The following is a 72,089-nucleotide window of genomic DNA, read 5'->3' on the forward strand; positions in this document are numbered from 1 at the left end:
TCTTTTAGTGAATTTGTTATTTGAAAAATAAATGTTTATTTTATTAATATATGGCTGAAATGAATTTTATATGTGTATTTGATTTCATTTCTTCATTTTACAAAAAAATCTCAAAGTTAGAAAAAAATAGAAAACTCTCTCTTTTCCCTCTCTCTTTTCGGCTGGGTGCTTGGGGTTCAAGGGCTGGGATTTTCTTTGATTTTCAAGCTAGATTCAACCTAATTTGGGAGATCTTGATTGTGGTAAGTGATTTCTAACTTCTCTTTGTGTTTTCTTGTGTTTTAAGAAAGTTTGGTTGATGCATGCATGAAATCGTGGCTGTTGTTACTGCTATGTTTTATTGTTAATTTCTGTGATGTAAGCATGTTAATTTGAGGTTAATTAAGCTGTTAGAAATGCATGTAAATTACCTTGTTCAAAGTTTGGAATTTTTGGCTCAAAACTATGATTTTTGAAAGAAATTATATAATCTGTTGCTGGGTTGTTGCTTGATGTTTTTAGTTGTTTTCAGAGGTTGTAATATGCTTGTTTAGGTAGATTTAATCAGGTTTGAATGCATGTTTGAGGGGTTTGCTCAAGTTTGAGTTTAGAACTCAAAGCTTGAGCTTTAATGGTGTTTTTCATATCTGTGATTTCTGGGTGGTTTTGGTGCCTTAGAAATGTTCTAGGGGAGGTATAGAACAGGTCTGGAAGGTTTCATGTGATTTGGGGTTGATTTGTGCAAGTTATGAGAATTTGGGTTTGCTGCCTGCGAGGAACCGGAATTCCGGTTGTGCATCCGGAATTCCGGATGAGGGTTCTGAATTTTCCAGAACCGGAATTCCGGTTGGGCAACCGGTCTACCGGTTGGGGAAAATTCAGGGACCCTAGTTTTCCTCGTTTTTATGTTTTAGGGGGTATTGCCATGCTTTTTATCGATAGGGAAACTTTTAGTTCCTAGTTTAAGTCCCCGGGAAGTGATTTAGCGTGTCACTTATAGTGTTGTGATTTTTATGGTTTAGGAGCACATGTCAGCCCCTCAGCTAAAGTTCCAGTCAGGTTGACCGACACACCTGAATTCGGAATCCAGGTAAGATTAGTATAACAGTATGCATATGTAGAATACATGTTTAGCGTGCATGTAGGAAGCTTGTTAGATTACATTAGTTATGTATGTTGGCTTCGAACCATCCAACCCTGTCACGTCGGTACAGGCTGGAGTATGACCAGCAGCCGGAGTATGACCGGTTCGACCGATCAGGCTGACACTTGGTTGGTGGTTCCGTACTATTGACGTATCCCGTCGGTACAGGCTGGAGTATGACCAGCAGCCGGAGTATGACCAGTTCGACCGATCACGAGGATATAGTAACACGTCGGTACAGGCTGGAGTATGACCAGCAGCCGGAGTATGACCGGTTCGACCGATCAAGTTGTTACGTGTCAATAGTACCATCCCTATGAACGTTCAGAACTCAATACCATGTTGGACATGGCAGTAGTGGCTCAGTACCGTGTTGGACACGGAAGTAGCGAGACTCAGTATCGTGTTGGACACGGCAGTTAGGGTTATGATCAGGGGTATGGGCGTCTGATCATGACCGGGATTTATGTATGAGTATTATTATTATGCTTTTCTTACTGAGTCTGTCGACTCACAGTTCTACATTTATGTGTAGGTAAAGGCAAGGCTAAAGCTGATGGACCGTGAGCGAGCTTGTGAAGATTGTACATGTCGGGGCGGTTAGGCCTGGAGCGTACGATCATCGGGACAGCGAGGCTGATTTTGTAACTGGTCGCTAGGCGACTTTTATTTTGTGTATCAGTTAAACAGTTAAATCTTTTTGTAAATGATTTTATAATCGGGATCCCGAGTCTTTTGTAATATTATTTTTAAGTTAATTAAAAAGCAAAAATTTTAATTAATCACGTTTTTCCATAAACCTCGTTGATTAGCAACGAGCTGCACAGTATGTTTAAAAATCACGTAATACGCCTATGTTAGTTAGGGTGTTACATAGATGATTTCGGAGGGTCCATTTTCACAAGTACTCTTGTAATCAACAACGTCAACGAGTTAAGCACCAATACCACGCTTATGCACTTATTGCCTTAAGCCCTAACTCAACTATTTATTCCACTTAAAATAAACACTTATCATATAACATTTTAAACATGGCATCATATATCAAAAAAATAATCTAGATGCTCACATACTGCCTAAAATGGAAAGCGGTAAATAAATGATCATATAAGCAGTAAAGTATTTACTCTCAACACTTACTGCACCATGAGCCGAGCTTGTCTCTGACGATGATTGTACATGTTCGGCCGGTCTACATGAAGTTTAAAAACCTTGGCGCTCTGATACCAAAATGTAACGCCCTAACAATTAGGCACGCTACCCAAGGTGATTAAGAAACCCTAATCCCCCTAAAATTAGGATTACGGAAAAGATAAGCGCGGGAAATTTAAACTTTAAATGAAACAGAATGAAAATAAAACTTGTAATAATTTTAACTTTACAATCAAAAATACATGTTTCGGGATCCGAGCATAAATGATCATATAAGCATAAAGTATTTACTCTCAACACTTACTGCACCATGAGCCGAGCTTGTCTCTGACGATGATTGTACATGTTCGGTCGGTCTACATGAAGTTTAAAAACCTTGGCGCTCTGATACCAAAATGTAACGCCCTAACAATTAGGCACGCTACCCAAGGTGATTAAGAAACCCTAATCCCCCTAAAATTAGGATTACGGAAAAGATAAGCGCGGGAAATTTAAACTTTAAATGAAACAGAATGAAAATAAAACTTGTAATAATTTTAACTTTACAATCAAAAATACATGTTTCGGGATCCCAAAAATATTTTACGAAATATTACAAGTCTTTCCATTAGCCAACCTAAGCGGCAAAACCAGAGATACAAAAGTTCAACACTGGTCGACCCCAACCTGCTTGGTCTAGTTTCGGCCAAACATGTGCATACATTGCCCAACTCTCTCACTCATGGCTGATTAGAGACAGATTTACCCTTTCCTGCACAATATAGCACCCATGAACCAAGCCCAGCAAGACAGTATAATATATTAACAATCATAACTAACATATCATATAAACATTAATGCCATTTCATGTTTGTCTTTTTGACGTAGACCTGCACGTTACGCTAACATGCCTAGTTATTTCTATGTGGCATAGACCTACATGTTACACTCACACGTCTATATACAATAAGGCTTTAGAATGGTTCATTTAGGTTATGGTTACCGAGTCTAACCTAATCATGCATTGAACGCATAACCCTCAATCTTTACATACATTATAATCACATGACATAACAATTACATACTAACAATCCACTAGGGTATTAACCCTAGGCTATTAAACCACTCATGTTAGGGTAATAACCCTAATCCCGGTTTCAATTTAATCACATATATAATTTTAAATCCCAGGCCAACAACCAGAGGCGAGCTGCGATGCCCAAGGTGCTGGGCCACGGCCACTGGGTTCCAAACCCTGAAAACCCATTTTCCCAGCTTCGAAACTCAAGCCAAAATACAGCAAAACCCAACCAAAACATGCTCAAACACTAGCAACAACTCCACAATAATAATCCATATACCAGAAAGCTATCACACACATTTTAAACTCTAAATCACAGCATACATGCATCATAAAAATCAGATTTAAACAACATACAACATAGGCTCCAAATAAGAGCAAGATTCTCCAAGAACCCAATAACCAAGAGCTTAAATGCTTCACCAAAATTATCAACCCATGATAACAACAAATTCACAGCTATAAACTTAATTAAAAGCACAATAAAATCCCTAAAATCATTTCAAGAATACTACACAAGCATCCTACATCAATTTCTAACTTAATCAAGCACATGCTATCAAGATTACACCAATATCAACATACATGCATTCTAAGAATATCCAAAGCTTAAAATCATAACGTTCATCTTTAATTTTAGCAACCTAAAACCAAGAATCAAAGGTGTGGGAACTACCTCAAGTTCCAAGCAATGATCAAGCCACAACTCTTCAAAATCAAGCATAATCCAACTCAATTCTCAAGCAAATTCACAAATTTAGAGATAGGTTTAAAGAGACCCCATAGATTTATTCGAAATTCATGAAAGGCCCGTTTTGGGTGTTGGAAACCCAAAAATTACTTTCCATTTTTATAAATAATTCTCTTTTGATACAAATGATCCAAATGAGCCAAATTACCATAGTGCCCCTAGGGCCATATAACACACACAAAAGCATCCAAGGGCAATTTTATCATTCACATCACAAATATACTCAAATAAATTTCAGATTAATCACTTATAAATATAATGCCAATAAATAATCCCGAAATTGTATTTCGACTTCGAACCCAATTCGGCCTTAAATACCCAATTGTGACTATACTGCGCCAACTTGTCAGAATACACCTGAAGAAGGATAAAATAGGCATACTATATAATAATATAGTCTATAAGCACGTAATTAAATTAAATTCATAGTTTTACCATTCTCTTGTCAAAATTACTAAAATGTTCCTGCCTCACCAACGGGTTCTTAACATGTCATAAATTATATTAATTCACATATAATAGATTATATAATAATATAATTCCATAATAATACACAATTAACTGGTTAGGGTTTGCTAATCCATTTTCTTAATCCTAGGGTATTACATGGGTCCTAGATGCGGATGCCCGGTAGGACAGCTGGTTTGACATATTTTTCATCCAGACGCTTTCTGCTATTCAGGTCAGGCCTGAGGTCATGGGCCACACCCAATCTGTTAAATACCAAGGTACCAGATGGTCTCAATGTTTGACTTGTTTGGCTTGTGGGTTGGCGAAACATTTCAGTCTGGATGAAGTTATTAGGTATAACTTCACTCGAAGAGCGCTCAGGTAGGATCTGGCCGTCTATTACTTGGCCCACAGGTTGAACCTGTGGCTGGGGATTGGAGGCTGACCATTATGAGCTTGGGCGGTATGCCTAGCAGCATACTCTTCTGTACCGCTCAGTGGAATACTAGACACGGTAGCTGGTTGTGGATTAGCAACTTGGAAGGCCCACAATATCAGTACGGTGGCTTGCCATGTTTGATCATCGATGGCTGCTTGCTGAGCCTTCAAAGTTTCCATCTCCCTATCCCTCCACTCTATGAACTTGCATCGTTGCTCGTCGAACGCGAGGTTTATAGCACCACCGAAATCCTCCCGATCATGATGCAAAGCGTTATTATGATCTTGCATGAGTCCAAGGGTTGTACGGAGGTTTTGAATCTCAGTATCATCCCCCACCATCCTTTGAGCATTGGTGGTGGACGAGACTCTAGTGTTGGGAGTGGATTGGTCGGCTGCAAAACTGGTGTTCCCAGTATCTTGCACCCTTGGTGTGATCCCAGCCAGAGGGGAAGTTGTTGGGTTTTGTGCCCTAAATAAAACCATTTCAATATAATCAGATTTACTAATTAATAAATATTAGAAATCATTTTTATATTGCATGGTTCACATGATTTATTTCATGATTATAATTAATGTATAAATTCTATTAAGTCCAGAACATATATATATTTGTTCATGATCATAGTGTCGTCAGCACAGTGGAATATAATCATGATTATATGTTCAAAAGTTTAATTCCTATGATTTGTCAGTTCACTGGATTTAGACTGACATGATAATCAGCGATAAGGTATACTTACACCTTGGATAAGTGTTATGTCCATTCTAGGGCATTGGCAAAGTTTACCAGTATCGGATGTATGGAGTATATATTGGAAGGGACCGATATTGATCTTGGATAAGATATCATAAACTTACCGTTATATCTTTCTAAGTCAATATCAATGGTTAATCTTAGCTCTATGGATCTTAGTCATGATATGGTTAGGTTCAACTTAGTTGTATTATTTATGTTTTTCAATTTGTTTGTTAAAGTCGACCAATTGGATCTTCTCATGACATACAGATTAAGGAAATGGTAGTTCAATTGAGTGGGAGCGCTAAACATAGATATGGAATCTATAACTTGTATAAGTATTTAGAAGTGAAACGATGATTTCCTTCGTCTTTGGCTGAATAGAGATAAATGATTGAGGCCTCATTGCAGTAATTATATTAGTTAGTTTACTGAAATATCATTTATAGGTAGCTAAGTGTTTTAAGGATAAAATACATGGAAGGGTAGAATGGTAAATTTATCCCTATTCAGTGTAGATCATCTATAGAGGATCCTTGACTATTAGGATTGTAACAATGGATAATCATAATGTATCTATATTGTAGTACATATAGAGCATTCTATATAATTAAGAGTGCCATTCAATTCCAAATCTATAGTGGCGCAAGGAAGAATTAATAAGTTGAGAATTTACTTGGTAAATTCTAGATCTACTTATTGAAAGATCAGTTATATAGGCCCATGATCCCCTCACTAGTTGAGATAATACTGCTTGCAGACTCAATTAATTGATTTTAATTAATCAATTATAATTCTAAAATTAGACTATGCCTTATTTATGACTTTTCACTAAGCAGGGGCTTAATTGTGAAGAAAAGAGGTTTTGGGGTCAATTTATTTATTAAGAGACTTTTTTTTTATTGATTTATTAAGAGACTTTGCATGGTCTAATTAATAAACTACATAAATGACAATTTTATTTAGTAATTAATTATAATTATTAAATAAATAATTTTGGCATTTAAAGAATTGAATTGGAAAATATGGTATTATTGAAAAGAGGAATAGGTGGTTGAAATAAAGTGGCAGAAATCTAACTAGAAATTGGTCCACTTAAGTGTACGGCCATGAAGTTTATTTTGCCCAAAATTTTTATTCTTTTTCAATTCATATAATTCAGCCGTAAGCCCTAGTTGAAACAGTATAAAAGGAACATGATACTCTCACTCATCCAACTAATGTCAACCTGACTATTCAACCAACCTAGAAGAGAGAGTTCCTTCCTTAGTGATTTCACCTACTTCATTGTGCTTCCTACTTTTACCCATAGTGAAAGAGTGATATGCCTACACATAGGAAGTTAAGTACTTAATCATAGTGAGTAAGACGGTGGTAACCAAAGCCGAAGGAGAGAAAGAGATCCAGGCTCAAATCTTGATAATGCTCTGCTACAGAAAGGAATCAAGAGCTAGAGATCTTGAACAAAAGAGTCATTATACTTCGGTGCAATCAATGTAAGGTTTTCTTAAACCCTTATGTATTTAATTTCATTGTTTTAGAGAATTCATATTCATGATGTTAATTTAACATACTTGTTAGTAAATCTAGATCCTAGTAAAATATTCCCAACAAAAGGTATCAGAGCCATGGTAATGATATACTTTCACGAAATATGGATTTAAAATGATGAATATTATTTGCGTGTTGATTTGGATGTATTCATGTTGGTTTATATGTTATATGATGAATGTATGTGAATTATGAAATTTTTCCATGAAAATAATTTTATTTTCATTCTAAAAATATTTTATTTGTATTCCTTATTAAAAATTAAGCAGTTTTGGTTTTTATGGAACTCAATTCTGATAAAAATTGAGAAAGTTATGGATTTTTGAAAATCGGGTTGAAGGGGTGTCGAGTGGTGCACGTCGCACGCACCAGTCACTCGGACAAGGTGCTCATGCGCGCGCGCGTGCCTCAGACATCACCCCGTCTGAAGCCCGCCTGTCCCACGCTCAGACACCACCCCGCACGTGCATATGCTGCAAATGGCCGAGTTTTCTCAACTGGGATGTTGCAGGTTCCCCTGCTCCGCGCGCGCAAGTCCTGCGTGCAGCCTTCCTGGGCTACACGTGCAGCCCTCCTGGGTAGCAACACCCCAAACCCTATTTTAATGGGATTTTTTTTCAATTTTTTCAAATTTTCCCAATTTCAAACCCAAAAATCAAAATAAAATATTATTTTTAATATATTTAAACATAAATATCAATTTTCAATTAATAATATTAAATTTTTAATAGATCATTATTAATTTTTTGATATTTTGAGGTTTAAATTTAAAAATTCATTATTTTATTTTTTAAATTATGGTCAGATTTTAAAAATTGGTTTATTTCTTTAATATTTAAATAATATTTAATTATAGGATAATATATTTTCATATTAGCCATATTTTAAATTAAAAGATAACTTTATCCTTTTAATTCGAAATATTATATTAAAATTATCTTATAGGATAAATTAAATAATTAATAAATTTTGGAATTAACCTAGATATTTTTATAGATATTCTAACCATAATTTTTTTAAAATTCTAAATTGGTTATTTTGTAAAATATTTAATTGTTTATAAATTATAAGTTAGAAAAATGATATTTTATATCATTTTAGTTATCACATATTCATAAATAGTATTTTAAATATTTGTAGAAATTTGAAAAATGCTTAATTTGAGATATTTTGACATATAATTAGAATAATTATTATTTATTTATGTTGCCCCTGATTTTTCCCAATATACGTGGACCAACCAAACAAGGACACGTGGATCAAGCAATGTACAATCCAAAATATTTGCTAAGTCTTTATGCTGTAAGGTAGCTTCCAAGGCGTAGCTCCCGGAGAAAGCATATGGAACCCCATGTGCTCCCGGAAGCTCGAAGTAACGTTAAGGCATCTCTGTGACGTGTCAGGTTTCTCCTAAGCAATCAAGTCGCATTTAATGCTGCATGGGAGGAAGCGTGTTGGGACTGCTACACGCAATAAAGGCTGACGGCACAACCTCCAACCAGCAGCTACAAAGTAATGATCATTTAAGTCTAGCGACGGCTACACTGTGAAGAGTCACATCAGTCAAAAGACAATAAGGACATTCCACATAAAAACCCTACAGCACCTAGGGATTTGACCATGCATTACCCATGGTATATTCATTTGGAATGCCCAACTTTATGGATATTTACAGATACACTTGTAAGGATAATTCTGGGGATCACCCCACCAAAAACACTATAAATACCCCCTCAAAGCTCATTAAAGAGGATCGAGAATCTTGGGCTGCATAAGAGCTAGTAGAGTAAATACTCACAAAGAACATTCTCTGTATTTATAAGAGTGAAACACTCCCCAAATAGATTCTCTGTATTAAATACATCCATAAATAACAAAGACTCGTGGACTAAGGCTCATTAACGCCCCAACCACGTAAAAATCCTTCTCTAATTTTCTTACAGCTCTCTAACTTTATAATATTTTATTAGTTGCCGAAAACCTCAGTCAACAATTTATTATTTTATTCTTAAAATAAAAATTGCCTAACCATATCTATTTTAAAATTTATTTATTTTGTTATTTTAATTTTATTAAATTATAAGATTAGAAAATGATATTGAAAATATCTATTTGGTTATTTTCAAATCATTTATCTTATTAGATATTTAATTCAATTTGATAAAATAATTTAAATAAACCTAGATATTTTAAAATTAGTTTAATTTTGAATTTTGAAAAGATATTTTAGGTTGTTTTTAACAACCCTAAATTTCAAAATAGCTTGTTAGTTAAAATAATAAGTTAATTATATAAATATCTTATTTCACATTTGTTACAAGGACATTGTTTGTTTATTTATATTTTTTGTTCAAAAACTTTAATTTACAAACCTATTATTTATTTGATCTAAATTGCTATGATTAACTTATTGACAGATCCAATGATCTACTTTTAATCATAGTTCAATTGTCCATAGATCCTATAAATAATTTGTAATAGGTAAATTTTGTATTTCTTTCATCTGTATAAACCTAGAAACATGATAGGGCCCATCCAAATCAATTTGACCTGTGTGAGCCTATATGTTTGCTTTTGAGCTTAGATGCATATAGGAAGCCCATTTATTTCTAGATATTTAAGTGGACTAGGTCGCTAAAATGAAATATCACCATTGATAGTTTTATTTAGGCCCAATTAGTATTGGGCTTATTCAATGAATAATAGTTACTTAATGAAAGGTTAAATTCCTCTCATTTGGGCCTTGTGTGAGAGATAGGGGCCATTAGTAGTGGGTACGACATACTGAATTCAGTCTTCCCTCACATGAACAACTCCAATTGTGAAGGCCCATTTGCTTTATTTAAATAATTTTATTAGGCTAATTATACTAGTATAACCTAATTAAAATTGAATTAGCAACATAATTAATTTTGAAATAAATGAAATTAAGTTTTCATTAGATTAGTTTAAAATTAATTTAGAAAAACACACTTAGTTTAATGAAATATTCTAGATTGTGATTTCTAGTAACTAATTTATATTTTCTAATATTTAATTAAGTAGAAAAATATATTTAAGTTGAAAATTATTTTGTTAATTAATTTTAGACCAACTTAAATTAGGATATTTGTCTTAGAACTTAAATAGAATTAATAATTAAGTTAATTTTGTTCAAGATACCTAATTATTTGTTTTTATTTCTTGAAATTTAATTAAATAAGCAAAATATAATTAAGTTGAAAATTAATTTGTTAATTAATTTTGGACCAACATAAATTAGAATATTTTTTTAGATATTAAATTAGAATTAAAAATTAAGTTGATTTTGTTCAAGATGCTTAATTATTTCTATTTTAATGAATTTAATTAAATAGAAAATTTTATTTAAGCTGGAAATTTTTTAATTTCAGAGCAACTTAAATTAGAATAATTTTCAAAATATATTTTATTTTAATAATTATTTCCCACATTAATTTCGAAATGCATTTATTTTAAATTGAGATATTTCAAAATATTTCAATTATGAAAATTAGATTAAAGTAAATATTATTAATTATGTGGATGTCCAAATCTTTTAGCATTAATGAAATCAACATTCCTTTTTTCTTAGTTTCCCTTTTTCTTAGTTTCTTAATATTTGACTCTTGTATGTGTATAAATAGGAGTTCACTTATTGGAATAAAATACTCAGAAAATTCTCATCTCTTCTTTGTTTTCTTTCTCTAAATTATAATATTACATAATACTAATATTTTATAATACGTTATCAGCACGAGCCTCTAACCAAGGTATGATAATGTTTTTTTTATATGTGATCTCGAATTGCTTCAAAGTCATGATACACTAAATATATATAGGTATATATATATACTCATATGACTGAAACACATTCGAGTTAGCTATTTTTTATTCTTTTATTTATTTTGTAATGAATCAATATATATACAATATATGTCTATGCTTATATATATCTATATAGATGCCTATATATTATGTATGTGTGTTGATTTGTTTATCATATTATATTATTTAATTTTATTATCTTATTCTATATTTTAGTATTGTACTATATTTTGTTGTTTTTTTTCAAAATTTATGTATATGTCTAATAATTTACAGTTTATATTGATATAGTTTTCTTCATGGCAAACCTTGCAAAACTTGACTTTGTGGCACTTGATATTTCTGGAAAAAACTATTTATCATGGATTCTTGATGCTGAAATCCATTTAGATGCTATGGGTCTTGGAGACACCATCAAAGATCAAAATACTGAAACAAAACAAAATAAGGCCAAGGCTATGATTTTCCTTCGCCATCATCTTCATGAGGGGTTAAAATCTGAATATTTAACCGTAAAAGATCCTCTTATGCTTTGGCAAACTTTGAAAGAAAGATATGACCATCAAAAAACTGTCATATTGCCAAAGGCTAAGAATGATTGGTTGCACCTGAGGTTGCAAGATTTTTAATCAGTAAGTGATTATAACTCTACAATGTTTAATATCACTTCTAAATTAATGTTGTGTGGAGAAAAAGTTACTGACTATGAAATGTTAGAAAAAACATATACTACTTTTCATGCCTCTAATGTGCTCCTGCAGCAGCAATATAGAGAGCGAAATTTTAAAAAATATTCATAATTGATTTCATGTCTTCGAGTAGCTGAGCAGAATAATGAACTTTTGATGAAAAATCATCAATCTCGCCCAACTGGGTCTACTCCATTCCCTGAAATGAATGCTACAATTGCTGACAATCATAATCTTAGCCGTAGTCGTGATCATAATCAAAGTAATAGACGTGGTCGTGACCATAATCAAAGTCGCGGTCGTGGTCGCGATCGCGGTCGAAGCAATGTTTGGCATCGTACTGGCCAAAATAAAAATTCATATACTCCAATGAAAAGCACAACTACTGAGAACAAGGGAAAAGGTCCCCAAAATAATAATCGTAGAAATTCTAAAAATTTATGTTCCAGATGTGGAATAAAAGGACACTGGGCACGTGTCTGTCGTACGGAAAAACACCTTGCTGATCTTTATCAAGCATCTGTGAAAGGAAAAGAGAAAATAGAAGCAAATTTTGCCTATCAAGATGATGATTTTCTCAAAGAGCCTTTGGATATTACGCACTTAGATGTTGTAGATTTTTTTAATGAAGATCTCATTAATAGCATCACGAATATCGATAATGGAGATGGGAATATCCACAATTAGTCACTTTTCTTTGTTATTTTTTTTATCATTATTATTTATTTACTTTAAGGTGTTTATTTTATTTGGCATAGTTATTTGATGAACTTTTATTATTTAAGCATTTATATTTTTGAACTTATTATGTTTTTTTTGGTTAATGAAGTAATGGACATTTGTCATTCTATACATGATTCTACAAATAATTGTGATGATATGTGTTTGGTGGATAGCGCAACCACTCATACAATACTTAGAAGTGATAAATATTTTTCAAATTTATCAAGAATGAAGGCAAATGTTAATACAATATCAGGCACTGCAAATTTAATTGAAGGCTCCGGAAGAGCCATTATATTGATGCCTAAAGGAACAAAAATTATTGTAGATGATGCCTTATTATCCACCAAATCAAAAAAGAATCTGTTGAGTTTCAAAGATATACGTCGTAATGGATATCATATTGAGACAATAGATGAAAATAATTTTGAATATCTTTGCATTACAGCTATTGTTTCAAGAAAAAAATGCATATTAGAAAAATTACCTAGTTTGTCTTCAGGTTTGTACGTTACACGTATAAGTACAATAGAAACTCATGTTATTGTGAACGAGAAGTTCACAAACCAGAAAAATTTATTTGTTATTTGGCATGACCGGTTAGGCCATCCCGGTTCAATTATGATGCGTAGAATAATAGAGAACTCACATGGTCATCCATTGAAGAACAAAAAGATTCTTTTGTCCAGTGAGTTCTCATGTGCTGCTTGTTATCAAGGAAAGTTAATCATTAAGCCCTCACCGGTAAAGGTTAGAATTGAATCGCCTGGATTTCTTGAACGAATTCAGGGCGACATATGTGGGCCTATTTGCCCACCATGTGGACCATTCAGATATTTTATGGTATTGATAGATGCATCAGCTAGATGGTCACATGTTTGCTTATTATCTACTCGTAATGTAGCATTTGCAAGATTGCTTGCTCAAATAATCCGATTACGAGCACAATTCCCAGACTATGCAATCAAGACAATCCGCCTTGATAATGTTGGTGAATTTACATCACAGGCTTCTAATGATTATTGTATGTCAATAGGGATAAATGTAGAACATCATGTTGCTCATGTACATACACAAAATGGTTTAGCGGAATCATTTATTAAGCGCCTCCAGTTAATCGCAAGACCATTACTTATGAGAACAAAACTCCCAATTATAGCTTGGGGACATGCTATTTTACATGCTGCGGCACTTGTACACATTAGGCCAACATCATATCACAAATTCTCCCCATTACAATTGGCTTTTAGTCAGGAGCCAAATATTTCCCATCTAAGAATCTTTGGTTGTACAGTATATGTTTCGATTGCTCCACCACAACGAACAAAGATGGGTCCTCAAAGGAGACTGGGAATATATGTTGGGTATGAATCTCCATCTATCATTAAATATCACCCAAAACTGGAGATATATTTACAGCACGTTTTGCTGATTGTCATTTTGATGAGACAAGTTTCCCAGCTTTGGGGGAGGGAAAAGAAACAGCTGTAAAAAGAAATTATATGGAATGCACAATCATTATCTCAATTTGGTCCTCGTACAAATCAATGTGAACTTGAAGTTCAAAGAATAATTCATTTGCAAAATATTACAAATCAATTACCAGATGCATTCACTGACCCAAAGAAAATTACAAAATCACATATTCCAGCTGAAAATGCTCCAATTCGAATTGAAGTCCCAGAAGGACAATTACTTAATGATTCTAAAACACGTTTGAAACGTGGTAGACCAGTTGGTTCCAAAGATAAAAATCTTCGAAAAAAGAAAGGGAGCAAATAATCAAGATGGCCCTAATGAAGAGGCTGAAAATTTCGAGGAAGATGTTGACATAAACAAATCTCTTGAAGAGATTCAGGTACCTAAAAATATTAGAAATAATGAGATCTCAATAAATTATGTCAATACTGGAAAATAATGGAATCGATTTGAAGTAATTGTCGACAATATTTTTGCTTATAATGTAGCGCTAGAAATTGTAAATGAAAACGAGGATCTTGAACCTAAATCTATCAAAGAATGTCAAAATAGAAAAGACTGGCCAAAATGGAAAGAAGCAATTCAAGCAGAATTGAATTCACTTGCTAAACGCAAAGTATTTGGACCTATAGTCCAAACACCTGAAGGTGTGAAACCTGTTGGATACAAATGGGTATGTTTACGTAAAAGAAATGAGAAAATGAAGTTGTGAGATACAAAGCAAGACTTGTAGCTCAAGGTTTTTCTCAAAGGCCAGGTATTGATTATGAGGAGACATATTCTCCTGTGGTGGATGCAATAACATTAAGATATTTGATTAGCCTGGGTATGAGTGAAAAACTCAATATGCGATTAATGGATGTAGTCACAGCTTAATTATATGGATCACTAAATAGTGATATTTACATGAAGATCCCTGAAGGATTTAAGATGCCCGATGCATATAATTCAAGCAATCGAGAAATGTGCTCAATTAAATTACAAAGATCATTGTTTGTAAAAGAAATGAGAAAATGAAGTTGTGAGATACAAAGCAAGACTTGTAGCTCAAGGTTTTTCTCAAAGGCCAGGTATTGATTATGAGGAGACATATTCTCCTGTGGTGGATGCAATAACATTAAGATATTTGATTAGCCTGGCTGTAAGTGAAAAACTCAATATGCGATTAATGGATGTAGTCACAGCTTATTTATATGGATTGCTAGATAGTGATATTTACATGAAGATCCCTGAAGGATTTAAGATGCCTGATGCATATAATTCAAGCAATCGAGAAATGTGCTCAATTAAATTACAAAGATCATCATATAATGCGTCCTGATTGTTTTAATCCATACAATGATCTGAATATTATTTGCCCATGTGTTTTTATAAAAAGTTCAAGTCTTGAGTTTGTTATCATTGCTGTATATGTTGATGATTTGAATATTATTGGAACTCCTGAAAAACTTTCAGAAGCTATGGAATATCTAAAGAAAGAGTTCGAAATGAAAGATTTAGGAAAAACAAAATTTTGTCTTGGTCTACAAATTGAGCATTTAAAATGTGGAATTTTCATTCATCAGTCAACTTATACTGAAAAGATTTTGAGACGGTTTTATATGAAAAAATCACACCCATTGAGTAGCCCAATGGTAGTTAGATCACTTGATGTAGAAAAAGATTCTTTTCGATCTAGAGAAGAACATGAAGAGCTCCTTGGTCCAGAAGTACCATATCTTAGTGCAATAGGAGCATTGATGTATCTTGCTAATTGTACAAGACCTGATATAGCTTTCTCTATCAATTTATTAGCAAGATTTAGTTCTGCTCCAACATATAGACATTGCAAAGGGATTAAGCACATACTCCGCTATCTCCAGGGTACTATTGATAAAGGATTATTCTATTCTAATAGTTGTGGGTCACAACTTATTGGCTACGAAGATGCAGGATATTTATTTGATCCACATAAAGCTAGATCTCAAACTGGCTATTTGTTCACTTGCAGTGACACTGCTATATCTTGGCGGTCAACAAAACAAACTCTGGTGGCTACTTCCTCAAATCATGCTGAGATACTTGCAATTCACGAGGCAAGTCGAGAATGTGTTTGGTTAAGATCAATGACACAACGTATTCGAGGAACATGTGGATTAACATCTAATAAAGAAGTACCAACAATTCTCTATGAAGATAATGCTGCTTGCATCGCTCAACTTAAAGGAGGGTACATTAAAGGAGACAAAACTAAACATATTTCACCAAAATTCTTCTTTATACACAATCTTCAAGAAAATGGTGATATCGATGTTCAACAAATTTGATCAAGTGATAATCTTGCAGACTTATTCACGAAGTCATTACCAACATAAACTTTTGAGAAGATGGTTCACAAGATTGGAATGCGTCGATTAAAGGATCTCCATGAATGCCAAAATGAGGGGGAGTAATTTCATACTGCACTCTTTTTTCCTTGACCGAGTTTTGTCGCACTGGGTTTTCTCGGCGAGGTTTTTAATGAGGCAGTTATTATGGACATCCAAGGGGGAGTGTTATAAATATTATTAATTATGTGGATGTCCAAATCTTGTACCATTAATGAAATCAACATTCCCTTTTTCTTAGTTTTCCTTTTTCTTAGTTTCTTAATATTTGACTCTTGTATGTGTATAAATAGGAGTTCACTTATTGGAATAAAACACTCAGAAAATTCTCATCTCTTCTCTATTTTCTTTCTCTAAATTATAATATTACATAATAATAATATTTTATAATAGAAATTTAATTATTTAATTTATTTTAGATACTCTAAAATCAAGTAACTTTCATTAATTTATTTAATATACTCTAAAATATATTATATTTTTTTTGAAAAGGTGTTCTTTATTAAGAAGAGCTATCGCTCGAAAGGATAGACAACAACTCTAAGGGAACCCTATTAATAGGAAACATACATTCAGCGAAAGACATAGAGTGATGGGCAACAAAATGCGCGGCACGGTTCGCAGAACACTTGACAAAAAATATAGAGACATTTATCAAACTCTTAAGAATGGTCTTACAATCCTCTACAATCAACCCGAAACCTGAAGTAAAGCTTGCTCTGCTCCGAATAGCTTCAACACAAACCAAGCTATCTGTCTCAACCTCAGCCCGTGTGTATCCGTGATTTTTAAGCCAGCCGAGGGCCTCTCTAATGCCAATGGCTTCAGCTAGTTCAGGGGAGACTCTGCCAATTTTCACACCAGCAAACGCTGAGATCAACTCCCCATTAGAATTCCTCACCACACACCCAAAACCGTGTTTAAAATCACGATCGAAGATAGTCGCATCTACGTTTAGCTTAATGCCTGTTAACGGTTTATTCCAAAGCTCCGAACCATCACCATCTTTAAGAGGCGACAAGAAAGGGATGTTACCTTTACCTTGAGCTTTTACATATTGATCAAGACTTGAAAACGCAAATGCAACTACATCACTAACACTTCGAGCACGATCCTTCCAAATTAAATCATTCCTTACCGACCATAGAGCCCAACACAACATTACAAGTCGGCCTAGCTTCTCACTGTCCATACGGTGTGCGTTGAAATCCAACCAATACAGCAGGGAAGAGTTATTTCTGCTAGCATCTCCAACAGCAGCCGCCTCCCAACAGGACCCAGCAAATTGGCAAGTCACCAGGAGATGCAATTCAGTTTCGGCATAGACTCCACACATGGGGCAAGTGTTTTCAAACAACACCTTTTTTGTACAGAGGTTGAACTTAGTTGCTAAACAGTTAGAAGCCGCCCTCCATATCAAATCTTTAGCCTTGGGAGGCACCTTGAGAGGCCACAACTTCTTCCAAAATACATGAACATCTGACAATGTTATGGTGGTGTTCGAAGTTATGCATTACTTAAAGAGGAAAACTAACGGAAGACAGGGATACATGGCACTAAAACTGGATATGAGCAAAGCCTACGATCGGGTTGAGTGGGGTTTCTTGGAACCTGTCCTCCGTGTTATGGGGTTTAGTGCACGATGGATTGGTTTAACTCTCAGATGTGTCAAGTTAGTTCGGTATCATGTCATGAATAGTGGTCAGAAGCTGGGGCCTATCATTCCCACAAGAGGCATTCGTCAAGGTTGTCCTCTGTCTCCTTACCTCTTTATTGTGTGTGCTGAGGGACTTTCTTCGCTTATTAAACATGTTGAAGCTACTAAACTCATCACGGGATGCAAGGTTGCCCGTAGTGCACCACCTATCTCACATTTGCTCTTCGTGGACGATAGTTATGTGTACTGCAAAGCTTCGGAGGAGGAAGCTAATCGGGTTCTCACTCTCTTACAAACTTTTGAAGGAGCTTCGGGGCAAAAGGTTAACCTCCATAAATCGTCTGCATTCTTCAGTTCAAATAAAGGATGGATACTAGAAGGCGTATTTGTGAGGTGTTGCAAGTTCTTGAAGCCGGTGCGGATAGTTTGTATTTGGGACTTCCTAGCATTGTCGACAGAAATAAAAATGTTGTTTTGGGGTTTCTAAAAGAAAGGATGAGAAAGCGAATAAATAGTTTGGAAGGTAAATTTCTCTCTCGGGCTGGTAAGGAGGTTCTCATCAAATCTATGCTCCAATCTCTTCCTTCGTACGCAATGAATGTCTTTCTTTTCCCAATCGGTACTTGTAAAGAACTTGAGAGATTGATGGCGAGTTTCTGGTGGAAATCAAACAAATCTAATAGCAATGGAAGTGGGATTGTGTGGATGAACTGGGATAGAATGACAAGGAACAAAGCTGAAGGTGGTATGGGCTTCCGTAATCTGAGGGATTTTAACCTTGCTATGCTTGGAAAACAAGGCTGGAGATTCATGCTTAGACATGATTCTTTGGTCAGTAAGATTTTCAAAGCGAGATATTATCCACAAGGTGACTTTTTGTCTACTGAATTAGGCTCTAATCCAAGTTTCATTTGGAGTAGCATCTTTGCTGCTAAGGACACGGTTAAGCTGGGACTAAGGAAAGGAATAGGGTCTGGTTTAACTGTTGACATTACATCTGATCCTTGTTTCAAATGAATAGCCGAAACTGGGATGCTGAGGTGGTCCGAGATCTCTTTTCACCTGCTGATGCTGCAATCATTTTGGGGATTCCAATTAACCATTCGGCTGAGGGTGATTCTTGGTACTGGTTTGATGAAAAAGATGGTATGTATTCTGTCCGCAGTGCATATAAAATGATACAAGACCACAAAATATATTATATTTTAGTTAAAAAATTAGTAATTAGTTTATGAATTATCTAGATAAATATTCTTTAGGTAGACTTTTGGTATTTTTCTAGATATATTTAATTAAATTAGAAAATTAATATTTAAGTTGATTTTATTCTAGACACATAAATATTTGATATTTTTCATAAGAGATTTAATTCAGTAGGAAAATTATATTTATGTTGAAAATTAAGTTATTTAATTTTAGACCAACATATATTAGAATAATTTTTCCAGCTTTATTTTATTTTATTTTAAGGTGATTTCGAAAATGTATTTTTATAATACATTGGATTTCGAATTCAATTGTATATTTGTAGAAAATTAAATTTGAGTTGAAAATTAATAATTTAATTAATTTTGGATCAACTTAAATGAAGTAATTTTAATAATATTTATTGGAAAATTAATACTAAGGTTGTAAAATAAATTTTATTTTTCAGATCTTCCTAGAGTATAATTTTATAAACATTAAATTAAAATTTATATTTAGATTTATCTAAATTAGTAATTTTAATTAAATAAATATATATTAAAATAAATTGATTAAATTAAGTATCAAATGAAAATACAACTCTTTAAAATAATGAGCTTTAGTTATAAGGATATTAAATCTCCATTGTTGGTCCTACATGATTAATTGTTTTTAATATAACCTCGAGACGCTAGATTTTGTCCCCCTTATGGATGGTTATTCGTTGAAACAATTAACAACGTAAAGATCTCTTATGATAAGTATTTTGTAAGTTTTCATCTCCATTAGACTCTTCCCTATGGTGACTATAAATTTATGAAGTATGAAATATTGGTAGAAGCTCATAAAATAAGAATAACCTTGACTCTCGCCTACAGGGACAACGTTGGATTCTTATTTTGACCGAATAAAAGGTTGCTAGAATGGTGTCCATTTTAGATGAGTTGACTACTCTATTCAATGAATAATTACTTTTACTCTCACCTACCGGGACACTGTACCAGTTTATTGGAAACCTTAGAAATTATTTTAGATATGTTTGTTTTGTATTTTCACATGTTTTTCTTACTTGCTGAATGCTTAATAATTTTTGAATTGTGTATGAATTTATATTGAACCATGTTGTTTTCTGTTATTAATGTTGTAGTATAATTTCGAATCTTCATTGTTGGTCTAACTTAACTTGTTGTTTTAATGGGACCAATCCCAAAGGATTGTCATCCATTAGACAAACATAATAGTGTTAGATCTCAACATATAAGTCTTTTGTAAATGTAACATCTAGTTGTACATCCAAAGATGACAACTTAGACTTGTATTTATAATATGAAACAATGAAGAAGTTTATAAAATAAGAATGACTTTGACTCTCGCCTACCGGGACATCATTGGATTCTTATTTTAATCAAAATTATCCTTTATTTTTCCTCTTAGATTTTTCATTTTGAATTTGCTTAAATAGTTTATCATTGGATGAATGGTTTATAAATCATCTGCTTACAATGTCATTCTACTTTCTTCTATGAAATTGAATGGCACAGATGACTATATTCTCGACATTTGATCCCAAAATGATATAAATCCTAGATCTTACAAATCTCCTACTTGTATATGTTTACTTTAGGCAAATTAGGTTTAGAGTTAGATTAGTAGTGGTTGTCAAAGAGAGAATAATTACTCATGTATATTTTGTTGGATATATTTTACCAGGATCTAGATTTACTACCATGTATGTTTCATTAACATCCTAATATGAATTCTAAAACAATGAAATAAACACATAAGGGTTTAAGGAAACCTTACATTGGGTGCAGCGGAATATAGTGACTCCTTCCGTTCAGATCTCTAGCCCTTGATTCCTTTCTATAGCAGAGCATCACCAAGATCTGAACCTGGATCTCTTTCTCTCCTTCCTTTGTTGTTGATTCTCCTTCTTCTTGTTTGGAATCTCCTACAGTCTTACACACTATGATTGAGATACCACTTGATGTGTGTGGGCACTACTCTATCACTTAAGGATTTTGAAATTGAAGAAGAAAAGAAGAGAGAAGGTGGCGGCTAGAAGATTTTCTCTGAAGGAATGAGATGCATCATCTTTTCCTGAAGCCATCACTACCTATTTATAGGTAACCACCTAGGTTTAGGTTAGATTTATTTGGCATTAAAATAATAGAAAAATAAATGGTAAATGCTTAGTGTGGCCGGCCATAGGATGTTGGATTGGGCCCACTTTGCAATTTTGCAATTTTGTTATTTTTCCATCCCAATTTCTCAAAAACGCCAATTTTCCAATTTAACCACTTAAATGCCAATTCCTATTATTTAATAATTAAAAATTAATTATTAAATAATATTGTCATTTAATATATTTATTAATTAGACATATAAAGTCTCTTAATTAATAAATAAAACCTAGAATCTCTTTTCTTACAATTTCGCCCTTGCTTAGTGAAAATTCATAAAGTAGACATAGTCTAACTTTAGAATTATAATTGATTAATTAAAATCAATTAACTGAGTCTTACAAGAAGTATGGTCTCAACTAGTATGGGGACCATGGGCCTATATTTCCAAGCTTCCAATAAGTCGAACCGAATTTACCAAGTAAATTCTCTAACTTATTAATTCCTTATTGAATCCACAATTAAAACTTGGAATTGCATTCTCAGTCATATAGAACGCTCTATATGTTCCACGATATAGATACTGTTGGGTTTTATGCCCTAAATAAAACTCATTTCAATATAATCAGATTTACTTATTAATATAGATCAGAAATAACATTTAATGTTGCATGGTTCACATGATTTATTTCATGATTATCTGTACATAATGTATGAATTCGTTTGAAACCCTTTTCACATACTTGATCCTGTTTATTGTGCTGTCAACACATTGGAAAGTAAACATGACTATGTGAATAAAGTTTCCTAGATTTATCAGACATAGGGTTTTACTGATATGATAATCTACAACAGAGTTTACTTGCATTTGGAGAAATGCAATGTTCTTTCCTGAGCATTGGTTAAAGTAAAGCTCAGGTTGGATGCATGGAGTATGTATCGAAAGGGACCGATATTGAACATTGACTTAGATTTATTAAACTTACAGTAATATCTATTCAAGTCAATATCGCCAAGTTAATCCTAGATCAAATGATCTTAATCCTGTTATGATTAGGCTCAATCTCAAGAGGCTATTCGTGTTCTTTGATTTGTTAGTTAAGCCTACTTTTAGGGTCAGGGTGATACGTACATTTCGGGAACACGGTAGTGCAATTGAGTGGGAGCGCTAACATAAACATGGAATCTATAGCTTCTATCTGGCGAATAGTAAGTAAAGGATGATCTCCTTCGAGCTTGACCAAATGAAAATAAATGGTGGAGATCTCATTTCACATGAGCTGAAATATCATTTATACGAAGTTGAGTGTTTTAAGGATTAAATACATTGTAGGGTGTAACGGTAATCTAATCCCTTTACAGTGTAGATCATTCATATAGAGGATCATTGTAGGGTGTAACAGTAATCTAATCCCTTTACAGTGGAACATATAGAGCATTCTATATACTGAGAGTGCAATTCTAAGTTCTATGCGTGGATTCAACGAAGAATTAATAAGTTAGTGAATTTTAGTAATAAATTCTTGATCTACTTATTGGAAGCTCGGTTATATAGACCCATAGTCCCCGCACTAGTTGAGATAATATTGCTTGTAAGACTCATATAATTTGTTCTGATTAATCAATTATAATTCTCAAATTAGACTATGTCTATTTGTGAATTTTTCACTAAGTAAGGGCAAAATTGTAAAGAAAGAGTTTTAGGGGCATATTTGTTAATTATGATACTTTGTATGGTTCAATTAATAAATATGATAAATGACAATATTATTTAATAATTATTTATAGTTATTAAATAGTTAGAATTGGCATTTAAATGGTTGAATTTGAAAATTGGCGTTTTTGAGAAAATCAGATGCAGAAAAGATAACACTGCAAAATTGTAAAAAGTGAGGCCCAAATCCACTAAGCATGGCCTGCCACTTTTGTAGGGAATTTAAACTGATATTTTAATTATTTTAATGCAAATAATTCAAACCTACCCCTAGTGGAATGCTATAAATAGATAGTGAAGGCTTCAGGAAAATTACACTTAAATTTTCTATTTTTCCTTCAGAGAAAAACCTGAGCCTTCTCTCTCCCTATCTGGCCGACCACTCCCTCTATCTTTCTTCCCTCTTAAATTTCGAAATTCTTAGTGTGAGAGTAGTGCACACACACAGCAAGTGATACCTCAACCATAGTGAGGAAGATCGTGAAGAAAGACTTTCAGCAAGAAGGAGTTTCAGCACTAAAGAATCAGAGAAAGAGATCCAGGTTCAGATATTGATAATGCTCTGCTACAGAAAGGAATCAAGGGCTAGATATCTGAATGGAAGGAGTCATATTATTCCGCTGCACCCAATGTAAGGTTTCCTAAACTTTATATGTGTTTATTTCATCGTTTTAGAAAGTTCATATTTAGGGTGTTAATCAACATACTTGTGAGTAGATCTAAGATCCTGGTAAAATAATTTCCAAAAACTGGCCTCAGAGCCATGGTAATTGATTTGCTTGCAAGAAATTTGGAATTTAAAACGATTGTTTGATGTTTTGGATGATATCATGTTGTATTGAGTGTTATTTGATGATTGATTGATGTTTGTGAATTTTCGTGAAACATAATTGAATATCTGTTTCTGAAATTATTTTTATTGGATAGTATGGAAAAAATTAAGCAAGTTACTTTTTTACAGAACTCAATTTCGATTTAATTTGAATTAGTTATGATTTTTTGAAGTTTCGAAAAAATCGGGGTTGAGCATTAAGAATTTCGCGCGCAGAAATCATGCGATTTCCCCCTGCGCCGAGATTTCACGCCCAAACACCTCATGCGTGCGCGCGGATGAGTATGCACAGCATACCGTCCGTACAGCTCGCATTTTTTTCGTTTTTCTTCGCTTTTTCATGCTTTTTCATGGAATTAACTTCCGATTTTTTGTGTAGTTCTGTATTTATACATTTACTATTCCTAATTCAATTCTAATTATCATAATTAAATTTATTAGTATTTTTTAAATTTAATTCATGATATTAGTATAATTTGAATTTAAAAATAGTAAATATCTATCTTTTTTGCTTAATTATTTATCTTATTTTTAAATTTGATTATAGCTTATCTTATTTTTAAATTTAAGGTCAGATTTAAATTTTTTAAATTAATTTTTTTTTAAATAATTTGACCTTATTTATATTTAAAATAAGATAACTATAATCATGTAATTTTAAATAGATGTAAGATATTTTGCTAACTTTTAAATTTTGTTATTTTATTTATTTAAATTACATTTAAAATCTGAAAAAGATATTCATTTATCTTTTTAAATTTTTTACTTAATTTTTATTTATAAAATAACATTTAATTTTAAAAGGTAGTTAGCAAATTTTGAAATGATATTTAGGTTGGTTGAAACCTAATTTTTCAAAATTGTAGGTTTAATTTTTAATATTTTTTTTTTTAAATTTCGAAATTATTTAAATTTTTTTAAAATTTTCGAAAATAATTATTTTTTTTTATTTAGTTAATTATTTTTTCGAAATTATTTATTTAAAATTAAATAAATCCTACATCCAACTATCCAGCTAACCTTGTTGCAGGAGTATGTGTTTTAGCTTGTTTGTAAGTTTTTAAAACCTATGATTGCTTGATTGCAAATAGCCATGGTTAACTTGTTGACAGATCCAATGATCTGATTTTAACTCATGGCTCCCTTGGTCAAGTAAATAATTTGTAACAGGTACATTTACAATCTTCTTTCATCTGTGTATGACCTAGCAACATGATAAGACCCATCCAAAGTGTGCCTGTGTGAGCCTATGTGTTTAATTTCATTATAGATGCATATAGGTTGTTGTTGCTAAATAAAATGTCATAGTTCTTGATAGATTTTATTTAGGCCCATTTAGTTTTTGGGCCTATTCAATTAATAACAGTTGTTCATTTTAAAGTTAAATTCCTCTCTTTTGGACCTTGTGTGAGAGTTGGGAGCCATAGTAGTGGGTACGACATACTGAACCCAGCACCCCCTCACATGAACCACCCCAATTGTGAAGGCCCATTTGCCTGATTTGAATAACTGTACTAGGTTAATTAAACTAGTTTAACCTAATAAAATTGATTAGCAACATAATTAATTTCATTTATTTTGAAATTAATTTAAGAAAATTATAGTTTAAAGAATTTTTTATTCTAAGCTAAACTATATGTATTTTCTTGCATTTAATTAAATATAGAATTATAACCATATAGATTCTTTCTGAAGCTTAATTTAAATTTTTCATTAAATATTCCTATTTAAGTTGATATTTAGTTATCTATAACTAATCAACTTAAATCTGAATATTTTTGAATTTCAAATTTCAAAATTAAGTTGAGGAATTTTAGGAATTGGTTATTAAGATTCTTTAGATATTTTTTAAGTTAATATCTTTTCTAATATTAACTTAAAATGGAATATTTTCAAATTAAGTGGTTACAACTTAATTTTTTATATTTAATTAAAAATTTAAATTTGAAAATATTTAAGTTCAAGATTTTTTCTAATACAACTTAAATTAGATATTTTTTCAAATTTTGTGGAAAAGATACTTAGTCAAATAAGATATTTTCTAGATAGTTATCTCTAGACTACTTATTATTTCTAATAATAAATAGGAAAATATTATACATTATGAAATTAATTATTTAAATAATTAATTTTGGTACAATTTATTTTAAGTATATTTTTCCTAGTATTAAACTAGAGATTAATAATTAAGCCTTCTCTACACTTAATTATTTATTTCTTGAATTTAATACATTTAATTAATTTGAAAATTAAATATCTAAGTTGATTTTCATCATGATACTTAAATATTTCTTTTTCATGACACTTAATTAAATAGAAAATTATTTTTAGTTGAAATTTAATTTTTCAACTAAATTTTAATAATTTTCAAAATATATTTTTCTTTATTTTATTAATCAAATTTCGAAATTGCATTTCTTAAATGCCGGAATTTCGAATTTTATTCGAAAAATAGATTAAAGTTGTAAATTATTTATTTTAATTTTGGACCAACTTAAATCAATGATTTTTTCATTTAATGATTAATTAAAATAAATGAAGTAAAATATATTCAATTAGAAATTGAATTAAATAGTTAAAGGAAAATCTAGATAGACATTATTTGTGTTTGCTTGAAGTATTTTTCTAGTGTATTTAATTAAATAGAAAATTAATATTTAAGTTGATTTTCATCATTATACTTAAATATTTGAAATTTTTCTTATATATTTAATTAAATAGGAAAATTATATTTCTTGTTGTAAATTAATTTTATTAATTAATTTTGGGCCAACATTTAATTAGGGTAATTTTTCCAGGATTAATTTTTTATTTTAACATGCATTTTCGAAAATTGTATCCTTGAATAATTTAATTTTTCGAAATGCAATATATATTTATAGAAAATTAAATTTGAGTTGTAAATTAATTGAAATTAATTTTGTAACAACTTAAATTGAATCTTTTTCTAAATATTATTGGAAATTATTACTAAGATGGAATAATTCATGTTATTTTCATATCCATCTAAGTAAAATTTATAAATATTAAATTAAAATTTATATTTAGAATTCTTCATTCTAAATTGGAAATTTTAATTAAATAAATATATATTTAAAATAAATAGATTAAAATAAGTATCAAAGAAAATACAACTCTCTTTAAATAATGAGCTTATTATTAAGATATTCGATCTCCATTGTTGGTCTTACAAAAGTTAAATGTTTTCAATATAACCTCGAGACGCTAGACTTCGTCCCCCTGTGGATGGTTATTAGTTGAACGCATTTAACACCGTAAGATCTCATTTGATAAGTGTTTTGTAAGTTTTCGTCTCTATTAGACTCTCCCTTACGGTGACTACTTAGAGATAAACTTATGAAACATGAAACAATAGTCGAAGCTCATAAAATGAGAATAATCTTGACTTTCGCCTACCGGGACAACGTTGGATTCTTATATTGATCGAATAAAAGGTTGGTAGAATGGTTTGCATTTTAGTTGAGCTGACAACTCTATTCAATGAATGATACTTTGACTCTCGCCTACCGGGACACTGTATCAGTTTGTTGGAAACATTGGAAATTATTTAGGTTTGTATGTTTTAGTATTGTCACTGGTCATTCCTACTTGCTATATGTTTAATAATTTCTGAATTGTGTATGAATTTATATTGAACCATGTTATTTTCTGTTATTAAGTTGTAGTTTAATTTCGAGGCTTCATTGTTGGTCTAATTTGGTTTGTTTATCTAATGAGATAAATCCCTAATGGATTTTCACCATTAGACATTCATAATAGTGTTAGATCTCGAAAGATAAATATTGTATATACAACATCTAGCTGTTCATCAATTGATGACACCTTAGACTAGTATTTTTACGATATGAAACAAGAAGATTTATAAATAAGATTACTTTGACTCGCGGTAATCGGAGCATCGTTGGATTCTTATTTAAATAACGAAATTATCCTAATTCCTCTTAGCTTATTCATTGCGAATTAGCTCAATAACATATCATTGGATGAATGGTCTATAAATCATTTCATGTCATTCTATATTTTCTCTTAATAAATTAAATGACGCATATGATTATAATCCTGAAATTCTATTCCCAATTGATATAAATCCTCAATCTTAGAAATCTCCTACTTGTATGGGCAAATCTGACTTAGAGTTTAAATTAGTAGTGGTGGTCCAAGAAAGAATTACTCATTATATTTGGTTGAATTTAAGTCTTTGACTTTAATTTTAGAATCCAAACATAAATTTTCTTATATTTCTATTTCCAGGAAGCAATATAGTTACACTTTCCAAGTGTTTAATAACCATTTTTGATCAATGGATTCAAACTGTATGGAATATGAGTTTAGTATTCTGTGACCAGGATCCACTTGCACTAGTCTAAGAACTCTTTGATGTAACTAAACCTAAGTCATCAAAAGACACTACCACATTTTTTTTAATCTATGGCATTTGTATCTTGTTCATAGTGGATTTGACAAGATCAATCTCTGCAAAGAGTTAATATGCCTATATCCACTGAAAGTAGTTCATCTCATTCGTAGATGGATGTACATTCAGGGGTGGATATGAGTTTTTTTTTTTTTTTGTTGTATTCTTAAAATGATAACTCTAGATTATACCTTAGGCAAAGAAATTTGAAATGTTTAAAAATTTCATTAATTTCTAGCAATGGTTAAAACCATTAAGGTAACTGGTTAAAGATCTTGCGAACTGATAAAGGTGGAGAAATAGTTAGTTGATATGCAGTTCAAAGATCATTAAATTGATTTTTGAATTATATCCAAACTTACCTACCCAGAAATTTCGATTTGCATATTGATGATTAGTTACTAGTCGTTGCCTAAATCCTTCTATGGTAATACAATTTTAGAATGATGTAATGGTTGTATACTTAATGTAAATCATTACTAGATTCATGGATGACCTAATCAAAATCTTAAGAAAAGCTAGAACTGTTAACCATGGTTTGTTAGCTATTCTAAGTGATTAGGGGTGGATCATCCCATAGTCAATAGATAAGAAAGTGTTTGTTCAAACAAATACTACTTTTCTAAGATAATGACTAAGTCTGAAAATAAAGTAGCAAATATAGGAGATATTTTTTCTTGATTCCAAAAGTGTTCTATCATCTTATATGATATATGATGATCCCACTGCCTCTGTTGTCTTGTCACAACCAAAGAGGTTAATACCATTTAGTTTTCTTAGACATAATTCACGGTACCTTGTCGTAGTGGGAGAGTTTCTAGGAACTCACCTTCTTATGACTTGGGAGACACTAGTGATTAAAATCCATTGTGAGTTTAAACAAGTAATGGATTGTCAAGATAAGAAATTAAGAAGAAAAGCCAATAGAACTATGGTTTAATCCATTCACATGGAATAACCTAAAGTTTTCTATTACAAGGACATAAAAGGAAATTTTGGTTTATAAGTGTATTCTATGGACTTAACAAACTTCCTGTTCCTAGTATTATAGGTTTGAGTTTATCTAAACCTATGGCTTATGGTATACCTGGTAATTACTTACTCTAATGCAAGTAACTTACTTTAGTAAGATGCTGAAGCATTTTTTTTTTTCTAATGGCAATCTATAGAAGCTTCACAACTTCTTAGACATATATTTTATTTATCTAAGGAAAAGTCTCAACTATTCTAGAAAAGATAAAGCCATGAAAGAATTTCTTAAATCAACAGTGAGAGGTCTTAGACATGAAGACACCTGCTGTTGAGTGGGAGTAATGAGTAGGTATCAGATTAATCCAGGAGAAGAACATTGGAAGACAATCAAGTAAATCTTAAGATTAAGAAGAGGAACTATATGTTAGTCGATAAGGGTGTGTTTAAAACTCTTAGACTACACCATATCAGATTTCGAAATTTGCCTTTGTGCTAGAAAATCTTTCTTATAAGATGGTGATTACTCTGGGGGTGGAATAGTGATTTTGGAGAAGTGTAAAAACCTATCTGAAGTCTCTAGGTCTACTAGAAAGGGACTGAATGTTAAAGTTGCAGGAAAGGTACTTATTCAGTCTAAGGAAAGTTCTATACATCTTTGGCACCATTCCAAATTTCCTTAACTACTAGTGTTACTTCTTGAATAACCAAGAAGTAGTTGCCAAAGGTATAGAATCCAGTATCCCAAGAGAGTAGACATATAGAGAGGAATTTCACGTTATCAATGATTTTGTGATTAAGGAAGAGTAATGGTGGAGAAAAGGTTGTGTTTAATTCAACCTTTCAGATCCTATTACGAGGAGTTTACTACTACTACACTTGATTTGTATATCAAGGTGTTGAGATTATTTGAAATGGACTTTTGGTTTTATATTAGTGCAAGTGGGAGTTTGTTGGGTTTTATGCCCTAAATAAAACTCATTTCAATATAATCAGATTTACTTATTAATATAGATCAGAAATAACATTTAATGTTGCATGGTTCACATGATTTATTTCATGATTATATGTACATAATATATGAATTCGTCTGAAAGCCTTTTCACATACTTGATCCTGTTTATTGTGTTGTCAACACATTGGAAAGTAAACATGACTATGTGAATAAAGTTTCCTAGATTTATCAGACATAGGGTTTTACTGATATGATAATCTACAACAGAGTTTACTTGCACTTGGAGAAATGCTATGTTCTTTCAAGAGCATTGGTCAAAGTAAAGCTCAGGTTGGATGCATGGAGTATGCATTGGAAGGGACCGATATTGAACTTTGACTTAGATTTATTAAACTTACCGTAATATCTATTCAAGTCAATATCACCAAGTTGATCCTAAATCAAATGATCTTCATCTTGTTATGATTACGCTCAATCTAAAGAGGCTATTCGTGTTCTTTGATTTGTTAGTTAAGCCTACTTTTAGGTCAGGGTGATACGTACATTTTGGGAACACGGTAGTGCAATTGAGTGGGAGCGCTAGCATAAACATGGAATCTATAGCTTCTATCTGGCGAATAGTAAGTAAAGGATGATCTCCTTCGAGCTTGACCAAACGAAAATAAATGGTGGAGATCTCATTTCACATAAGCTGAAATATCATTTATACGGGGTTAAGTGTTTTAAGGATTAAATACATTGTAGGGTGTAACGGTAATCAAATCCCTTTACAATGTAGATCATTCATATAGAGGATCATTGATCAAATTAGGATTATAACAATGGATAACTAATGATGTGTCTATATGGTGGAACATATAGAGCATTCTATATACTGAGAGTGTAATTCTAAGTTCCATGCGTGGATTAAACGAAGAATTAATAAGTTAGTGAATTTTAGTAATAAATTCTTGATCTACTTATTGGAAGCTCGGTTATATAGACCCATAGTCCCCGCACTAGTTGAGATAATATTGCTTGTAAGACTCATATAATTGGTTTTGATTAATCAATTATAATTCTCAAATTAGACTATGTCTATTTGTGAATTTTTCACTAAGTAAGGACGAAATTGTAAAGAAAGAGTTTTAGGAGCATATTGGTTAATTATGATACTTTGTATGGTTCAATTCATAAATATGATAAATGAAAATATTATTTAATAATTCTTTATAGTTATTAAATAGTTAGAATTGGCATTTAAATGGTTGAATTTGAAAATTGGCGTTTTTGAGAAAATCAGATGCAAAAAAGATAAAACTGCAAAATTGCAAAAAGTGAGGCCCAAATCCACTAAGCATGGCCGGCCACTTTTGTACGGAATTTAAACTGATATTTTCATTATTTTAATGCCAAATAATTCAAACCTAACCCTAGTGGAATGCTATAAATAGATAGTGAAGGCTTCAGGAAAATTACACTTAAATTTTCTATTTTTCCTTCAGAGAAAAACCTGAGCCTTCTCTCTCCCTATCTGGCCGACCACTCCCTCTCTCTTTCTTCCCTCTTAAATTTTGAAATTCTTAGTGTGAGAGTAGTGCCCACACACAGCAAGTGATACCTCAACCATAGTGAGGAAGATCGTGAAGAAAGACTTTCAGCAAGTAGGAGTTTCAGCACTAAAGAATCAGAGAAAGAGATCCAGGTTCAGATATTGATAATGCTCTGCTACAGAAAGGAATCAAGGGCTAGATATCTGAACGGAAGGAGTCATATTATTCCGCTGCACCCAATGTAAGGTTTCCTAAACTTTATATGTGTTTATTTCATCGTTTTAGAAGTTCATATTTATGGCACGTTTACTAAAGCGTAATCGTTATCGGAATAAATTAATGGGAGAAATGAAAGGGAATAAAATGTTATGAAATCAAAATAATTATTTTAACATGTTGTTTACTAAACTGTCCGGAAACGGAATCGGAATCACTTTATTTTGTTTACATCAATAAGGAAAGGTAATCGGAATGCTTTAAGTTGACCATATTACCCTTAATATAATTTTTTTTATTTATTAAATAAATTAATTTATATAATAATAAATGAATTCATAAATGATTACATAAAAAAATTAACATAATACTGCTAAAAAAAGTATCCTCATATTATTCAATTAAACAATATCTGACCAAACCATAAATAAAATCTCCACATGAAAATATTCTAATGTGAAACATAAAGATAAACAAAATCCCAAATATCTAGCAATTATAAAATTATGCATCATTTTGCAACATATTCAGGATATATAGCAGTTTCATCTCATCTGATATTGCATAAAACACTCGCATCAATGGAGGTTCTTTAGCCAATATGTTGGTTGCTTGAATACACTGCATTGGAGTTAGGCCATTAATCTTGCTTATTTCTGTGAATAAATTGGTTTGCATCTCAGCTACATCCTTATCAGATATTGCATCAATTAATCCTTGAAACTTCGGGACAATATTAGATATAGAATCTGCTAAGGCACCAACATTTGTAGAAATTTCATCCATAACCTTAGTTTTTTTATTCTTACCACGTTGTTGGTTACTAGTAGTACTCTCAGTAGATCTACGACGCATATTAGTTGGTTGTTGAGTATGTGAGACACCATCAAATTCATCTATTTCTTCATCATCCTCACCGCCATCTATATTATCATCAACTCCAAATTCTACACCAGTTGCATCATTTTGGCGTATTTCTTCTTCATCATCATCAGCATTACCAGCATTTGTCCCAGTAGCTCGATCTCGTCCATATATTTCTGCTAGCTTGTTGTAATAAGGAAATGGTTTCCCATATAATCCACTTGCATCTTTTCGTTTCTGTACATTCACAAAAACACATATAATAAGTCCATGTTGTTGTAAATATAAATATATATATATATATAAATACTTGTATTATAAAAATTACTTTATATTTACCTTCACATACTCATCAAATGCACTTTTCTCACACAATAATAAAGAATGTTCATTGTCCCAACTAAAACCACTTAAAGATAATAATTCTGCCAAGCAAGAATACTTCCCCTTCAAATTTTTAATACGAGATTCAATATGAGGTGAGGCCTTCAACTTCGAGCACAGTAATTTTTCCTTCTAACATAATCTCCATTTGTTGCAAATATCCATTCTTAAATCCAGAATCAGCTCGCCATGTTGAATTTTGACTCAACTCTAGAAGACGTTCAATCAATACACTGTCTTGTGTTGGTGTCCAATAATGTTTATTTTTACCTCTCCCTCTTTGATCTGCATTAGAGCTTGAACTCATCCTATATATTCATATAATTTTATTTAATATTAATAAAAAAGTATAAATTTGAAACTTGAAAGAACACATAAATTAATACTTTGAAAATTAAACACAAAAAATTTGAACAAAAATAAACATATATATCAAATAAATATAGACATCTGTTCTTATTACATCAAATCATAATTGAAAAATGCTCCAAAAAAAAAATACTAAAGTAGTAAAGGTTAACAACATGTATAGTTTAATCATCTAGTTCCACCATGCATGTATTCCACATTTCTTACGCAAATTTTGTCTCCAAGTAGTCCATAAATGCGAAGACTCGATACTATTAATATAATTATTATGTTTGTTGTGGGGTGATTTCTTTGTACACTATTCATCTCATTTTCTCTTTGGATCTATGCTCATTTCTCTTCTAATAAAATTATGTAGCATGCAACAAACAGATATTATACGCCGTTGTGTATTCATGTCATAAAAAGATGGACTTCTGAGAATAGCCCATCGCATTTTCAACAATCCAAAACAACGCTCAATAACATTCCTAGCACTTGAGTGCTTCATATTAAAGAACTCTTCTGCTGTGTTTGGAAGGTGTCCATCATTCCAATCATTAAGATGATATCGTGTTCCTCTAAAAGGTGCAAGAAAACCTTGACCATTGGTATATCCAGCATCAACTAAATAATAATAACCTATCAAACATAATAAATAAATGATGTTATAATTGAATGGAAAACTATATATATTGGTAGTCTAATCTCAAACACTGATAAGTTTTTTATAATTAACTTTACCATTAGGGACTCTCAAACCATTTCTCCTAGCTAAAGCATCTCTTAATACACGCCCATCGTGTGTTGAACCTTCCCAGCCTGGTAGAACATATATAAATTGCATGTCTTGTGAACAAACTCCTAAAACGTTAGTTGCAATCTCTCCTTTTCTTGTTCTATACCTTGGTTTGTCAGCTTCAGGTACACGCACTCTTATATATGTTCCATCTAATGCTCCCAGACAATTCTACACCAAATTAATTATACTTATTAAAAATTATTTAAAGTTAACAATTACTAACTATAATTTTAAATCCTCAATTCATACCTTAAACCACTTCCACCTTGGATCAATTGAGGTCGCTAATATTGGCTCAGGTGTTCTCCAAAATTCTTTTTGGCAGCGAATCATTGCTTTTAAACACTCATGAAAGTATTTGCTTATGGTTTTTCCTGATCTTTTGAAACTAAAACCAACAACTCGGTTCTTATGGTGGTGTGCTAAAATATATAGGAACATTGCTACCATCTCTTCGATAGAGACATTTCGTGTCTTTCTTAAATTTCCCCTAGTACTGAGTATGTGACATAACCTTTGAAATGTTTGTCTATCCATTCTTAATTGTGAAACACAATTGACATCACTTGCATACACTAAATCATGTAAGTTTTCTAACTGTTTGTAGACTCTCATTATAGATAATGGCCGATTGAGACGTCTTTTAGAATTTATCAATGCATAAGCACTCACAATAGCACACACTGCTAAAATAATATCTAAGATTACAATTAAATTCTGCACTACAATAATTATTTTTTGCTTTCTTGCTAAACTTAAACGAGCCATTGATCTACAAAAAAAAAAAAAAACCAAAGTAAAAAAAAACAATTAAGAAACTAAATTATATGACAATATTGACATGACGAATAATATTTTTTCAATTATATATACATATAATCCGTAAACATATATATACATATAGCATATCTTTAATTCAGTGACTAATTATAACTATGTATATATATGATTCTTAAATTATACATATATTATATTATAAAGAAAAGGCTTTCCTTTTAAAAATAATAATATATATACTCTAATAATCATAAGAGAGTGGCATCTAAAGAATGTTAAAAGTAAATTATATTTTATTTTTGTTATTGAAAATAAATATTGATATGTTTTGAGTTTGTTGAATTTATTTGTGCATGTTTTAATATGGTAATTTAGATTGTATAATTATTTTATTAAAGGTACTATATATGTTTCTAAAGAAAATAAGAACAGATTATTTGTGTTGGTTTTTTTTTTATTGAAGCTTTTCATTGGATTTAAGTTTTATTATGTTTTTTTTTGTAGCAAAGTTTTATTATGTTATTGTGTTTTTGACTAGAATTTGTTTGGTAATTTACGCAGTGTAATTGTGTTTTCTGAGAATTTGTTATGCTACACCAAGCTTCTACCAGTTTTCAAAGGCATATATGTATCTTTAAAAAAAAAAAAAAAAAGAACCACATATATGTATATATATGGGTAAATAGAGAAGACCTATATATATAGGTCATGAAATGTATATATATATATATTATGAAATATATGACAAGCGTGAGAAGTTGTGAGAATAATAGATTATGACTTTTCAATTATACATAAATAATATAAAATATAATAAAGAATATAAAAATTAAAATTAAATATGATGATGGTGATTGAGTTGGACTATTCAATTGTACCAAAATATATATCTCAAATCTTAATTATATGAGAATTTTCCTAATTTATTATTAACTATTGAATAAACATTTAATATGTAACTCGTTCTTTTCTATATATGAAAGAAAATACATACAGACATATTTAAAGTGTACACAGCTAGTCAACACATATTATGTAGATAAACGGTATACATATTATATGTCAATAAAAAATGAATATTAATAATGGAGAGAATATATATAGACAAGAAGAGTATCGACATCACATTTCAATTGTCAGATTTATATTATAGAAGATGTTTTTCAATTAAAATAATAATAAAACATGATAATAAACATAAACCATCAATATATGCATCATACATGCATCATCAAAAAGTATATATATATGTAATGAATGATAAAGAATTAAAACTCACCTTGATGTTGATATGTGTTTGTTCCTCTCTCAGAAAAAAAGAAGAAGAAGAAAATAGCTGCTGCAAAAAAAGAAACGAAAGAGAGAATAGAAAAGTAGTTTGTTTAGGGTTTAGGGTATATAATATATATATAATAGGGTATATAATATTTGGTGGCAAAAGTGTCTTTTTGTTTTTAATAATAAAAAATAAATAAAAAACTAAAAAATAGCATTACCCGTAATGGTTTATACCTGAAGAAATTGGGAGGAAAACTTCTCCCATTCTTTTCTCCTAATTTTATGCCTTTCCCTTAGAGTATTCCAACCATTAAATAAAGTAAACAAATGAAAAGGAGTGATTACCATACCTATCACTCCCAATCCTGATTAGTAAACATGCCATTAGGGTGTTAATCAACATACTTCTGAGTAGATCTAAGATCCTGGTAAAATAATTTCCAACAGATACGTCATTAGTTATCCATTGTTATAATCCTAATTTGTTCAATGACCCTTTAATAGATGATCTACATTGAATAGGCACTAAGTTACCGTTACACCTTCAATGTATTTCATCCTTAAAATACTTAGCTCCGTATAAATGATATTTCAGCTTAGTGAAATGAGATCTCCACCATTTATCTTTGTTTAGCCAAGCTCGAAGGATATCATCATTTCACTTCTAAATTCCTATATAAGTTATAGACTCCATATTTATGTTAGCGCTCCCACTCAATTATACTATCATGTTCCCAAAATGTACGTATCACCCTGACCCAAAAGTAGGCTTAACTAACAAATCAAAAAACATGTATAATACTCTTGAGATTGAACCTAAACATATCAGGATTAAGATCATTTGATCTAGGATCAACAAGTGATATTGAATTGAATAGATATTACGGTAAATTTTAACAAATCTAATCAAAGTTCAATATCGGTCCCTTCCGATGTACACTCCATACATCCGATATTGGTAAACTTTGCCAATGCCCTAGAAAGTACATAACACTTATCCAAGGTGTAAGAATACCTATCGCTGATTATACCATGCCAGTCTAAATCCAGTGTTCTGGCAAATTAGGGAATAAACTTTCGAACATAAAATCAAGATTATATTCCACTGTACTGACAACACTATAATCATTTACAAATTCATACGTTCTGGACTTAAATAGAAGTCATACATTATATATATAATCATGAAATAAATCATGTGAACCATGCAACATTAAATGTTATTTCTGATCTTTATTAATAAGTAAATCTGATTATATTGAAATGAGTTTTATTTAGGGCATAAAACCCAACATATTTGGTATAAATTTCAGTCTTTGACTTTAAATTTTAGATTCTAAATAGAAATTTTAAATTTAAGTTTCCTAGAATACATTAAACATTACAGTGTGACTTTCACAAGCTATTTGATATCCATATTCAGTCAATGGATTCAAATAGTATGTTTATGTATCGATTATGAGTTTTGTATTCTGTGACCAGATTCCACTTTGACTATTCTAAGAACTTTTTGTTATAACTAAACCTTTTTCATCAAAAGACCACAACCATAGTTTAATATATCTATGGCATTTGTATCTTGTTCATAGTAGTTTTGACAAGATCATTCTCTACAAAGAGTAAATATACCTATATCCAGTTGAAAGTAGGATCATCTATATTTGAATATGGATGTACATTCAGGGGTGGATATGAGTTATCGTTAAATTCTTAAGACGATCACTCTAAATTTTACCTTATGCAAAGAAATTTGAAATGTTTGAGAAATTTCATGAATTTCTAGATGCTGACCTCGCTTTTAGCCAACGACAATGAGTCTTAATTGTAAGAGATAAGTGGAATAATTAAGTTATAATATGAAAAGATAAATAAAGAACACGGAGTTTTTAAAGAGGTTCGGTCCTGAGCAGTTCGGTAATAGCCTACTCCCCTTGCTTTGTATTGACTTAAGAACAAAGAATGCAGAGATTCTTCTGTTAAAGCTCTTACAATGACATCTCTAAGTTTACTCTCTCAAATCCTTCTCCCTCCTTGCCTAGTGAGAATAGATCACTATTTATAGGGCTATGTGCTTGAAGGAAGGTTTTCCTTTTGTTTACAATTTCTATAATTGGTAAGATTACACATTACATTTATAGAATACACTGATTGAGGAATTAGGACAGCTTGCCATATCTCTGTAATACGATCCTAGATTAACAGGGATTGCTTTTGTGCTTCATGATGCAAGTGCTGAAGTTGCTAAGTGTTGCTATGCTATTCGGATTGTCCACTACTCGGCTAGGAGGACTTCGTCCGTGCAGGTATATGTGGTGTTCTGTTCAAAATATCTCCTTTGGGCAAATATGGGGAGTTGATTCCACATGTCACTAGCGTGTGATGCCACGTCAGAGTGCAAAAATTGGGATAACATTTGCTCCCCAAGTCGGTACGAGACTTTTGAAGTTGCGTGGAGACTTCATCTGAGCTGCCTTTACTTTTGAATGGGTGACACGTGCTAGGTGCGTCTGTCCGTGATTCAATGTGAGTCTGGCCATGCCTCTCTTCGGTTTTCAGCTAATTAATGCTCGGACTTAGTTAATGCCTCGAAATTCAGTTTTCTTTGCACGCTTTGATGGTTACAATTGATTGTTTATAATTTCTCAATATTTTATTTTGGGGGGAAATCGAAGCGTCTGGGGATTTTTGAAATGATTACTTTTTTTCACTTATTTGTCTATAAATAAGGTTGGAACTCCTTCAGAATTTTACTTTCACCATTCTTTCCACAAAACAAACTAAGAGCAAAAAAGGAATTTTCTTCAAGTCTGTCGTGAGATTTCTATCAGAGGCACCCGAGCAACTTTTTCTTGATTACGTTTAGGCTTCAAACAGTGAGTAAGTTTTCAATCTTTTCCTCTTTTACTTTGTATTTTTAATTTTTGGGTTCCCATGATACAAAATACATTTGTTCTTGACTTGTTGTAGAAGATTCATAGAAAATCTAGGCTCAAAACTTTGTAGTTTTCTTTGTAATAGTTTGTACGGCTTCGCTGCTTATGACATTCCGCCTTTAATCTTAATGCTCGGTTCTCACCTTGCTAACTCAAAGCTTTGTGAATTTTAGCCTTTAACCAAAAAATTTAAAACTCCTTGGTTATGACTTAACTTTTATGCATTTTTTGTCCTTTTAATCTGTTGAGTGGTCCAGGTTGGCATTTTTTCCTATTTATTGTTTGATTTCCTGGCCAAACACTCATCTCGTGTGTTGTCTTTTGTAGATGAACCCTAGTGAGTTCTGCGGAGGCAAACACCGCATTCACAAGGATTTGCTTCAACTTCTGTACGAGGATCAACCTCGTCTTCGTGCCAGTCTGTCCTCTTCGAGTGACGGACTTTCTAACTCGAGCTTTGAAGATTGGAAAGTGAGTAGTGATCATTCTCCTACTCCAGAGCCCATAGGGCAACATCACTCTTACTCCGAGCAGATCGCACGAGAAGGGTACGGCCGCTTCATTTGGGAATTGAAGAAGGGTTAGAGACATTATCTTCCTTCTAAATGGACATATATCATCCGGCCAGGTGTTAGTAATACCCTTCCTATTGGCCGTTCAAGTTCTGGCAACTTCGGATTCCCAATAACTGTCCTTGCCGTTACTGTTGCATGACACACTTATTAGTATCTCTCTAGGAGAAGGATGATGGCACGAACAAAGTAGACTATGCGAAGAGTCAACGCATCCGACCCTCATGTGGCTCAGCTCACCACGTTGCCAAGCATCCAGCAAGATCCACCCGCTATGGAGGAGGAGGATCATGAGGGGGACATTGAGGTCCACGAGATAGAGGAATAGAATGTTGGAATTATTTTACCAGGATCTTAGATCTACTCACAAGTATGTTGATTTAACAACCTAAATATGAACTTCTAAAACGATAATAAATTAAACACATAAAAGTATGAGAAACCTTACATTGGGTGCAGCGGAATAATATGTCTCCTCCTACTCAGATCTAACCCTTGATTCCTTTCTGTCGCAGAGTATAATCAAGATCTGAGCCCGAATGTCCTTCTTTGTTGACTTTGAATTCTACACAGCCTTCCTCACTATGATTGAGGTATTACTTGATGTGTGTGGGCACTAATCTATCACTTAGAGGGTTTCGAAAAACAGAGAAGGTAGAGAGAGAGAGAGTGGCGGCTTCAACAGAGAATTTTAGTGAAAGAAAAGAATGTAAAACTGTGTGTAAAACCTGAAGCCTTTTCCTTCTATTTATAGAAGACCACATAGGGTTATGGTTGAATTACTTGGCATTAAAAAATGAAAATTAAATGGGAAAAGGGAAGCAAAGGTGGCCGGCCATAGCAATGTGGAAACAAGCCTTCCACTTTTCCAACTTTCCTTTTCCATCATTCCTAGTTTCCCATTTTGTAAAAAATTGCCAATTCTCTTATTCAACCTCATAAATGTCAAATCTAATTATTTAATAATTATAATTAATTCTCAAATAATATATTGCCATTTATTTGTTAATAATAAAACTAATCAAAGTTTCCCAATTAATAAATATACCCTTTAAACTCTCTATTTACTGTTTTGCCCTTAATAAGTGATAAATTCTCAAATAGACATAGTCTAACTTTGAGAATTATAATTGATTAATTAAAATCAATTAAATAAGTCTTACAAGTAATATTGTCTCAACTAGTGTGGGGACCATGGGTCTATATATCCGAGCTTCCAATAAGCAGATTAGAAATTTACAACTTAAATTCACTGACTTATTAATTCTTCGTTGAATCCATGCATCGAACTTAGAATTACACTCTCAGTTATATAGAACGCTCTATATGTTCCACCATATAGACACGTCATATATTATCTATTGTTATAATCCTAATTTGATCAATGATCCTCTACATGGATTATTTACACTGTAAAGGGATTTAATTACCGTAACACCCTACAATGTATTTTATCCTTAAAACACTTAACCCCGTATAAATGATATTTCAGCTAAGTGAAATGAGTACTCCACCATTTTTTTTCGTTTGGTTAAGCTCGAAGGAAATCATACTTTACTTTCTATTCGTCAGATAGAAGCTATAGATTCCATATTTATGTTAGCGCTCCCACTCAATTGCACTACCGTGTTCCCAAAATGTACGTATCACCCTGACCCAAAAGTAGGCTTAACTAACAAATCAAAGAACACGAATAATACTCTTGAGATTGAACCTAATCATATCAGGATTTAGATCATTTGATCTAGGATCAACTAAGTGATATTGAATTGAATAGATATTACGGTAAGTTTAATAAATCTATTTAAAAGTTCAATATCGGTCCATTCCAATGTATACTCCATGCATCCAACCCAAGCTTTACTTTAACCAATGTTCTAGAAAGAACATAGCATTTCTCCAAATGCAAGTAAACTCTGTTGTAGATTGTCATATCAGTAAAACCCAGTGTTCTGATAAATCTAGGAATCTTTATTCACATAGTCATGTTTACTTTCCACTGTGTTGACAACACAATAAACATGATCAAGTATGTGAAAAGGGTTTGAATGAATTTATAAATCAAATAGAGAAACAATTGATAAGATGAACCAAAACATACACAATTGAATGAAAAATACTCTATTTATTTTATTGATATTGAATAATCTGGATTACATTGAAATAAAGTTTTATTTAGGGCATAAAACCCAACAAACTCCCTCTTGCACTAATATAAAACAAATTAGTACATTTCAATTAACCCTAAATTCTGATGGTGCTTTTCAACTGCAGTCACTGCCAAGACTTTGGTGAATGGATCAGCTAAGTTGTCCTGTGTGTCCACTTTCTCCACCAGGACATCCCCTCTTGCCACATATTCTCTGATAATATGATATTTTCTTTCTATATGATTGCTTCTCTTGTGGCTCCGAGGTTCCTTACTGTTGGCTATGCTCCATTGTTATCACAAAGCAGGACTAGAGGCTTTTCCATTTTAGGTACTACACCAAGACAGGTGAAGAACTTTCTAAGTCAGACAACATCTTTAGCTGCTTCAGCTGCAGCTATGTATTCTGCCTCCATGGTAGAATCCGAAATCGCGGTTTGTTTCGCACTTCTCCAAACCACTACTCCACCCCCAAGAGTAAACACCATCCCAGATGTAGATTTCCTGTCTTCAAGACATGCCTGGAAATCTGAGTCTGTATAGCCTATGGGATTTAGTGCACCACCCTTGTAGACTAATACATAATCTCTTGTACTCTTTAAGTATTCCAAAATATACTTAACAGCATTCCAATGTTCCTGTCCTGGATTTGACTGATACCTGCTCACGATTCCAACTGCATAGTAGATGTCAGGTCTAGTGCCTAACATTGCATACATTAGACTTCCAACTGCAGAAGCATAAGGAACTTTAGCCATGTCCTCTATCTCTTGAGGCTCAGTAGGACACTGTTCCTTAGATAGACGGATACTAGGGGTGGGCATCCGATCCAATCCAACTTTTTTTCCTCATCCGATCCAATCCAATTAGTAATTGGATTTGAAAAATCATCATCCGATCCAATCCAATTAGACCTCAAAATCCAATCCAATCCAATCCAATTACTAATTGGATTGGATCGATTTTTTAATTGGATATCCAATTACACACCTAAATTTCAATATTAGCTTAAAAATATAAAGAAAAATACGTAAAAAACTAAGTATCACTTTTTATTTAAGTTTAATACTTCATAAATATACTATTCTTACAAGTGTATTGTAGCTAAAAGTTTTAAATAATTAAAACAATAACATTTCTAAGTAATAAAATAGAACAAAACATCATGAAAATAAATACACTAAACAATCAAGTGTTACAAATTCAACATACAAAAAAATCTAATAAAAATATAATAAATATTTATTATATTTTTCAATATTTTTTATCATATAAATAATTTTTTAATATATATAAATGTAATTGGATTGGATCGGTTTTTAATTGGATTTTGAGATTGACATCCAATAACCGATCCAATCCAATTAGAATTCAACTTTTAACATCCAATCCAATCCAATTGTAATTGGATATCCAACTTTTTGTAATTGCATTGGATTGGATCTGTTCAATTCAATTGGATTGGATTGGATGATGGCCACCCCTAACGGATACCATATCTAGAAGGCATATTTGCCCCATTGGTATTGGTCATGGAGAATCTCTCTAAAACTTTGTCAATGTAAGTTGTTTGAGAGAGAGCAAGGGATCTGTTCTTCCGGTTTCTAATAATCTGAATACCGAGAACATAGGCCGCCTCACCCAAATCTTTCATATCGAATTGAGTGTCTAGCCATTCCTTGATGTGAGTCATTTTCTTGACATTGTTGCCAATGATCAAAATGTCGTCAACATAAAGGACCAGGAATACTACTACTTGGTCTTCCTTGAGTTGGTAAACACAAGGTTCATCTTCATTCTGATGAAAGTCGTAGGTTTTAATGATCTCATCAAACCTTTTATTCCATGAGCGTGAAGCTTGCTTAAGTCCATAAATGGACCTGTTTAATTTGCAAACTTTATTTTCTTGCCCAGGAAGAACATAGCCTTCTGGTTGCTCCATATAGATGGTTTCTTCAAGAAGCCCATTAAGGAAGGTTGTCTTGACATCCATTTGCTAGATTTCATAATCGAAAGCGACCTCGATGGAGAGAAGAATTCGGATGGATTTGAGCATGGCGACAGGACTAAAAGTTTCCTCCAGCGCCTCTTTTCTTCTTGTAGACCCACTTGCATCCGATTGGACGATAGTCATCAGGTGGATCTACATATTCCCAGACTTTGTTCTTTTTCATGGAATCCATTTCTGAATCCATTCCGGCTGACCTTCGCTTCCGTTGCGGACTTGCCATTGCCTGTTTATAGGTTAATGGGTCGTCATCAATACCTTCACCAACAACAATATTGATTTCACCATCCAAGCTATAACGAGACGGTTTTGTAGAAACCCTCCCACTACGACGAGGAGCGGTGATCTTCTGAACAGGAGCTTTGGTAGTAGTTTTCTCAGTTGCTACAACTGAGGGAGTGGGATTATCCTCTTCTTGAGTAGAAGAGGATGGAACATTTGAAGGAACTATATCTGTAAGCATTTCCTCTAATACAACTTTACTTTTCGGTTTGTTGTCTTTAATATAGTTATCTTCAAGAAAAGTAGCATTTGTAGAAACAAACACTTTGTTATCCTTGTGACTATAAAATAGTCCACCCCTAGTCTCTTTAGAATTTCCGAAAAACATGCAAAATTCAGTTCGCGATTCCAATTTGCCTTCTCTCTTTCTCAAGACGTGAGCAGGGCACCCCCAAATCCTATAATGGCGTAAACTAGGTGTACGACCATTCCATAGTTCGACGGGTGTCTTAGGGACTGCTTTAGATGGTACAACATTTAAAATGTCGTTTTCCATTTGAATAGCATATCCCCAGAAGGACGTACACAGAGTTGAATAACTCAGCATGGACCTAACCATTTCGAAGAGAGTGCGATTTCTTCTTTCTGCAACTCCATTTTGTTGTGGAGTGCTTGGTGCAGTATATTGGGATTCAATTCCAAGTTCAATTAAATGATCTTTGAACTGCATATCCATATATTCTCCACCCCTATCAGTTCGCAAGATCTTTAATGTTTTACCTAATTGGTTTTGAGCCAAAGCATGAAATTCCTGAAACTTTTCAAACGTTTCAGATTTCTTTTACATTAGGTAAAGAAAACTGTATCTAGAGAAATCGTCAATGAAAGTGACGGAATACTCATAACCACCTCGGGCTTTTACATTCAAAGGTCCGCAAACATCTGAATGCACTAACCCTAGGGGTTGTTTTGCACGTTCTCCCTTTGCAGAGAAAGAACGTTTGGTCATTTTTCCTTCTAGGCATGACTCGCATACTGGCAGTTTACCTAAGACGATATTTTTCAATGGACCATCCTTGGTTAGCCTATTGAGTCTATCAAAACCTATATGACCTGAACGTAAATGCCATAGATAATTTTGATCATCATTATCAATCTGTTTTCTCTTAAGGCTTCTAGGTTTAGCTACATTGAAAAGTTCAGTATTTAGTGAGATTTGCGTATCAGGTCTTAGAACATAAAGCCCTTGTTCCATGTAAGCAACACATATATGAAATCCATCACGAGAAATTGAACAATTTAAACTCGAAAAATTCAATATATAAAATTGTGTTTGTAAACATAAAACACTAATCAAGTTTCTACTAAAGTTTGGAATATGTAAAACATTTTGTAAAAGTAAAAATCTTTTTGTATGAAACTTGATACGGGTCGTTCCTCTAGCTTTAACTGATACTAACTCGCCATTTCCAACTTTTAGCTTTAACTCATCTGGGTGAAGATTCTCCCAAGTTTCAAGCAGCTGCAATGAAGAACATACATGGTTAGTAGATCCAGGATCAACAATCCAGGTGGATTTGTCATTTTCTAAAACACATGATTCAAAAACAAAAGCATCACCTTCGTTTGAATTGTCTAGAGGCATGGGACATTGTTCTTCTTTATGTCCCTTTCCATTACAATTCACACATAGAACATGATGTCTGATAATTGTATTTGAAGAAGCAGCTTTGTTAGAGCCCTCATGCTTAATCTTCTTCCTCTGATTAAAGTTTGCAATACCAGGAGGTCCCATTGCAATCAAATTCCGCTCATGGGCTCTCAACTCAGTTTCGAGTTTGTCCATGTCGGAGGAGTGAGGATTGTTCATCAAGTAAGATAGAACAAAGCCATCATACTCCGGAGGATGACTATTAAGAATGAGTCGTACCCATTGTTCCTTTGATAAATCAATTCCAAGTAGGTTTGGCTTTTGGAACTTCAGATTCATCAACAATAGGTGCGAGTTAATGCAACTACCAGGATGCATTTTGACACTATTGAGTTCTTTTGCTAAGATACTAACTAGGAGTGGATCGGGGTGAGGGTTATTCATATTGGAACTACAACATATCAATAAACAGAAGTAAACTTTTGGTTCTATAAATTCATACACAAGTTCAGAAAATAACAAATAATTACATATGTTATAAAAATACTAAATCTAACATAGTTTATTTTCCAAGGTTTCCAACAAACTGATACATTGTCCCGTTTAGGCGAGAGTCAAAGCATCATACATTGAATAGAGTTGTCAATTCATCTAAAATGATAAACATTCTAGCAACCTTTTATTCGATCAAGATTAGAATTTAGCAATGTCCCGTTTAGGCGAGAGTCAAGGATATTCTATCTTATGAGCTTCCACCATTGTTTCATACTCTTGTAAGTCTTATACAGTCGCCACCATTAGGGTGGTCAAAACTAATATAAAAAACTTACAAGAATACTTATCTTTCGAGATTAAACGGTGCTAACTTGCTAATGAATGTTCCTCCATTAGGGAGGATTACTCACTAAAATAATAGCTATGTAAAACCAACAATGGAGATCGAATTTCTCTTGATTAAAGCTCATTATTTAAAATATGTATTTTATTTAATCATTTATATTCCATATCTTAATAATGAAACATTACAAATTAAAGTTTAAAAAAAACTTTAATTAAATTTCAAAATGGAATATATTTGAAAAATATCTTATTTAAGTTGTTTAGAGAAATCGAAAATATCCAACTTAAATATTCTTCAATCAATGACTTAATTAAATATTAACAATTAAGTGGTAACCACTTAATTTAAAAGATATTCCATTTTAAGTTTTCCATATTTATAAAAGATCAACTTAAAAAATATCCAAAGAATCTTAATAACCAATTCCTAAAATTCCTCAACTTTATTTTATGATAGGAAATTCAAAAGATATTTGAATCTAAATTGGTTTGTTAGATATAACAAAATCTCAACTTAAATAGGAATATTTAATGAAATTATGAAATTAAGCTTCAGAAAGAATTTAGATGGTTATAATTCTATATTTAATTAAACACAAGAAAAATACATACAGTTTTCTAGAATATTATTCATCAAACTATGTTTTTCTTAAATTAATTTTAAGGAAAATTGAAATTAATTATGTTGCTAATCAAATTTATTAGGTCAAACTAATTTAATTAACCTATCACAGCTATCCAAATCAGGCAAATGGGCCTTCACAATTGGGGTTGTTCATGTGAGGGGGGCTGGGTTCAGTATGTCGTACCCACTTCTATGGCTCCCAACTCTCACACAAGGCCCAAAAGAGAGGAATTTAACCTTAAAATGAACAACTGTTATTAATTGAATATGCCCACTTCTAAATTAGCCTAAATAAAATCTATCAGGTTATGACATTTTATTTAGCAACAACAACCTATATGTATCTATAACAGAAATTAAACATATAGGCTCACACAGGCACACAGATTTGGATGGATCCTATCATGTTACTAGGTCATACACAGATGAAAGAAGAATGTAAAAATTACCTGTTACAAATTATTTACTTGACCTATTGACAATTGAACTATGGGTTAAAATCAGATCATTGGATCTGTCAACAAGTTAACCATGGCAATTTAGATCAAGCAATAATAAGTTTTAGAAAACTTACAAACAATCTAAAACACATACTCCTGCAACAAGTTAGATTTAGATAGTTGGATGTAGGATTTATTTAATTTTTAAATATATTTCAAAAATAATAAAAAAAAAATCAGTTTTTCTTAAAAAAAAAATATTTAAAAATTAAACGTACAATTTTGAAAAATTAGGTTTTAAGTAACCTAAATATCATTTAAAAAAAATGCTAACTTACCTTTTAAATTTCATGTTATTTAATAAATTAAATATTCAATAAAATAGAAAATGGTAAATACATACCCTTTTCTGATTTTACAATTTAATTTAAGTAAAAATAAAAAAATTTAAAAAGTTAACAAAAATATATTATTTCCCTTTTTAAAATATCATGATTATTGTGATCTTATTCTAAATAAGGTCAAGTTACCAAAAAAAATTTAATATCTGACCTTAAAAAAAATAAAATAATCAAATTTTAAAGAAAATAAGAAAAGAGGTAAGCAAAAACTAGATTTTTTTCTATTTTCAAAATGAAATTTCACTAATATCTAAAATTAATTTTGAAAAATCAAATTAATTTATTTTTGATAATTCGATTTGAAATTTGAAAAACAAAAATCAATATACAAAACTACACAATAAATCGAAAGTTAATTCCATGAAATAGCATGAAAAGTTGAAGAAAACAAAAAAAAATTGCACGTTGTACGGATGGTATGCATTGCATACCACCCGCATGCGCAGGAGGGGTGTCATGCCTTGATTTCACGGCGCAGGGAGGCTGCTAGCAGCCCATCCGCGCGCGTGGGTTAAGTGCTCACCACCCCGATTTTTCTAATTTTTAAAAATTTATAACTAATTCAAATTAAATCGAAATCGAGTTCTGTAAAAAACTAAATTGCTTAGAATTTTCCAAACTATCCAATAAAAATAATTCCAGAGACAGAAAAATAACCATTTTTCGCAGAATTCACAAACAACAATAAAACATCAATATGACATACAAAGCAACATGATACCATCCAAATCACAAACAAATCAATTTAAGTCCAAATTTCTTGCAAGCAAATCAAATTACCATGGCTCTGGTGCCAGTTGTTGGAATTATTTTACCAGGATCTTAGATCTACTCACAAGCATGTTGAATTAACAACCTAAATATGAACTTCTAAAACGATAATAAATTAAACACATAAACGTATGAGAAACCTTACATTGGGTGCAGCGGAATAATATGTCTCCTCCCACTCAGATCTCTAACCCTTGATTCCTTTCTGTCGCAGAGTATAATCAAGATCTGAGCCCGAATGTCCTTCTTTGTTGACTCTGAATTCTACACAGCCTTCCTTACTATAATTGAGGTATTACTTGATGTGTGTGGGCACTACTCTATCACTTAGAGGGTTTCGAAAAACAGAGAATGTAGAGAGAGAGAGAGTGGCGGCTTGAACAGAGAATTTTAGTGAAAGAAAATACTGTAAAACTGTGTGTAAAACCTGAAGCCTTTTCCTTCTATTTATAGAAGACCACATAGGGTTATGGTTGAATTACTTGGCATTAAAAAATGAAAATTAACTGGGAAAAGGGAAGCAAAGGTTGCCGGCCATAGCAATGTGGAAACAAGCATTCCACTTTTCCAACTTTCCTTTTCCATCATTCCTAGTTTCCCATTTTGTCAAAAACTATCAATTCTCTTATTCAACCTCATAAATGTCAAATCTAATTATTTAATAATTATAATTAATTATCAAATAATATATTGCCATTTATTTATTAACAATAAAACTAATCAAAGTTTCCCAATTAATAAATATACCCTTTAAACTCTCTATTTACTATTTTTCCCTTAATAAGTGAGAAATTCTCAAATAGACATAGTCGAACTTTGAGAGTTATAATTGATTAATTAAAATCAATTAAATGAGTCTTAAAAGTATTATTGTCTCAACTAGTGTGGGGACCATGGGTCTATATATCCGAGCTTCCAATAAGCAGATCAAGAATTTACAACTTAAATTCGCTGACTTATTAATTCTTCGTTGAATCCACGCATAGAACTTAGAATTGCACTCTCAGTTATATAGAATGCTCTATATGTTCCACCATATAGACACGTCATTAATTATCCATTGTTATAATCCTAATTTGATCAATGATCCTCTATATGGATGATTTACAGTGTAAAGGGATTTAATTACCGTAACACCCTACAATGTATTTTATCCTTAAAACACTTAACCCCGTATAAATGATATTTCAGCTAAGTGAAATGAGTACTCCACCATTTATTTTCGTTTGGTTAAGCTCGAAGGAAATCATCCTTTACTTTCTATTCGCCAGATAGAAGCTGTAGATTCCATATTTATGTTAGCGCTCCCACTCAATTGCACTACCGTGTTCCCAAAATGTACGTATCACCCTGACCCAAAAGTAGGCTTAACTAACAAATCAAAGAACACGAATAATACTCTTGAGATTGAACCTAATCATATCAGGATTTAGATCATTTGATCTAGGATCAACTAAGTGATATTGAATTGAATAGATATTACGGTAAGTTTAATAAATCTATTTCAAAGTTCAACATCGGTCCATTCCAATGCATACTCCATGAATCCAACCCAAGCTTTACTTTAACCAATGTTCTAGAAAGAACATAGCACTTCTCCAAATGCAAGTAAACTCTGTTGTAGATTGTCATATCAGTAAAACCCAGTGTTCTGATAAATCTAGGAATCTTTATTCACATAGTCATGTTTACTTTCCACTGTGTTGAAAGCACAATAAACATGATCAAGTTTGTGAAAAGTGTTTGAATGAATTTATAAATCAAATAGAGAAACAATTGATAAGATGAACCAAAACATACACAAATGAATGAAAAATACTTTTGTTATTTTATTGATATTGAATAATCTGGATTACATTGAAATAGAGTTTTATTTAGGGCATAAAACCCAACATAGAACGACGTCCGTCTTGATAGCCCTTCTGAAGCTGAGGAGGAAGGAGTGGCCGAACCTCCAAATTTTGGATGGTATAATGAGGTAAGGGAGCTAGTATCGGCGGAGGGTGACGTCTTGGTCGAGGGGGAAGACTATGTCACCGAGGAGCTTGTGACAGACAATAGTCATGTGATCTGTAAAGGGAAATACCGAGTAAGCTGTGCAATCCCACATCGCCTGGGGAAGGTCATGTGTGATGATTCTGAGACTGTGTAGATATGGAACTACACAATTGGAGAGGGCTTAAAGGGATTAATTGGTACTACCTATATCAACTAGGTACATCTTATTTTTCGGTAGCCCATCACGAAAGAACTCCACAGTTAAGCGTGCTTGACTTGGGGTAATTTCAGGATTGGTGACCACCTAGGAAGATTTCCTAGGAAGTGTGCAAGTGAGGACAAAGGACGCTGGAAACACTCGTGTTGGTCTGTAGGGTCAGTCATCAATCCAGGAAGCTGCCAAAGTGACAACTCGTGTATAATAGCCATTATTTTGTGGGTTTAAGGACCCAATGGAGACTTAAAGCGGGGACGTTACAAATGGTATTTCATCCTTAACCCAGCCAAAAGTGTGGTCGACCAGCGCGTCGGACCCCGTAAGGGGGGTGATTGTGACAGTCAGTAGTATCGTGATCCGTAAGGGGAAATACCGGGTAAGCTGTGCAATCTCACATCGCCTGGGGAAGGCCATGTGTGATGATTCTGAGAATGTGTAGGTATGGGACCACACAGTTGGAGAGGGCTTAAATGGATTGATTGGTACTACCTATATCAACAAGGTGCATCTTGTTTTTTGGTAGCCCATCACGAAAGAACTCCACAGTTAAGCGTGCTTGACCTAGGGTAATTTCAGGATGGGTGACCTCCTGAGAATTTTCCTAGGAAGCATGTGAGTGAGGACAAAGCACGCTAAAAACACTCGTGTTGGTCTGTAGGGTCAGTCATCAATCCAGGAAGCAGCCAAAGTGACATACTCGTGTATAAGAGCCATTATTCTGTGGGTGTAAGGACCCAATAGAGGCTTAAAGCGGGGACGTTACAATATGGTATCAGAGCAATACGTTCTTAAAGAATGTGGTTAGCCCTAACATGTAAAGTTTATTGCCACGAGACAAGCTCGACTTACAGTACTGTAAGTTTTTGTCAATATGTTCATGTTAGTTTTACATATTTTATGTTGCGTTACATATTTAGTGTAACTAGAAGTTTTATTTGTGTTCAGAAGAATATGTCTTATGGGTAGGATTCGATCAATGGGATATTTTTGGAAAGAAATTTAAGGAAATATTTGAAGATATTGCTATATTACGTAATTTAAGTTTTATTTTTGATTAGTTGTACTTATATTCATAAATAAGGAGTATAAGAAGAGTGTATGTTTGAGGTTTAATAAATTAGGCATATATAGTTATTGGTACGTTCTTAAGTTGATTTTTTTTTTATTTAAGTCTTAATGGATAGATAATTTTAAGCTCTACTCTTTTATTAGAAATAATTAAGTTGAATTTTGGTTAAGGGTGAAATATAATCATTAAAATTTATAATAGAAGAACAAATTGTGACAGCCAGTAGTCCTGTGATCCGTAAGGGGAAATATCAGGTAAGCTATGCAATCCCACACTGCCAGGGGAAGTTCAAGTGGGATGACTCTGTTACTGAGTAGGTATGGGACTACACAGTTGAAAAGGACTTAAATGGATTGATTGGTACTACCTATATCAACATGGTGCATCTTGTTTTTTGATAGCCCATCACGAAAAAACTCCAAAGTTAAGAGTGCTTGACCTGGGGTAATTTCAAGATGGGTGACCTCTTGGGAAGTTTTCCAAGGAAGCGTGCGAGTGAGGACAAAGCACGCTGGAAACATTCTTGTTGGTCTGTAGGGTCATTCATCAATCCAAAAAGTAGCCAAAGTGATGTACTCGTGTATAAGAGCCATTATTCAGTGGGTGTAATGACCCAATGGAGGCTTAAAGTGGGGACGTTACAAAGCTTACTGAGGTAGTTCCCCACAGGAGGCAAAGTCCTTTAGGGGTCAGATGGGTGTGCCCTTCGTCCAAGATAAGCGAGGGACATATTAGGGCCTTGGATAAGGTTGTATACTTGGGCAGACTTGAGTGTTACGTCCCCTCTTCCAATCATCGGGCAACCAATCCATAGAAAGGGTTTTGTGTGACCCAGTTCATTCCCAAGGGCATCAAGTATTTGTCTACCCTGTTCGTCCTCTACGCCATTCAAGGATGGGGTGTGCCATCTCCAGATAAGGTCAATTGGTTTTTTGACTTGAAGTCTACCCCTAAGCAGAGCAGGTCGGGGTACTTCTACTTCTCCCAGCCAGACTTCAAGTGGCTGACGGGCACTGTCGACAAGGATGGTAGCAAGATCGGGGGTTTTGTTGACGAGTACTACTTTGTGGAAGGCATGGACACCACCTATACTCGGTTTCAAAAGATCCCAATATATTGTCGTTCGCCCCTTACACTGGCACTTAGGGACAGGGCTCAAAAGATTCTCCAATTGCGGGATGCTACTCGAAACATCACTTTGTTGACCTCTGAGGACAACTTTGTGAAGTACAAGCTTTATCCGACAGACTTCATACCCCAGCCTGTGAAGGGGAAGAAGAAGAAGTCCACGGCTGGCCGGGCTGAGGTAGCTGAGCAAGAGAAGGAGCTCATTCAACTTAAGTGTGAGGCTAAGTTGAATGGTGATGCTGGAACCAAGCAGAATGCTCAGGAATATTTTGAGAAGGAGAAGGAGGCTCAAGAATATTCTAAGCAAGAGAGGCCACTCAAGAAAAAGAAAACCCTTCTGACCGAGTAGTGGCCCATAGAACATACTATCCAGATTAGGAAACTTGATGTACCTGCTCGCCCATCTATTCCTGTAAAGGGAAAAGGGAAAGCTGTCCTGGAAGTGCAAGAAGACTCTTCAGCAAGAAGACTCTTCAGATGATGACGCCCCTCTGTGCTTATTTGGGCAGATGCTCCTGCCAGCGTGCAGAGTATTTCATCTTGCATTTATTTTTCTTGATTTCCATGCCTTTGTATATTTTATACCCTCTTCTGACTGTATTATTTTTATTCCGTGCAGAAATGTCTCAGAAGATGATCGACGCACTGAAGAAGAGAGTGGGGGGAAGCTCGGGCTTATCCCCTCCGGCCAAGAAGTCTAAGGGCGGTGAGACTCCGTCCAAAGACAAAGCACCAACTGGTGATGTAACACCCTAACTAGCATAGGCGTATTACGTGATTTTCAAACGTATTGTGCAGCTCGTTGCTAATCAACGAGGTTTATGGAAATCGTGATTAATTAAAATTTTTACTTTTTAATTAAACTTAATAAATATTTTATAAAAAAATACTCGGGATCCCAATTACAAAACACTTTACAAAAGTTTAGTGTCTAATACAAAATACTTGTCGCCTAGCGACTAATTACAAAAAGCACTGCTGTCCCGAGGATCGTACGCTCCAGGCCTAACCGCCCCGACATGTACAACCTTCATCGGCTCATCCTCACGGTTCCTCAGCTTTGGCCTTGCCCTTACCTACACATAAACATAGCACTGTGAGTCGATAGACTCAGTAAGAAAAGCATAAATCAAGTTCATACATGAATCCCGGGTTATGATCAGACGCCCATACCCCTGACCATAACCCTAACTGCCGTATCCCACACAATTCTGAGTCTCGAACGTTCATAAGACGGTACTATTGACAAGTAACAGCCTATACTCGGTTCACTGGTCATACTCTAGCCTAACCTATGTGTTACAGTATCAGCCTATACTCGGTTCACTGGTCATACTCCAGCTGCTAGTCATACTCTAGCCTAACCGATGTCATACGGTCAAATAGTACAGTACCACCAACCCTAGAATCAGCCTATACTCGTTACACTGGTCATACTCCAGTTGCTAGTCATACTCTAGCCTAACCGATGTGATATGGTCGGATGGTACGAAGCCAACATACATATCTAATGTAATCTAACAGGCTTCCTAACATGCACGCTAAACATGTAATATATATGCATACTGTTATACTAATCTTACCTCAATTCCGAATTCAGGTGTGCCGGTCAACCTGAGTGGAACGAACTGCACGGCGGTTTACAGGCTCCTAAACCATAACAATCACAACACTATTAAGTGATACGCTAAATCACTTCCCGGGGACTTAAACTAGAAACTAAAAGTTTTCCTATCGATAAAATGCATGGCAATACCGTAAACAACATAAAAACGAGAAAATCTAGGGTTCCTAAAAATTTCCCAATCGACAGACCGGTTGCACAACCGGAATTCCGGTTATGGGAATTCTTGAACCCCATATGGAATTTCGGTTTCACATCCGGAATTTCGGTTGCACATCCGGAATTCCAGTTCCTCGCAGGAACCACTCAAAAATTCATAATTCCCTCAAATCAAAACCAATCCAAACCAAACCTTCCAGACCTGTTCTAAATACCCCAAAGAACAATTCTAAGGCACCAACACAGCGCATAAAACATAGAATCAAAAATCACCATTAAAGCTCCAAGCTTTGAGTTCAAAACTCAAACTTGGTTAAACACCACTAACATGCATCAAGGCTTGATTAAAACTACATAATCATGCATATAGAAACTGCAGAAATCATTCTCAAACTCGCACAACAAACACAGCAACCAAATTCAAATTTTCACTTTGAAAATCAAAGCTTTTGAACCAAAAATTCGCAAACTTAAACAAGGGTGACAAGCATGCATTACAACCTATCTAATCTCACTTAATTCAGCATTTTAATCACAAAAACAACAACAACAACAACTAGCAGCAGCAACAACACCAAAAACTAGCATGCAAAACATCATTTTCTTCCAAAATTCCAAGAAACTTAAAAGAAAGCTATAGAAATCATACCAAGCACTTGAACAACACTTAGATTGGATGAATAATGCTTGAAAAATCAAGAAGAATTCCCAGCCCTAGCAATCCACATCAGCCGAGAGAGAGAGAGAGAGAGAGAGAGAGAGAGAGAGAGAGAGAGAGAGAGAGAGAGAGAGAGAGAGAGAGAGAGAGAGAGAGAGGAAAAGAGCTTGAGTTTTTTTTTCTAACTTTTTCTAAGTTTTCCAATTTTGAAATAAAGGATAAAATGTAATATTCCAACTCTTTATTCAACCAAAACAAACATAATATAACATCCATTTTCCACTTACTAAGTCCACTAAAGGACAAAACATAAATGGGGCAAAATGACCATTTTGCCCCTCCACACTTAAAATAACATAAAGGGCACTAAAGGGTATTTTGGGAAATTCTAAATTCCCGGCCACTCCCGACATTCCCAATGTCTAATAAACCGTCCCAATATACTAACATACTAAGTTGTGATTTTATTGAGCCAAACACCGAGTTTTACTGATATGATAATCTACTGATATGATAATCTACAACAGAGTTTACTTGCATTTGGAGAAGTGCTATGTTCTTTCCAGAGCATTGGTTAAAGTAAAGCTCAGGCTGGATGCATGGAGTATGCATCGAAAGGGACCGATATTGAACTTTGACTTAGATTTATCAAACTTACCGTAAAATCTATTCAAGGCCTAGTTGATCCTAGATCAAATGTTCTTAATCCTGTTATGATTAGCCTCAATCTTGAAAGGCTATTCGTGTTCTTTGAATTGTTAGTTAAGCCTACTTTTAGGTCAGGGTGATACGTACATTTTGGGAACACGGTAGTGCAATTGAGTGGGAGCGCTAGCATAAACATGGAATCTATAGATTCTATCTTGCGAATAGTAAGCAAAGGATGATCTCCTTCGAACCAAACGAACATAAATGGTGGAGTACTCATTTCACATAAGCTGAAATATCATTTATACGGGGTCAAGTGTTTTAAGTATAAAATACATTGTAGGGTGTAACGGTAATCTAATCCCTTTATAGTGTAGATCAATCATATAGAGGATCATTGATCAAATTAGGATTATAACAATGGATAACTAATGATGCGTCTATATGGTGGAACATATAGAGCATTCTATATACTGAGAGTGCAATTCTAAGTTCTATGCGTGGATTCAACAAAGAATTAATAAGTTAGTGAATTTTAGTAATAAATTCTTGATCTACTTATTAGAAGCTCGGTTATATAGACCCATGGTCCCCGCTTTAGTTGAGATAATATTGCTTGTAAGACTCATGTAATTTGTTTTTATTAATCAATTATAATTCTCAAATTAGACTATGTCTATTTGTGAATTTTTTCACTAAGTAAGGGTGAAATTGTAAAGAAAGAGTTTTAGGGGCATATTTGTTAATTATGATACTTTGTATGGTTCAATTAATAAATATGATAAATGACAATATTATTTAATAATTATTTATAGTAATTAAATAGTTAGAATTAGCATTGAAATGGTTGAATTAGAAAATTGGCGTTTTTGAGAAAATCAGATGCAGAAAAGGTAAAACTGCAAAATTGCAAAAAGTGAGGCCCAAATCCACTAAGCATGGCCGGCCAGTTTTGTAGGCAATTTAAACTGATATTTTCATTATTTTAATGCCAAATAATTCAAACCTAACCCTAGTGGAATGCTATAAATAGATAGTGAAGGCTTCAGGAAAATTACACTTTCTTCTGACACTTCTGATTCAGAAAAACCTGAGCCTTCTCTCTCCCTATCTGGCCGACCACTCCCTCTCTCTTTCTTCCCTCTCAAATTTCGAACTTCTTAGTGTATGAGTAGTGCCCACATACAGCAAGTGATACCTCAACCATAGTGAGGAAGATCGTGAAGAAAGACTTTCAGCAAGAACGAGTTTCATCATCAAAGATTTAGAGAAAGAGATCCAGGTTCAGATATTGATAATGCTCTGCTACAGAAAGGAATCAAGGGCTAGATATCTGAACGGAAGGAGTCATTTTATTCCGCTGCACCCAATGTAAGGTTTCCTAAACTTTATATGTGTTTATTTCATCGTTTTAGAAAGTTCCTATTTAGGGTGTTAATAAACATACTTGTGAGTAGATCTAAGATCCTGGTAAAATAATTTCCTAGAACTGGTATCAGAGCCATGGTAATTGATTTTCTTGCAAGAAATTTTGACTTTAAAATGATTGTTTGATGTTTTGGATGGTATCATGTTGTATTGAGTGTTATTTGATGATTGATTGATGTTTGTGAATTTTCGTGAAAAATAATTGAATATCTGTTTTTGGAATTATTTTATTGGATATTATGGAAAAAATTAAGCAAGTTACTTTTTTACAGAACTCAATTTCGATTTAATTTGAATTAGTTATGATTTTTTGAAGTTTCGAAAAAATCGGGTTGTGTCGCTGCACCACCTGCGCGCGCGGAAATCATGCTGATTTCCCCTGCGCCGAGTTTGCACGCCCAAACAGCCCTAGCACGCGCGCTGACGAGTATGCACAGCATCCCGTCCGTACAGCTTGCAATTTTTTCGTTTTTCTTCGTTTTTTCATGCTTTTTCATGGAATTAACTTCCGATTTTTTGTGTAGTTCTGTATTTATACATTTACTATTCCTAATTCAATTCTAATTATCATAATTAAATTTTTAAATATTTTTTAAATTTAATTCATGATATTAGTGTAATTTGAATTTGAAAAATAGTAAATATCTATCTTTTTTGCTTAATTATCTATGTTATTTTTTAAATTTGATTATATCTTATCTTATTTTAAAATTTAAGGTCAGATTTTAAATTTTAAAATTAAATTTTTTTAAAATAATTTGACCTTATAAGATAACTATAATCATGTAATTTTAAATAGATGTAAGATATTTTGCTAACTTTTAAATTTTGTTATTTTATTTATTTAAATTACATTTAAAATCTGAAAAAAATATTCATTTATCTTTTTTTAATTTTTTATTTAATTTTCATTTATAAAATAACATTAATTTTTTTAAAAGTAGTTAGCAAATTTTGAAATGATATTTAGGTTGGTTGAAACTTAATTTTTCAAAATTGTAGGTTTAATTTTAAATTTAATTTTTTTTTTAAATTTCGAAATTTTTTTCAATTTTTTTTTAAAAAATTTCGAAAATAATTTTTTTTTATTTAATTAATTATTTTTTCGAAATTATTTATTTAAAATTAAATAAATCCTACATCCAACTATCCAGCTAACCTTATTGCAGGAGTATGTGTTTTAGCTTGTGTGTAAGTTTTCAAAACCTATTATTACTTGATTGCAAATAGCCATGGTTACTTGCCAGATCTAATGATCTGATGGCTCCCTTGGTCAAGTAAATAATTTGTAACAGGTATATTTACAATATTCTTTCATCTGTGTATGACCTAGCAACATGATAGGACCCATCCAAATTGTGCCTGTGTGAGCCTATGTGTTTAATTTCATTATAGATGCATATAGGTTGTTGTTGCTAAATAAATTATCATAGTTCTTGATAGATTTTATTTAGGCCCATTTAGTTTTTGGGCCTATTCAATTAATAACAGTTGTTCATTTTAAGGTTAAATTCCTCTCTTTTGGGCCTTGTGTGAGAGTTGGGAGCCATAGTAGTGGGTACGACATACTGAACCCAGCACCCCCTCACATGAACCACCCCAATTGTGAAGGCCCATTTGCCTGATTTGAATAACTGTACAACGTTTATTACACTAGTTTAACTTAATAAAATTGATTAGCGACATAATTAATTTCATTTATTTTGAAATTAATTTAAGAAAACCATAGTTTAAAGAATTTTATATTCTAAGCTAAACTATATGTATTTTCTTGTATTTAATTAAATATAGAATTATAACCATCTAGATTCTTTCTGAAGCTTAATTTAAATTTTTCATTAAATATTCCTATTTAAGTTGATATTTAGTTATCTACAACTAACCAACTTAAATCTGAATATCTTTTGGATTTAAAATTTCAAAATTAAGTTGAGGAATTTTAGGCATTGGTTATTAAGATTCTTTAGATATCTTTTAAGTTAATATCTTTTCGAATATTAACTTAAAATGGAATATTTTAGATATTTTTTAAGTTAATATCTTTTCGAATATTAACTTAAAATGGAATATTTTCAAATTAAGTGGTTATAACTTAATTTTTGATATTTAATTAAATTTAAATTTGAAAATATTTAAGTTCTAGATTTTTTCTAATACAACTTAAATTAGTTATTTTTTCAAATTTTGTGGAAAAGATACTTAGTCAAATAAGATATTTTCTAGATAGTTATTTCTAGACTACTTATTATTTCTAAATTAAATAGGAAAATATTATACATTGTGAAATTAATTATTTAAATAATTAATTTTGGTACAATTTATTTTAAGTATATTTTTCCTAGTATTAAACTAGAGATTAATAATTAAGCCTTCTCTACACTTAATTATTTATTTCTTGAATTTAATACATTTAATTAATTTGAAAATTAAATATCTAAGTTGATTTTCATCATGATACTTAAATATTTCTTTTTCATGACATTTAATTAAATAGAAAATTATTTTTTTTAGTTGAAATTTATTTTTTCAACTAAATTTAAATAATTTCAAAATATATTTTTTCCTTATTTTATTAATCAAATTTCGAAATTGCATTTCTTAAATGCTGGAATTTCGAATTTCATTTGAAAAATAGATTAAAGTTGTAAATTAATTATTTTAATTTTGGACCAACTTAAATCAATGATTTTTTCATTAATTGATTAATTTAAAATAAATGAAGTAAAATATATTTTATTAGAAATTTAATTAATTAGTCAAAGGAAAATCTAGATAGGTGATATTTTTGCTTGAAGTATTTTTCTAGTGTATTTAATTAAATAGAAAATTAGTATTTAAGTTGATTTTCATCATCATACTTAAATATTTGAAAATTTTCTTATATATTTAATTAAATAGGAAAATTATATTTTTTGTTGTAAATTAATTTTATTAATTAAATTTTGGGCCAACATTAAATTAGAATAATTTTTCCAGGATTAATTTTTTTTATTTTAACATGCATTTTCGAAAATTGTGTCCTTGAATACTTTAATTTTTCGAAATGCAATACATATTTATAGAAAATTAAATTTGAGTTGTAAATTAATTTAAATTAATTTTGTAACAACTTAAATTGAATATTTTTCTAAATATTTATTGGAAATTATTACTAAGATGGAAATAATTCATATCCATCTAAGTAAAATTTATAAATATTAAATTAAAATTTATATTTAGAATTTTTCATTCTAAATTGGAAATTTTAATTAAATAAATATATATTTAAAATAATTAGATTAAATAAAGAGAATCAAAGAAAATACAACTCTCTTTAAATAATGAGCTTTATTATTAAGATATTCAATCTCCATTGTTGGTTTTACATCGCGGTTGTTTTAGTGAGTAATCCTCCCTAATGGAGGAACGTTCATTAGCAATTTCGCACCGTTTAATCTCGAAAGATAAGTAGTTTGTAAGTGTTTTATATGGTATGGATCACCCTAATGGTGGCGACCATATTTGACTTGCAAATTGCGAAATAATGGTGGAAACTCATAAGATAGAATTGCCTTGACTCTCGCCTAAACGGGACAACGCTGAATTCCAATCTTGATCGAATAAAAGGTTGCAAGAATCTTTAACATTTTAGATGGGCTCACAACTCTATTCAATGGATGGTAGCTTTGACTCTCGCCGAAACGGGACACTGATATCAGTTAGTTGAAAACCTTGGAAATTATTTAGGATTGTAAGTTTTAGTATTTTCACTTGTCATTCCTACTTGCTATATGTTTATAATTTCTGAATTGTGTATGAATTTATATTGAACCATGTTATTTTCTGTTATTAAGTTGTAGTTTAATTTCGAATCTTCATTGTTGGTCTAACTTGGCTTGTTTATCTAATGAGATAAATCCCTAGTGGATTTTCACAATTAGACATACATAATAGTGTTAGATCTCGAAAGATAAATATTGTATATGCGACATCTAGCTGTTCATCAATTGATGACACCTTAGACTAGTATTTTTACGATATGAAACAAGTAGATTGTATAAATAAGATTACTTTGACATTCGCTAATCGAAGCATCGTTGGATTCTTATTTATAAACGAAATTATCCTAATTCCTCTTAGCTTATTCATTTTGAAAAGCTCAATAACATATCATTGGATGAATGGTCTATAAATCATTTCATGTCATTCTATATTTTCTCTTAAGAAATTAAATGACGCATATGATTATAATCCCGAAATTCTATTCCCAATTGATATAAATCCTCAATCTTAGAAATCTCCTACTTTATGGGCAAATTTGACTTAGAGTTAAATTAAAGTGGTGGTCCAAGAAAGAATTACTCATTAAATTTGGTTGAATTTAAGTCTTTGACTTTAATTTTAGAATCCAAACAGAAATTTTCTTATGTTTCTATTTCCAGGAAGTAATACAGTTACACTTTCCAAGTGTTTAATAACCATTTTCTATCAATGGATTCAAACTGTATGGAATATGAGTTTGGTATTCTGTGACCAGGATCCTCTTGCACTATTCTAAGAACTCTTTGATGTAACTATACCTAAGTCATCAAAAGACTCAACCACATTTTTAATTAATCTATGGCATTTGTATCTTGTTCATAGTGGATTTGACAAGATCAATCTCTGCAAAGAGTTAATATGCCTATATCTACTGAAAGTAGTTCATCTCATTCGCAGATGGATGTACATTCAGGGGTGGATATGAGTTTTTCGTTGTATTCTTAAAACAATAACTCTAGATTATACCTTTTAGCAAGAAATTTAAAATGTTTGAAAAATTTCATTAATTTCTAGCAATGGTTAAAACCATTAAGGTAAGTGGTTAAAGATCTTGCGAACTGATAGGGGTGGAGAAATAGTTAGTAGATATCCAGTTCAAAGATCATTAAATTGATTTTTGAATTATACCCAAACTTACCTCCCTAGAAATTTCGAGTTGCATATTGATGATTAGTTACTAGTCATTGCCTAATTCCTTCTATGGTAATACAATTTCAGAATGATGTAATGGTTGTATACTTAATGTAAATCATTACTAGATTCATTGATGACCTAATCAAAATCTTAAGAAAAGCTAGAACTGTTAACCATGGTTTGTTAGCTATTCTAAATGATTAGGGGTGGACCATCCCATAGTCAATAGATAAGAAAGTGTTTGTTTAAACAAATACTACTTTCCTAAGAAAATGACTAAGTCTGAAAATAAAGTAGCAAATAAAGGAGATATTTTCTTGATTCCAAAAGTGTTCTATCATCTTATTTGACATATGATGATCCCACTGCCTCTGTTGTCTTGTCACAACCAAAGACGTTAATACCATTTAGTTTTCTTAGACATAATTCACGGTACCTTGTCGTAGTGGGAGAGTTTCTAGGAACTCACCTTCTTATGACTTGGGAGACACTAGTGATTAAAATCCATTGTGAGTTTAAACAAGTAATGGATTTTCAAGATAAGAAACTAAGAAGAAAGTCAAAAGAACTATGGTTTAATCCAGTCACATGGCATAACCTAATGTTTTCTATTACAAGGACATAAAAGGAAATTTTCGTTTATAAGTCCATTCAATGGACGTAACAAAACTTCCTGTTCCTAGTATTATAGGTTTGAGTTTATCTAAACCTATGGCTTGTGGTATACCTGGTAATTACTTACTCTAATGCAAGAAACTTACTTTAGTAAGATGCTGAAGCGTTTTCTTTCAAATGGCAATCTATAGAAGCTTCACAAATTCTTAGGTATAGATTTTATTTATCTAAGGAAAAGTCTTAACTATTCCAGAAAAGATAAAGCCATGAAAGAATTTCTTAAATCAACAGCGAGAGGTCTTAGATATGCTTTTGTATGCCTTAAACCAGACACCTCCTGTTGAGTGGGAGTAATGAGTAGGTATCAGATTAATCCAGGAGAAGATCATTGGAAGACAATCAAGTAAATCCTAAGATTAAGAAGAGGAACTATATGTTAGTCTATAAGGGTGTGTTTAAAACTCTTAGACTACACCACATCAGATTTCAAAATTTGCCTTTGTGCTAGAAAATCTTTCTGATAAGATGGTGATTACTCTGGGGGTGGAATAGTGATTTTGGAGAAGTGTAAAAACCTATCTGAAGTCTCTAGGTCTACCAGGAAGGGACTGAATGTTAAAGTTACAGGAAAGGTACTTATTCAGTCTAAGGAAAGTTCTATATATTTTTGGCACCATTCCAAATTGCCTAAACTACTACTGTTATTTCCCTATTAACCAAAAGTAGTTGCCAAAAGTATAGAATCCAGTATCCCAAGAGAGTAGACATATAGAGAGGAATTTCACATTATTAATGATTTTGTGATTAAGGAAGAGTAATGGTGGAGAAAAGGTTGTGTTTAGTTTAACCTTTCAGATCCTATTACGAGGAGTTTACTACTACTACACTTGATTTGTATATCGAGGTGTTTCGATTATTTGAAATGCATTTTTTGTTTTATATTAGTGCAAGTGGGAGTTTGTTGGGTTTTATGCCCTAAATAAAACTCATTTCAATATAATCAGATTTACTTATTAATATACATCAGAAATAACATTTAATGTTGCATGGTTCACATGATTCATTTCATGATTATATGTACATAATGTATAAATTCATCTGAAACCCTTTTCACATACTTGATCCTGTTTATTGTGCCGTCAACACATTGGAAAGTAAACATGACTATGTGAATAAAGTTTCCTAGATTTATCAGACATAGGGTTTTACTGATATGATAATCTACAACAGAGTTTACTTGCATTTGGAGAAGTGCTATGTTCTTTCCAGAGCATTGGTTAAATAAAAGCTCAGGTTGGATGCATGGAGTATGCATCGAAAGGGACTGATATTGAACTTTGACTTAGATTTATTAAACTTATCGTAATATCAATTCAAGTCAATATCGCCTTGTTGATCCTAGATAAAATGTTCTTAATCCTGTTATGATTAGGCTCAATCTTAAAAGGCTATTCGTGTTCTTTGATTTGTTAGTTAAGCCTACTTTTAGGTCAGGGTGATACGTACATTTTGGGAACACGGTACTGCAATTGAGTGGGAGCGCTAGCATCAACATGGAATCTATAGCTTCTATCTGGCGAATAGTAAGCAAAGGATGATCTCCTTTGAACCAAACGAACATAAATGGTGGAGTACTCATTTCACATAAGCTGAAATATCATTTATACGGGGTCAAGTGTTTTAAGGATAAAATACAGTGTAGGGTGTAACGGTAATCTAATCCCTTTACAGTGTAGATCATTCATATAGAGGATCATTGATCAAATTAGGATTATAACAATGGATAACTAATGATGCGTCTATATGGTGGAACATATAGAGCATTCTATATACTGAGAGTGCAATTCTAAGTTCTATGCGTGGATTCAACAAAGAATTAATAAGTTAGTAAATTTTAGTAATAAATTCTTGATCTACTTATTGGAAGCTCGGTTATATAGACCCATGGTCCCCGCACTAGTTGAGATAATATTGCTTGTAAGACTCATGTAATTGGTTTTGATTAATCAATTATAATTCTCAAATTAGACTATGTCTATTTGTGAATTTTTTCACTAAGTAAGGGCGAAATTGTAAAGAAAGAGTTTTAGGGGCATATTTTTTAATTATGATACTTTGTATGGTTCAATTAATAAATATGATAAATGAAAATATTATTTAATAATTATTTATAGTTATTAAATAGTTGGAATTGGCATTTGAATGGTTGAATTAGAACATTGGCATTTTTGAGAAAATCAGATGCAGAAAAGGTAAAACTGCAAAATTGCAAAAAGTGAGGCCCAAATCCACTAAGCATGGCCGGCCACTTTTGTAGCAATTTAAACTGATATTTTCATTATTTTAATGCCAAATAATTCAAACCTAACCCTAGTGGAATGCTATAAATAGATAGTGAAGGCTTCTGGAAAATTACACTTTCTTCTGACACTTCTGATACAGAAAAACCTGAGCCTTCTCTCTCCCTATCTGGCTGACCACTCCCTCTCTCTTTCTTCCCTCTCAAATTTCGAAATTCTTAGTGTATGAGTAGTGCCCACACACAGCAAGTGATACCTCAACCATAGTGAGGAAGATCGTGAAGAAAGACTTTCGACAAGAAGGAGTTTCAGCATCAAAGATTCAGAGAAAGAGATCTAGGTTAAGATATTGATAATGCGCTGCTACAGAAAGGAATCAAGGGCTAGATATCTGAACGGAAGGAGTCATATTATTCTGCTGCACCCAATGTAAGGTTTCCTAAACTTTATATGTGTTTATTTCATCGTTTTAGAAAGTTCATATTTAGGGTGTTAATCAACATACTTGTGAGTAGATCTAAGATCCTGGTAAAATAATTTCCTACAGTATGCAAGATTCTGTTGTTAATTCATGGATATTTCCTTTAGAGGTGTTTTCGATGTGTTATTTGAAATGTGGCTTTGAGTTTAAATCTAAATTTTGGTTGTGGTTATTGCTTTGTGCTAGCTGAAAGTATGGTTGTTGTGACCAAGCTTGAGTTCATGGAACTCTAGCTTGGAGCTTTAATGGCACTTTGTGATTTTTAATTTGGTTTTGGTTTTTGATAATTGAGTTGTGTTCTATTGATGATATTAAACCTATTTGAGCTGTTGTTAGTGTTTAATTGTGTGGTTGAGCAAGTTTGAGTTCAAGAACTAAAAGCTTGCTCAATAATGGCACTTTTGAATTCTTGGTGTAATTATTGTGTTTGAGCTGTGAAGTATGTCTAATATGTTATATGATGATGTTCTAGAAAGTTTGGTGGTGATTGGGGGAGATTTGAGTAGGTTATGGAGGCTTAAAAATTGAAGTTTTTCATGTTTTTCTGCGTATACAACCGGAATTCCGGTTGGTTCAGGGCTGTTCTAACCGAAATTCCGGTTGGACTGTGTCGGGGAAGGCTAAATTTTGTTTTGGCCATAACTTTTGACTCAGGATTCCGTTTTGGACGTTCTTTATATTGTTGGAAAGCTTGTTTTGAGCTCTATATGTTAATTTGTAAATGTAATTCTAATTATGTGATTATTGAAAGTGAATTTTTGGATTAACCCTATTTGTGAAATTCTGGGAATGTGTGACTAGAATTTCCGATGCTTGCTTAGGAACACCTGATGGTTTGGAATCTCCATATTTATGGGACATCATGTAAGACAGTAGTTCCACGTAGAGATATGCGTGGTGGCGCTTATGTTGAATATTATATTTGTGATTAATTAGAAACCGAGATTAGGGTTATTACCCTAAAGTGAGCGGTTTAATGGCCTAGGGTTATTACCCTTGTAAATGCTAAAGCTTAAATGCTATGCCCTGCTATATATAATTGAGATTAAGAATTATACGTTCAAGGTTTAATAAGGTTGGACCTTGTAATTAGAACCGAGATGAACTATTCTAAGGCCTTATTGTAATTAGATGTGTGAGCGTACCACGTGGGTCTATGCCACATGATATAAATTGTTGGGTTTTATGCCCTAAATAAAAGCCATTTCAATATAATCAGTTTTACTAATTAATAAAGATCAGAAATCACATTTTATGTTGCATGGTACACATGATTTATTTCATGATTATATTTAATGTATAAATTCTATTAAGTCCAAAACATATGTATTTGTTCATGATTATAGTGTTGTGAGTACAGTGGAATATAATCATGATTATATGTTCAAAAGTTTAATTCCCTAATTTGTGAGTTCACTGGATTTAGACTGGCATGATAATCAGCGATAGGTATACTTACACCTTGGATAAGTGTTATGTCCTTTCCAAGGCATTGGCAAAGTTTACCAGTATCGGATGTATGGAGTATACATTGGAAGGGACCGATATTGAACTTGGTTTAGATGTAATAAATTTACCGTAATATCTATTCAATTTAATATCACCTAGTTGATCCTAAATCAAATGATCTTAATCTTGACATGATTAGGTTCGATCTCAAGAGTGTTATTTGTGTTCTTTTATTTGTTAGTTAAGCCTACCTTTTGGTCTGGGTGATACATACATTTTGGGAACATGGTAGTACAATTGAGTGGGAGCGGTGGGAGCGGTAATCATAGATATGGAATCTATAGCTTCTATCCAGACATAGAAGTGATACGAGGATTTCCTTCGAGCTATGCTAAATAGAGATAAATGATAGAGCGCTCATTTTAGTGATTATATTAGTTCACTAAAATATCATTTATAGGTGGCCAAGTGTTTAAGGATAAAATACATTAAAAGGGTGTAACGGTAGATCATCTATAGAGGATCATTGATTATTGGGATTATAATAATGGATAATTAATAGTGTATCTATATCTGGAACATATAGAGCGTTCTATATAACTGAGAGTGTAATTCCAAGTTCTATGCTGGATGCAATGAGGAATTAATAAGTTAGTGAATTTACTTGGTAAATTCTAGATATGCTTATTGGAAGCTCGGTTATATAGGCCCATGGTCCCCATACTAGTTGAGACAAACTGCTTGTAAGACTCAGTTAATTGATTTAGTTAATCAATTATAATTCTAAAATTAGACTTTGTCTAGTTTATGAATATTTTTCACTAAGATATGGCTTGATCGTGAAGAAATAGTGTTTTGGGGTTTCTTTCTTAATTAAGCGACTTTATTAAGTCTAATTAATAAATATTATGAATGACAATTTTATTTGATAGTTATTTTAATTATTAAATAAATAGTTTTGGTATTTACAGGGTTGAAGTTACAAAAATGGTATTTGTGAAAAATAGATAAGATAGTTGAGAAAAATGGCAAAAACCAAATTTGTATGGGGCCCATTAAGTGGCCAACCATATGTGCTAATTTTCACTTTATTTTTATCAATTTTTTATTTTTAATAATTCAATCCTAACCCTATTGGAGAATAGTATAAAAGGAAGGCTATGGTCTCATTATCCAACTAATGCCTCCAAAGCTGAAAACCTAGTTTTCTCTCTAGGTTTGATGAGACCTCTTCCTTCTTATTTCTCTTCAATTTTCAAAATACTATAGCCTCTTTTCACAAACAATTTCAAGCCTTAGTGGTTGAGTGCATGCCCACACATATCAAGTAAGTCCTCAATCATGGTGTGTAAGACTGTGAAGAATCCAAATTCAAGAGAAGGAGAATCAGGCTCAGATCTTGGTGTTACTCTGCTGCAGAAAGGATACAAGGGTTAGAGATATGAGCAGAAGGAGTCATTTAATTCCGCTGCAACCACTGTAAGGTTTCTCAAACTTTATATGTGTTTAAATTACATTGTTTTAGAAATTCATATTTAGGATGTTAAATAACATACATGGTAGTAAATCTAGATCCTGGTAAAATATAATCCAACATAAATAGGCATGTGAGCGTAACACGCAGGTCTATGCTAAATAGACAATAAGTGTAATGGCATGATATAACGTATGTGAAATGTACAATTCTGATTATTAATATTTATACTGTCTTCCTGGGCTTGGCTCACGGGTGCTCTACTGTGCAAGAAGGGGTAAATCGGTCACTGATCAGCCATGAGGGTGAGGGCTGGGTGATGCTTGTACATGTTCGGGCCATACTCGACCAAGTAGGTTGGGGTCTACCAGTGTTGTATTTTGTAATCTTGATTTTGCTGCTTAGGTCGACACATAAAATAGACTTGTAATATTTAGTGAAAATATTTACGGGATCACAAAGCATGTATCTTTTGGTTGTAAAGTTTAAAGTTGTTACAAGTTTAATTTTCATTCTATTTCAATTAAAGTTTAAATTTTCTGCACTTATCCTTTTAGTAATCCCGTTTTTAGGGGATTAGGGTTCATAATCGATTAGCGTAGCGTGCCTAACTGTTAGGGCGTTACAGTTTGGTATCAGAGCGCCAAGGTTTTTAAACTTCCAGTAGACCGGCCGAACATGTACAATCATCGTCAGAAACAAGCTCGACTCATAGTGCAGTAAGTGTTGAGAGTAAATGCTTTACTGCTTATATGATCATTTATTTACTGCTTTCCATTTTAGGCAGTATGTGAGCATCTAGAATATTTATGTGATATATGATGCCATGCTTAAAATGTTATATGATAAGTGTTTATTTAATTGGAGTAAATAGTTGAGTTAGGGTTTAAGGCAATAAGTGCATAAGTGTGGTATTGGTGCTTAACTCGTTGGGGTTGTTGATTACAGGGGTACTTGTAAAAATGGACCCTCCGCAATCATCTAGACCAAAGGGCGAACAAGTAGAGCCTAGTGTAGGCCAAACCAATCCACCGGCACCACCTGCACCTCCATAGAATCTAGGGGATAATGCGGGGGGTTGGCAATGCTAATCCACCTACTGACTGGCAGCAAATGTTTCAAGAAATGCGAGGTATCATGCTTTGTCAAGAGGAAGAGTTGCTCGGTTAAGGAAACCGGCACCGGCTATTGAGCAAGTGTTACCACCAGCACCAGTGCCAGTGGTGTGTAACCAGGGGTTTATGTTACCGCATTGAGATTCAGTGTTTGAGTGGTTCTTGAAGCTGCAACCTCCAACTTTTCTAGGAGGCATTGATATAATTAAAGCTGAATAGTGGATGAGTACAATTACCCGCATCCTTGATAACATGGGGGTGATGGGAACATAGAAAGTAAACTATTCTGCCTTTATGTTACAAGATCATGCCCGCGTCTGGTGGGATATAGTGGGGCAGACTCGAGATGTTAGTGTGATGACTTGGGATGAGTTTAAGAGTCTGTTTGAAGAAAAATTTTATAACATCGCCATGAGAACGTCTCATATGGAGGAATTTGGGAAACTGACTCAAGAAAAAATGTTTGTGGTCGAATACAATTTAGAATTTGATCAGCTCTGCAAATTTGCTAGTGATTTGGTGCCTACAAATTTCACCAGGAAACAAATATATGTGAGAGGAATGAATGCCACAATTAGTCGGGACTTGAAGATTACCACTACCCATGACACTTTGTATAAGAAAGTGGTTGAGCTAGCCTTAATTGCTGAGGAGGTTGAGCAACATGTAATAAAAGAGCAGAGTGCAAAGGATGCCACCACGGCATCGAATCCTCATGCTATTGGTAATGTCAGTAAGGGGACCGACGGTGGTAACCCTGATCATAAACGGAAGGCTGATGCTTTCGAAACATCAGGGGGTAACAAAAAGTTAGGGAAATAGAGGTGGCCGTTAGGGCCGCGGATCTTCATTCTAATCTTATCCTGAGTGTCTGAAATGCAAGAAACACCATCAGGGTGAATGTCGGGCCAAGACTTGTTTCTAGTGTGGCATGGTGGGCCACTTCATTCGAGATTGTCCTCAGGCCAAGAAAGAGGAGCCAACAAAGAATACTACTCAGATCCTGGGACAACCTTTTACTATGACTCAGGCTAACGCAGATGCTAGTCCGTCAGTTGTGACATGTCAGTTATCTATAAAGGGCTGTTCCTATACTGTATTATTTGACTTGGGAGCTACTCATTATTATGTGTCGAGTAGAGTAATAGAAATTTTTCATAAACCATGTGATGTGTATGCTTCGGGGTTTGGTACCCTGTTACCTTTGGGAGACCTTACAGTATCGACTAGGTGGATTCGGTCCTTGTCCTTTTGGATTGACAGTTGTGAATTAATTGCCAATCTAATTAAGTGACAACTGTCTAATTTTGACATGATCCTGGGAATGGATTTTCTGTCTAAGTGTGGGGAAACAACCGACTGCAAGCGGAAGATGGTGGTGTTTAAACTTGACAGTGCTAACCTGGCAGTGTTTGAGGGTGAAGTTTAAGGGACGGGCATACCAAGAATAACACTTTTAAAATCTAAGGATCTGATGAGCAGAGGTTTTCTGGGACTCATAGTCACTACAGTGGATACCAGCCAACCTGTGACATCTGGACCTGTGAATACAACATTGGTGTGTGAGTTCCTTGATGTCTTTCCTGAAGATCTACCAGGATTACCACCAAACCGAGAGATTGAATTTGTAATTGAGTTAGTTCCGGGAGTAGAACCAGTATCAAAAGCACCGTATCGAATGGCTCCAGCATAATTGAAAGAATTAAATATACAACTTCAAGAGTTATTGAATCTGGGATTCATTAGACCGAGCTACTCTCCT

At 32.9% G+C, this 72,089-nt stretch overlaps 5 protein-coding genes and 1 pseudogene across 5 annotated transcripts; 3 read left to right on the forward strand and 3 right to left on the reverse strand.

Annotated features, from left to right (window-relative positions):
• Window positions 1-11,388: 11,388 nt before the first annotated feature.
• On the forward strand, window positions 11,389-11,718 carry LOC133034540 (uncharacterized). The gene has a single exon (XM_061109643.1). The coding sequence runs from the start codon at window positions 11,389-11,391 to the stop codon at window positions 11,716-11,718; it is 330 nt and encodes a 109-aa protein (XP_060965626.1).
• Window positions 11,719-15,611: 3,893 nt separating this feature from the next.
• Window positions 15,612-16,412, forward strand: LOC133034541 (secreted RxLR effector protein 161-like). Its single transcript, XM_061109644.1, has 2 exons — window positions 15,612-16,055; window positions 16,347-16,412. Exons 1-2 carry the CDS (start codon window positions 15,612-15,614, stop codon window positions 16,410-16,412), a joined length of 510 nt encoding a protein of 169 aa, XP_060965627.1.
• A 436-nt stretch (window positions 16,413-16,848) lies between these two features.
• On the reverse strand, window positions 16,849-17,682 carry LOC115720204 (uncharacterized). The gene has a single exon (XM_061109645.1). The coding sequence runs from the start codon at window positions 17,680-17,682 to the stop codon at window positions 16,849-16,851; it is 834 nt and encodes a 277-aa protein (XP_060965628.1).
• An 816-nt stretch (window positions 17,683-18,498) lies between these two features.
• Window positions 18,499-19,020, forward strand: LOC133034542 (uncharacterized mitochondrial protein AtMg00310-like). Its single transcript, XM_061109646.1, has one exon. The coding sequence runs from the start codon at window positions 18,499-18,501 to the stop codon at window positions 19,018-19,020; it is 522 nt and encodes a 173-aa protein (XP_060965629.1).
• A 13,315-nt stretch (window positions 19,021-32,335) lies between these two features.
• Window positions 32,336-33,534, reverse strand: LOC133034047 (uncharacterized; annotated as a pseudogene).
• Window positions 33,535-33,888: 354 nt separating this feature from the next.
• On the reverse strand, window positions 33,889-35,209 carry LOC133034543 (protein ALP1-like). Its single transcript, XM_061109647.1, has 3 exons — window positions 34,612-35,209; window positions 34,305-34,530; window positions 33,889-34,202 (listed from the first exon to the last, which is right to left on the reverse strand). Exons 1-3 carry the CDS (start codon window positions 35,128-35,130, stop codon window positions 33,889-33,891), a joined length of 1,059 nt encoding a protein of 352 aa, XP_060965630.1. The 5' UTR covers window positions 35,131-35,209.
• Between the last annotated feature and the right edge of the window lie 36,880 nt (window positions 35,210-72,089).

This window comes from Cannabis sativa, chromosome 2, assembly GCF_029168945.1.
Source record: "Cannabis sativa cultivar Pink pepper isolate KNU-18-1 chromosome 2, ASM2916894v1, whole genome shotgun sequence".
NCBI lineage: Eukaryota > Viridiplantae > Streptophyta > Magnoliopsida > Rosales > Cannabaceae > Cannabis > Cannabis sativa.

Excerpts from the sequence above, each read along its gene's own strand:
- LOC133034540 (XM_061109643.1), top strand. The coding sequence starts at position 11,389 with ATGGCAAACCTTGCAAAACTTGACTTTGTGGCACTTGATATTTCTGGA.
- LOC133034541 (XM_061109644.1), top strand. The coding sequence starts at position 15,612 with ATGGTAGTTAGATCACTTGATGTAGAAAAAGATTCTTTTCGATCTAGA. Across the intron at positions 16,056-16,346 it reads AGATACTTGCAATTCACGAG|ATGGTTCACAAGATTGGAAT; the intron begins GCAAGTCGAGAA and ends ACTTTTGAGAAG.
- LOC133034542 (XM_061109646.1), top strand. The coding sequence starts at position 18,499 with ATGAGAAAGCGAATAAATAGTTTGGAAGGTAAATTTCTCTCTCGGGCT.
- LOC115720204 (XM_061109645.1), bottom strand. The coding sequence starts at position 17,682 with ATGTGTGGAGTCTATGCCGAAACTGAATTGCATCTCCTGGTGACTTGC.
- LOC133034543 (XM_061109647.1), bottom strand. The coding sequence starts at position 35,130 with ATGGCTCGTTTAAGTTTAGCAAGAAAGCAAAAAATAATTATTGTAGTG. Across the intron at positions 34,531-34,611 it reads CAAGGTGGAAGTGGTTTAAG|AATTGTCTGGGAGCATTAGA; the intron begins GTATGAATTGAG and ends AATTTGGTGTAG. Across the intron at positions 34,203-34,304 it reads TGGTTTGAGAGTCCCTAATG|GTTATTATTATTTAGTTGAT; the intron begins GTAAAGTTAATT and ends TATGTTTGATAG.